This window comes from Trematomus bernacchii, unplaced genomic scaffold (genome assembly GCF_902827165.1).
Source record: "Trematomus bernacchii unplaced genomic scaffold, fTreBer1.1, whole genome shotgun sequence".
In the NCBI taxonomy this organism is placed as follows: Eukaryota; Metazoa; Chordata; class Actinopteri; order Perciformes; family Nototheniidae; genus Trematomus; species Trematomus bernacchii.
This window is the reverse complement of record NW_022987609.1, coordinates 1083582-1155670: the sequence shown is the minus strand read 5'-3', so window position 1 is coordinate 1155670 and position 72089 is coordinate 1083582. Positions and strand designations below refer to the sequence as shown.

Genomic DNA, 72089 nt, shown 5'->3' with positions numbered 1-72089 from the left:
ATAGCAAAACATAATGATATCAACACAACTACATGTTGCTAGTAAACTTCATTATGTTTAAAGCACTTTGTTTCTTTTCTGTTTCCAAGTAAACGTCCAATTAAAAGTATTTTTCTGTCCAATAATATAAGACTTAAAGGTCTGGTGCCTCTTGTTTTGAAATTACTCTTAATTCCTTTGTTCACTCTGGTGTAAAAAAGGTGTGAATGGTCCTTATTTCAGGAAACTCCACAGATTTGTAGCAATCAACGTCTGTTTATAGAGGTTATTACTGGCAGAGCTGCTCAAACATCTGATGAAGTGATATCACTGAGTCAGTATCTGTTTGGGCTAAAGACCGGGGGGTTGGAGTTGGAAACAAAATGAATTTACCAGACCTCTGTAGCCCTCTATTCATCTCTGCGTAAGGCTAGCAGCTCGACGCTACATTAGCTACTACTAGCATAAAATACCTTTAACTATGACTGAGCTGTCATTGTCGGTGTTGCATCATGGGTAATGTAGTCGCCATGTTTTAAAAGGGAAGACGAATGTGTGAAACTAAAACTACAATCCTTTGTTTGCTGCATTTATTTTGTATCCCTTGTGGATGTGGATCATGAGTAAAAAAAAAGTATAGGATTGGAACAAAGTAGTGTACCTTTTTTAAAGATAGAAACTACAAGTGGCCGGCAGTGGCTCAGTCAGTAGGGGCTTGGACTGTGAGCTGTAGGGTCGCCGGTTCAAGTCCCCGACCAGACCTAAATATGGAGTGTGGACTGCTACTTGGAGAGGTCCCAGTTCACCTCCTGGGCCCTACCGTGGTGCCCTTGAGCAAGGCACCGACCATTAAAGAGGGTTTCATCCCTCCCATTCTATTCTATACAATTCAGTGTAAATGTAGGGGGTCTAGAAAGGTTTGACAAAGCTTCCCAGCTACATCCTGCTCTGTGTGATGTGTGGACAGACGAAACACATCTAAGTAGGGACCATAAACTCTTTCTGCTGGGAGCAAACAGAAACCCAGTCATTTTTTGTCAGACTATAGCCAACAGAAACCCATTTTTCGTGAGGCTCTGGTACATGAGAGAGGCAGTGTGTGTGACAAGGGGGCTCTAAATGTTCTCTTAAGATAAACTGAGCTAAACACCCAGTGTCAACAGCAACAGGACAGCCATTGACTTCACTTTCTCAACAAGCCAGATGTATTGTTGGAGTCATTTCCCATTCTACATCGGCTACTGGGAAAAGACAGCTTTGTTGAAAACCACAACGCTATAAGACTGGTCTCAAGTTTATTTGATAATAATAAGTACATTCTTGATTGGCCAGCTCTAGCGTAGCGGCCGTTGGCTAGAAGCGGAGCATAATAAAAAGTCGTTTGCTGTCCCTACAGCCCAAGAAATAGCAATTATTTCTCACTTGTCGGTAAACAGAACTGCTTGCTTCAAACCACAGCATCTTAAAATATAAGCCAGGAGGCTAAACTTAATTGTTTAAAAGAAGTCCAATGATTGCAATCTACAACCACATGTTCATGCATTCACACGTAAAGTAACAGCTATAGAGCTGCTGGTCGCTTTTATTTAGACCTGCAAAGACTCTGTTTTTGGCCACTAGGGGGCAGCACAGCCAGGTTTGACCCCAACAACATATTATCATCTTCTAAAGTGTATATTGGGAAAATGTAAGCAGACAGTTAATGTAGTCTACAGACACAAAGCAACTTTAGTATCCACTTCGAATCTTTTTTCTGTCCACGTGGCAAATCGTATTCTCTCTCTTCTAGCTCTGTTTTGGTCCCCACCAATATCTGGTTCTTTATCTGCTAAATGCTCTGCTATTTTTAACCAGCTAAATGCCAACTTTGTCTGTCTGCATACAGTGGGTTAACTTTATTCGGGTGATTACCCGAATAAAGTTAATCACACAGCAATGAGAATAAAACAAAACAGTCAAATGACGGGAAGCAAAACCAAAACAATGACCTTAAAGATACAACATTTTGCTGTAGAGTTGAGGGACTTTTAGGAGCTGGGAGATCAATCTTAGTTGTTTTGTAACGAGTAACCTCTTTTAAATGGTGCATATTATTACATTGTGCATATATGATGATCTGATTCAGTTGATGATATTCAAATATTGAATTAAATCCATGTATAGTTCATAAGTAAGTAACAGAAGAGTCATAAAACAGTTGGGGAACTTTTTGTTTGGCAGATGAAACAATTCCTTTTTTTAAATGAAAGTGATTTGCCTATTAGACACTCACCACGTTATACACTGACTTGTTGAATTCTTCTGAAAGTTGGTAAAATAATGAAACTCACATCTGTGTTTTCCGAATGACACCCAAGGAGAAGCTGTGCAACATCTGCTTGCTAATTTATGTGTCAAGCACAAAACATCAGACATGACTGATCTCACTTTGACAAAACTTGGAAAATGATGCATCTCACCAGTACTTTCTGGCATTTAGAATTACACTGATTGGTCCGAGGGGAAATTACATTTCAAAATAAAGTGACACATTTGTTGCTGATTGGCCCAGATGGGGACATTTTGAGGACAACAATGATTACTATTACTTTGTCTTACCAAACTAAGTGTTCACGTGGTGGTTTTTATACGCACATTGCAGAATATGGAAGTTTTGACTCATTTTGATTCGTTGACATTCAGCTAGAAACATTCACTTTATAGCAAAGGGAGGTGTAACAATTATAAAAAACCCAAAAAGAGTCTGGAAAGAATTTGACTGTCAGCACTGTGCAAGGTCGCCCTTGCTGTAAACTAACAACCAGAATTGGATGGGATTGGATTTGGACCCCTCAGACACTGTCAGGAGAATTCAGGGTTTGTTGGCTCTGTAGCAGCCAGCAGTCAACAAGGGCACAAGAATGCTTTATTTTTGCCACTATAAATTTGTTGGCTAGCTGAAGATTTTTCCCTTTCCCCCTCTCTCTCTCTCTTTTGTCCACTTTTTCATAACAAGCATATACGGTTGTTCACACCTTCCTATTATTAGATCACTTCCTGGCTTGCAGCCGTGTCGGCCTTAGAGCCAGAAACACTTATTCCTTATATTGGGCTAGAATGTAATTACCGCTGCTGCTACCACATGAAAAACAATGACCTTGATTGATTGACAAGCATTTTCTCAATCTGCTGCTCTGTAGATAAACTGTAACAAATGTCACCAAACCTCATTTGGATCCTAACCCAAGCAAGACGCACCATATACACAGAAGCATTGACCATTAAAAAGGCCCTATTGTGCTTTTTATGGGGTTCTCCCATTCCTGTAGTGTGTTATATACAGTAGGTTTCTGTGCATGTAAATGGTCAGCAAAGTTTCTCTCCCACACACTCCCCCCCCCTACTTGAAACACCCCCTTTATTGCACTCCTTTGTAACATGGTGACATCACTAGGTAACACTCGCGCTTATATTGAAATGTGTGTGATGTGTTCTGTTCTTATGTTTGTTCGTTTCAGGACTCCACGTTGTCTGTGTTTAGTTTTTATGTTGACCTTACATTTTTGCCTCGTGGTTATTGTATTCATGTTTCTGTGGTCTTAATTTGAACTTTTGTTCTTTCTTGTGAAGCACTTTGTGAATTCTATTTCTGTGAAAGGTGCTATAATAAATAAACGTATTATTATTATTATTATTATTATTATTATTATTATTATTATTATTATTATTATTATTATTATTATTATTATTATTATTATTATATTGGCTAGCACTCCAACACATTGTACCTGATAGGCTAAGGGGAAGGACATCTTTAAGCGGTTGACCAATCACAACAGAGCCGGCCAGCTAACCAATCAGAGCAGACTGGGCTCTGGTTTCAGGGTGAAAAGAGGTGCTGCAGCACAGGCAGTATGAGAAAAATAAAGAGCTTTTTGAACATTAAATCATGGAGACATGTCCCAGTAGAGACACTACATACTGATATCAACTTGAAAATCAGTATAATATGTCCAATTTAAAAAGTAAACCGCTGATTCTGAACCAGGCCTAACGCACGACAGATCTGTATTATTTTAACAACTGAATGTTCTCATTTTCCCCTCCTCTATCAGTCAGCCTGAGTGGATGGTGGCCAGGAGGGGGATGGGTTGATGGATGGATGGTGGGACGGGGGGGGTGAGTACATAGCTCTCCACCTCTTGCCCTCCTCGCTGTCATCTGTTGCCCCACAGCAGGCCAGAGGTTGTTGGCGTTTTGCTCGCTTGTAATCCGTCTCACTGTCTGGCTGCCGGCTCTCGGGTCACCTGTCACTCAATTTGACATGAATCAGCATTGACGCCAGCAGATTTAAGCTATTTCTCTCACTCTGTAAACACAGCCTGAGTCTATGGCCTCTAGCGAGATAAAACCAAACAATAAAACACCCCTCACCACCCACCCAAAACTACTGAATGCTGGCTAATGACCCATACAAGCTTTAAGATAGTTAGACATGTTTAGTTTTTGTGATATAACTCCAATTAAAAGTAGAATGGTAATCAGGTTGAGTTCATTTGAGATGACATGATGTTACAACTCACTTTTCCAGCCCTGGATGAGGACAGGGTTTCAGACTGAGAGAACACAGGCAGTAAAAATCCCATCAGTCTGACTCATTTGAAATGTTTTGATGATATAAAGAAGATTTAACATGAGATCGATGTTCTATCAGAAAGTGAAATTCTTCTCCCTGAGTCCCTTTTTTGAAATATACACCTAATCGTCGAGATTCACTCAGTTCCCACCGAGTCTGAGACGTTGTAAAAAATGGTGGTAAGAATACACAGTGCCGCTATACCAGGGGATGCTGTCCTTTTAATCAAATTGTTTTATCTTTAAATAGTAATATTTTACTAAAAAAATATTTCTTAAGGATTTGAATTAATTAAAATTAGCTCCACCTCGATCAGCAACAAGAATAAATGGCTACATCTCTTTAACATTGTGTTAAAATGAACATGGGAGCCTGCCTGCAGGCGCCAGTCTCAGGACACCTCCACTCTCAAGACAGGAAGTGCACGCTAAGAATTACAAAATAAAATCGCCACTATCAGTACAGCGCCACTTTCCAAACAGGAAATGCACGCAAATACAAAATAAAATCGTACTGACACCATAGACTGTATATGACTGACACTTATACGTATATGTATGTATATATATATATATATAAATATATAAATAGGGACATCTTGTATTGTTTACTCTCAGTACAGCGCCACTTTCCGTACTGACACCATAGACTGTATATGACTGACACTTATACGTATATATATATATATACATATATATATATATATATATATATATATATATATATATATATAAATAGGGACACCTTGTATTGTTTACTCTCAGTACAGCGCCACTTTCCGAACAGGAAATGCACGCTAATACAAAATAAAATCGCACTGACACTTATTATATCTATATATTTATATATATATATATATATATATATTTATATATATAAATAACGACATCTTGTATTTTAGTTACACCCACTAGACAACAGTGGAGGGTTCGAGAAACAACCATGTTTGCCGGGTGCAACGCGGCGGAGATGGGGAGGTTCCAGACCGGAAACTCCACCCCGCTGCAGGAGCCGTAGTGGGACCCCTGAGTCAGACGGTGCGTCTTGGTCACGCCTCATATCGGCCGGCCCGGGAAGGAAGAGACACGCAGAGTGGGGGAAGTCCCCCACCCCAACGCAGCACACCCTCCCGGCCATCAGAGTCGAACCCGCAGTTCGGAGGAACCGACCTCCAGAGCACCGGCACTAGGCCGGGACGGTGGAGGCCCTCCGATGGTGGGTCGCGTTTGCCATTTGATCAGTGAGAGGAGATGAGAAAAATGCACCAGAAATTGTCAAAATCCGTTAATATGGATGAGTGGGGGGGGGAAACGGCTGGACACAGGCCGTGGGGGGACACCCGGGACCGGGCAGTGTCCCCGGTAGAAGGAACCGGGTGAAATAGCCAAAAAAAGAAAATAGGTACTCGTGAGGCGGACAGAGTCCCCTGTTAACTCCCGTTACATTCCTCCATGGTGTCATTTGAGCGAAAAATGGCTAATACCTCATTCACACCAACGCAACTCCGGTTCAAGCTCCGTGCTAGAGCTTTTCAGGTTCAGAACCGGTTCTTCGTTTTAGCTCCGGCTCTTTTCACACCGCCCAGAGTCCGACTGGTGCTGCGTCATTGCGTCATCGTTTGCGTCATGACGTAACCGTTTGCGTGCCTGCTTCATAAAGCCAAACCGTGCGGCGCGGAAACCCCTCACAGCTCACACCGACAACAACAACAATGGCCGATTGTGTTGAAGCGCTAATCGTTTTGGTTTTGCTCTCTCGAAACGAAATGGAAGACCAGTAGGTAGCTGGTCTCTTCAGTGGACCTCTGCTGCTTGTTAAGTTTCTCCATCGTTGTGGATAAAAACGCAGGCTTTTTGTTGTTGTTCAGGAGTTGATCCCGCCCCTGCCCCTGCCCCCGCCTCGACGTAAGCGTGACGTATGCGGTGCTTTTGCTCTAGCCGGACAATTTTTTGGTGCTTGAAATGAACCGGATTTCGGAGCTAAGAGGCTGCTCCGCTGCGGTGTGAACAGGAAAACCCGGTGCTTTTCAAGCTCCAGCTCCGAACCGGCCCTGAAACAGAATCGTCACTTCCTGTACTGAGGGTGGAGCCTGCACCGGAACTGTCCTGAGAGTGGAGGCCTGCAGGAAGACCCCTCTCAAAATTAAAGTAGATATACATTGTGTCACTTTATTTGAGTAATATTGATTAGAATTTGTAGTTGTTAAGCAGTATTTTTGCATTGCTTTTGTCTAATTACATTGTTGTAAAACTAAACCCATGAATTTCTGGTTAATTATAAACACATGGCAACATTACATTAAGTACATTATAAGTCTTTTCCACAAAAAAAGACTTGTTTTGAGAATATGCTCAATAGCAGGCATGTTGGAAATATGCCATCTCTTCAGCCTTCAGTGTAAACTAAAGCCACAAAGCCATAACAGTTTCTGAATATATATGAAGGCTACATCTCCAAGCATGACAGTAACGTCCAGAAAACAAAACACACCGGTCGGAGAAGATGTATGTCCTGAGCAGTGAGCATGCTGTAACATATGGAAACCATTCCAGGTGTCTCCGTTTCCGTGTTGAATATCCGAGACGCAAAATTGATCCAATGATGCAAATGTGAGCAACGGTGATAATATGAGCTGCGGAGACAGTTGTCACTGCGGTCAAGATTCAGACGTGGACATGTGCAGTCTTAAAAAGCCAGCCTGTGTGCAGACAGGGAAATCAATACAGCGTTTTGTTATCTATCTCTATCTTACAACTTAAAAGAGAAGGATTATATGTCATAGAGTGAGCCCAGGCAGACTCAGACGTAGATCAATCATTGTAGAGTAACAGGCCTCTTCCTGTGTAAATCATGTGTCACATGGGCGGCAAGTTCATTCTCCGGCCATGGAATACATTTAGGCCTTGGACATGGACCTCCATTTTTCACTTTTGATCGAGTGTTTCCCTGCAGTGCTGGACCTGTAAGGAGATTATTTTCTAACATGACGCCTTCATTGTTCGTTTTGTTATTCCCATCCATATCAGATCAAACAGGGGGGTAAAAAAGAAAGTGCTGAAACAAGTGATTGATACATTTTAATTACTCCACTTCTCTTAGGAGTGCAACTGTCAGGGCTGCTGAGGTTTTAATGTGACAAACGCTTGACAGTGAGACAAGAAAAGGCAAACGATACACCTGTGGCAAAGTTGTGAAGGTTCTGAGTTTCTCCCACCTGAGCAGTCAGTCCTGCACATGTCAGAGGCTTCGATGCAACCGCAGGATCTCCATCAACCTAAACAACCTCAAACGGAGGCGAGACAAAGAGCGATCCGGCTTCATCGTTTACGGGACCCTCATCCTTGTGGACGCTTCCAAACCATCTCTCATGTGGAACGTTATGCTGACCGTGCGAGGTGGATGAAGTGAAAAGTAGCCACAGGAAATATGAGCCGTCACGCGTCGCGATACATCCTTTCAGGCGGAGATAAAGGCCTCTGCAGAAGATGTGTTAAAGAAAAGATAAAGGAAATATTAAAATGTAATATGTTAGCAGTGATTGATTTTACATTAATGACCGCTATAAAGACATACAGAAATTGATCCCCAGCTTCAGCCTCACCTCTTGTGGTTGGCGAACCAAAGGCAATCTTGTGGTGTAGCTACTGAGGTGGGAGCTTTTATTCTACAGGTACTGTATATTCTCAGTTATGGGTACCAAGACAGGCCAGCAGGTAGTCACTCATTCAAGACATCTATATTACATCTGTGAGATGGGCTGTTCCAGAGACAATCATTCCTACGATTCACTTTCAGCACACAAGAATCATCTTATGTCATGAAAGTATGTGAGCGCTGAAATTGTCAGACAGCTCCCACTTCTGGCTTTCATCATCTCTTCCCGAAGCATTTCGATTTAATTTAAGTGTGCCGGGGAAGTGCTTTCATTTGGTTTTAATGAAGTTTTAAAAGTTGGCTGATCTGCTATGTAAGCCGCCGCCGCAGTCCAACTTTCACTTTACCTATCATCTGTTCTGCGTGTGATTGCCACAGAACACAACGTGATGACCTGTCAACCGTTACACCACCGTGTGGGGGATATTCCCGGGTTCACTCAGGAGTTAATCACTGCTGCAGAGAGATAAGTCTGTCCTGGTGATGGAGAGCCAAACCCATAGAGCTGCAAGTACCAACCTTATCTATCTATCTATCTATCTATCTATCTATCTATCTATCTATCTATCTATCTATCTATCTATCTATCTATCTATCTATCTATCTATCTATCTATCTATCTATCTATCTATCTATCTATCTATCTATCTATCTATCTATCTATTCTATCTATCTATCTATCTATCTATCTATCTATCCATCTATCTATCTATCTATCTATCTATCTATCTATCTATCTATCTATCTATCTATCTATCTATCTATCTATCTATCTATCTATCTATCAATACAAAAGCTCCACAATATACACGATATCCTGCTTAAGTTAATAAGCCAACTTTATCATTATGTTACCCTATTTTTGCTACATTTATCATCATATGGATGCATAAATATGTAGCTCTTACTTTAAAGTAATTACATTTGGGTTACAACGTCGATCTATCAAAGCTATAATCTGTATCTGATTACTTCTAATTTATGTCAGAAATTGTTAGAAAAAACATCTTGACTAGAGTTTGGCTGCTCGCAAATCAACAAAATACCATGATAATTTATCCAGAGACAAACAAATATGAGCACAGGATTGTGTGAAACAATATCTATCTAATATATCTACGGAGAAGATATTAAAACATACAGAATTGCAACTGTATCTAAAAATACATTGAAGTGGTATATGAATAAAAAAGGTACAAACTGTATCATTGTGCCTTTTCTAGAGATTGCAAACAAATTCCACCTCCATACATTACTATATTACATTTTGTTGTTTAAATAAATGCATTTTTGTACCAAACGAGGCTAGCTGTTTCCCAAGTCTTTATGCTAAGCTAAGCTATCAACTTTCTGAATTAGCACACATGGGTATAGAATTGATTTACTAAACAAAATAACCATTCCATAAACAGCTATTTACATTTATCTTGATTACAACATCTACAATTTTATTTTATCATAGCAATGTCTACCATAAATTGTCAGAGATCATCTAGAGTTTGGCTTCTCACAAATTAAGAAAAAAGCAATATAATTTATCCTGAGCTAAAATACTGTATTATGGCGCGTTTCCACTACAGTGCGCAGCCCGGTTTAAGAGGGCTGTGACGTCAGCGGCCCGTCTTTGGTTGCGTTTCCACTTGGCCTAGTACCGGCCGGCGGGTCCTAATTCACAGTTTTTCTGGCCTCATAAAATCGTGGGTCCAGGGCCAGAGACAACGAGGCTGAGTCGGGCTGAGTATGCTAAACTAGAGAGAGCGTCGCTGGCAAGGGGGCAACAACTACAACAAGATGGACATATTTGACCGTGATTAAATTGTAATACACGTTTCAAAATGATGCCGAAGTAACAACATACTGATACCGGTTAGTAAAAACCATGAATTAATGCTTTGACAAGTCTGCAGACAGACGGCAGGCGAAAAACCTTTTAAAATGCGTGTTTTCTAAATGGAGATTGGCTAAGCTAACGCAGTATATGCTCCGACCGTCCACACTCACAACAACGGCCTATACAGACATAAATAAAGCAGCGACTGTATTCGCCATGACACAGGCAGTCTGTGGTTTGTACTTGTTTAACTTTTGTCTAGTTTCTGAACATATATGAGGAGCTGTGAGCTCTGAGTGCTAACAGCTAACGGCTGTGTTGTTTTTCTGGGGTCCTCTGAAGATCACGTCACGGCTCCGCCTACACTGCGTTACTATAGATACTGCCCCAGTTCCTAAACTGTAATGGAAATGCGCCATAAAGTGAGCCAGTCCTAACGAGGCCCAGCCATACCGAGCGGGGCCGAGCGAGGCCGTGTAGTGGAAACGCGCCATTAGATGCGAGCTCTCAGTGTGGGAATCTGGCTCTTGAGGTCTTTCTGAAAGTGACCCAAGATTATGTGAAACAAAGACTCAGTAAATGCCGTCATCTACACAAAGACAATGAGATGTTACGTCCAATGTCATGGCATTATGTCGGAGAATTTAAACAAAGAATTGAACCATAGACAATATCTGCTTGGAAATGGAGAAGGGTCTTAGCTGCCACATCAAAAACGGAGAAAAAAGGCAAAGCATTTGAAAGCCTAAAGGCTTAAACTAATACAAAAAGTCTAATCAGACTAGCAATCCCTGATGTTAATGAAGGTGTCACACATTGCACAAAGAAAGTTGTGCCTGGCAATCTTCCATTTTTCGGCTGCCTACACCAGTGACATTTCATCTCACATTCAAAGAGCGCTGAGGCCCCTTAATGAAATGCATAATTAACATATTCTAATTGTGCTGAGCACAGTGATGGTTTTGACAGAGCTCACTTTCCATGTCTAATTCAATGCTAATTTAATCTGTTCTTTTCCCGCCGACATGACCTTTCTTGATTGAGTTTCACCGCAAAGAATTTTTTGATGGATTGATTTATCAACCTCTTGGAATGCAACAAAAGTGCCAGTTTTAGACAGACGAGAGGAGAAAATGACGAGAACGACGAGGACGACAAAATCAGGTGACTGTGGAGAAAAACAATTTGGTATTTTCAAATTAAATGAAAGCCAGGGCGAGCTGTATGGAATTATGCCTCATGATACATTGTGGTATTAAAACACTCCCGCACAAAAACATAGCATTTTTAATGGCATCATTCCTCAGTCACAAGCAGAACACCGCTTAATCCACTGGGCTGGCGTACCTTTAACATGAGGATTAGGAGGAATCCAAAGGCGTCTTGATGACAGAAAGAGCGAAAGATACCAGCACTATTCATGGGTCTTCTTAATCTGAGTATTTACCAAAGGTTGATGCTGAGTAGGCAGCTAAGAGTATCTCAGCCCACTCAACTGTTGAAATGTTGATTCTTTTATAATACATACAGTAAAGAGAGAATTATATTCAACAGAAGCAAAGAGCCTATAGGAGACTTTGTTTTAGCGTTGAGCTTTGGCCCACAAATTGTCGTAAAATGTGCTGTAAGTAACCATTTACTTTCTGAATACACAGTCCCTTTTAGATGTCAAATCATACATTTGCACAATTCAAAATGGAAATGACAGAAATTCGGCTCCAATGTGTGTTTCCGTGTCCCAGTGAGGAAAAGGTAGTGAAATTAGGGGAGAAAGCTCGGGATGAGGAGGAATGTGGAGCTGTCAGTCAGTCCGTCAGTGGGAAGGGGGATTATGCAGAGCTCAGAGCGGTAATTGAACACCGTCGGGCCCGCCCTCATTTACATCTCTCCCTTCTGCTGGCTTTGATTGGCAGCTGTACATGAAATGCCACATCAGTTGAAAGTATGTTGTGAGCTGGCACTAACAATCCCGTGGCTCCGGGGAGACCTGCCATATTGTAATTTGGTTATCAGGCATGAAGGAAATAATTCTAAGTGCCAGGAAATGTGAGGCAGAATAAATGCTTCATTGCTGCAAGTTGCCCAGGGTGACAGTTCTTATTTAATGTACAAGAGCGTCCCGGTGTAGATTTGGGAAGCAGAAAAAAAGAGAAAGGCTGATGGTGGAGAATGGGAGGATAAGTGAACGGAACAAAAACACAGATAATCAATAAAAAAAACATCATGATGGATAATTGTGGGGTTAGGTTTGAATGAAAAGATACAATAAATGCTAAATTAAATATATTCAGAAATCCTTTTATTTGTCCTATAACAGGAAAATGTAGTAGGTTCGACACGTGGAATACAGAGGTTAATAAAAACCAAATATTTACAAATCAGAATCAGAGAGCCTTTATTTGTCTGAAAGTTGGGAAATGTACAAATATGACGAGAAGACTTAAATATTAAATAAAGAAGCAAGCTAACATTATTAGAATTAGAACAAATAAGTACACTTTAGTAGACATAAAGAGTCATATTTAAATAAGTATGTAAGTCAACATATACGAGTATTGAAGGAGCCAGTCAAATTACAAAACTGCAAATAAATTGTGAAAAATAATGTGTAGATTGCACAAAAAGCGTATATTGTACAGAGTAAATAAATAAAATACAATAAATAAAATTAAAATAAGAAGTAACATTATAAAAATACATAAACACATGATGTAGGTGAGGTAGCAGCCAGTAATGATAATAAAATGCTGTATTGTACGTAAGCATTGGTATTGCGTCTAGTTGTTATGATGATAAGCAGTGATTATTGCTCACCAGTTTTGTTATGGTCTGTATAGGAGAGTTAATGCTCTGCCAGGGTGATTGTACAGTATTGTATAGAAAGGCAGACAAAAGGCGTAAACAGAGGAAGAAATGCGGATTTGAGCGTGCCGTTGCATCATTTGCTTGACATGTAGTGAAAATGTGTCCTGAACACAGCCACTTCCCTTAAGTGGCTCGGGCCTTATTTGTTTTGATGCACTGTTTTTGCATGGGGAGTCTTTTCTCTTGAGATGGAGCTGTCACATTGTAAAAAGAAGCCCCTGATGCTGGCAGCAGCCCCCGGGCAAAATGAAAACAAGTAAGTGGCATAGATAAATCATGCCAGCCAACGTCTTGTTGATGAATCAGATAAGACCAGAGCATCTCAGGAACACTGGGCTTAATGGAGGTCCCAGTGGCAGCTGTGGGTGGGTTTATAATGACTGCAGAGACCTCCTTTTGTTTACTCGCAATTATAACACAGATCCAGGGTTAGATAGATAGATAGATAGATAGATAGATGGATAGATAGATAGATAGGTAGGTAGATAGATAGATAGATAGATAGATGGATGGATGGGTAGGTAGGTAGGTAGGTAGGTAGGTAGGTAGGTAGGTAGGTAGGTAGGTAGGTAGGTAGGTAGGTAGGTAGGTAGGTATGTAGGTAGGTAGGTAGGTAGGTAAGTAGGTAGGTAGGTGGGTAGGTGGGTAGGTGGGTAGGTAGGTAGGTAGGTAGGTAGGTGGACGGACGGACGGACGGATGGACGGACGGACGGATTATACATTTAGTGAGGTTAATCTTTAAAAATGAAATCCGTTTTCCCCACATTTACTGGGCAGTTCAGGTTAAAGCTTGACAGCTATAACACACAGTTATTTTAAACCCCATGCAATACGTTGTTGTAACTAAAATGTACATGCTAGCTACCGGCTATATAACAATACATTTAGCAAAACAAGCAAATATAACGATAAGAAAGTTGGCTACAAGTGGATATTGTATTGATTGAAAACTCTAACAAATAAAATCTGTTGTCAGTCAAATGTTTATGTTTTACCAATACCTTCAGCATCATAATTATCCCATTATATTGAAATAAATGAAATATATGCCACATTTATTTTCCTCCGAAAAGCATTTTCTGTAAAAGCAACTCCATTTAAAGGAGACTGCATTGCATCTGGGCCATTCTCCTTTTGTATACACAATATTGTTCTATTTGTATGCCTTTATTACAGGCAGTAGAGATAAGGAGATGTTGTGGTTTATGGATGGTGTCTTAACCCCTAAGCTATGGGGGTGTTACAGATTTCTAAAGAAAAATGAAGTATGGCCCAATACAACCCTTACGTCTATTTACGTAGCTTTATATGATGATATATGATATCATGGTTTATTTTTTTATTGATAATTTTAGAGCAGGCAAACTGTAGAAACACACAAAAATCAGGCAGCCTGGATGATTATTTAACTATTTGTGACATATAACAGCTTTGTATTGCACCATATATATTGATGTTCTGACTTGATGTGGCAGCTAAGACCCTTCTCCATTTCCAAGCAGATATTGTCTATGGTTCAATTCTTTGTTTAAATTCTCCGACATAATGCCATGACATTGGACGTAACATCTCATTGTCTTTGTGTAGATGACGGCATCTTGGGTCACTTTCAGCAAGACCTCAAGAGACAGATTCCCAGACTGAGTCCACATATTTATTTTTATTTTATATACAAACATATGTATATTTTTAGGCTGGGGATCATTTATATTTATATTTAGTTAATTTGCGAGGAGTCAAACAAGATGGTTTTCTAACAATTTCTGACATAAATCGGGAGTAAACAGAAACAGATAATAGCTTTAGATAGATAGATGGATGGATGGATGGATGGATAGATGGATTATACATTTAGTGAGGTTAATCTTTAAAGATGAAATCCGTTTTCCCCACATTCGTTCAGGTTAAAGCTTGATAGATATAACACACAGCTATTTTAAACCCCATGCAATACGTTGTTGTAACTAAAATGTTGATGCTGGCTACCGGCAATATAACAATACATTTAGCAAAACAAGCAAATATAACGATAAGAAAGTGGATATTGTACTGATTGAAAATGTTTTAATAAAACCTTCAGAATCATCATTTCATATCATAGATAGATAGATAGATAGATAGATAGATAGATAGATAGATAGATAGATAGATAGATAATAGATAGATGTCCCCTTTCTATTTGTGGATACAGGGCTAATTATTCATAAACTAATAGGGTTAAGAGACAGTGGCCTCTGCCATCCTCCACCATGTGAACGGACTGACTGAGAGATGTGATGGCTGACATTCCCTGGCAGAGAGCGGATCATTTGTCCGCGGGAACAGGAGCAGCTCAGTTCCAAATGCCATGGTGTGGGGTGCCCAGACAATGGGCTCAATGCTGGGCTATTATCCCCTGTGTCAGCAGGGATTGGCCTCCCATTTGAAGAGGTCCACTCGTCTGCATCCATGCCACTTTGAGGAGCATCATTAGGTGGGCCTGTCAATTTCCAACCCGGTGTTATCTGGATGCTATAAATACTGTGCATCATTCCTCCCCACATGGCCTTCATGCCATCCATCCAGCCGCCTGCAGAGTGGACGGTCTGTGCCAAATGATCTCTGCTATGTGTTTTTAATCAGAATTGAAGAAATGGCCATTCAAAAAGCCTTGTCATGGCACACATATATTGTTTTTATGATGTGATAAATCCTTAGACATATTTATAGCTCTTTCTGACCCTCTTTTAATTGTAGATTTGAGAGTGGCAGGTGATAGGTATTGTAAAAGCAGATATACATCACTTTAAATAACCCTTCTGTTGATCATCTGTCAAAACCCCGATGGATTTCATGCAGGTAAATACTGCTGAATGTATAGTCAACTTCACGTCACACTGGATTTCTGCCGCACCTGATCAAACGGGCCTGAAAGGGGCAGAGACAGGCTCAGACCATCATTAGTCCATAGTGAGGTTGCAGACTACTAGCTTTCTCAGCTCATGGCCAAATTGGCTGGATGTCAGTCTGTCTGTGTCTTGTGAGGTGTTAAGAAGCCTAATGATGTCTGGGCCTAGGCTGCTCCATTGTTTGGATGTTGATCTTCCTCTGCAGGTGATGTAGGCGGCCCGATGTTACTGAACTATAATCCAACACAGTGTGATGAGACTTTTTTTAATTTTATTCATGTTATATGCACTGAAAAAACTGCAAAGTTGACTTTAATTCAATGTGTTATGTCAACAGATTCCACATAACTGTATCGGGTTACTTGAAAGCAATAATATTAAAGGTGGGGTAGGTAAGTTTGAGAAACCGGCTCGAGATACACTTTTTGTTATATTCCATGGAATGCTCTTAACATCCCGATAGCAATGAATATCTTAAGTGCTTTGACAAAAAATCCATAAAAAAATGTCATCTGTGGAAGCCGTGGTACTGTAAAAAGCATGACCAATCATCTGAGCCGGCCCGGCTAAAATAACTGGATGGCCTACCTGCCTGTCAGCCTTCCATCTGTGCACAAACTTATCTTGTGCCCTCATTGGTCATGTGCGCGTTCGTGTGTGTTGGAGGAGGGGCTCTGTAAGGAAGTGGCAGATTTTCTCCGGCTGTGTATTTTCAAATTCTAGCGATCTCGAGCTGGTTTCTCCAAAATTACCTACCCCACCTTTAAGTTAAACACAGTCTCACAAAAAAACGTATAATAGCTACGTTGGTCGACAGGGCAAAATGTAGTATATTCACAAATAACCAGAGGTGGGAGTAAGTCCTACATGTGCAAGTCATGAGCAAGTCTCAAGTCTTGACCTACAAGTATCAAGCAAGTCCCAAGTCACTGTGGTGAGAGTCAAGCAAGTCAAGTCAAGTCATTGCTCAGGTCAAGTCAAGTCAAGTCAAGTCATACGAAATTCTGATGAATAAGCCCAGTTTCCGCATTTAAATCAGTTAAAAGACAGTGGTTATGAAAATGGATTCAACCCACACTATGATCTTCATTACATACACAGTTAATCATTTGAAATCTAATTTAGACCCATGACAATTATATTAGATTCATATTAACCCTAGAACTGCAGACAATATAGCTAGGACTCAGTCAAAAAGTCTGTTCAAAAAGGCAGAATTCCAAGTAAGAAAATCATATATGGCATTTGCCATTACACATATTTAATTTAAACGTCTGTTAACACTAGAACCGCCAACAGCGTCAGCACCTACATAGATATCATTTTCAAATCATTGAATTTGTTCCTCTTCATAATTTCCTTATAAACTAAGTAGGACGATTTAAAACTCACTTAATTGGGTTAATTTAGAAATTGCTTCAGTTTATCATCATAACAGATCAAAAAGTTCAGATTCATTTTACAATAAATCAAGGAATGATGCACTTCTACAAACAAAAACAACATAATTAAAACATTTAAACAAACTACTAAAAGTAGATGAACTACATTATTCAACAGTTTACAGTAACTTCTGATAATAACACAGGGGAAATAAACGAGGCATCTCTTTTCCTCTCTCTCTCTCTCTCTCTCCTGACGGCCCGTCAGTATCAGGGTTAGTCAAAATTAATCCCTTGGAGGTTCCAGTGTTCATTTACCGTTTTGTCTTCTCTTTGCAATGCTTAATCGATTTGAAACCAAGTCTGACGTAGCTTAAACTTAACGTTAGCTTTCTAGCTAACACAACACATTCACGCACCTTTCTCTGTGGGTTTTTTTGTAGTGACGAATGAAGTTGGATGTTGTGGTGGTCCTGATCTTTATGCTGCAGACCCTGCATACCGCTGTTCTCTTCTTATTAGAGTCATCGACAACATAATCCTTGAATCCAAACTTTTGGAGTAACGCTAGCCGCTGCCATGTTAACTGACACTCCTGCCGTCTAGTGGGTTGCCAGGTTTGCGTGCATGGCGCTATAATGACCCAATCACGTTTTTCGAAAAAACTAAACGTAATATCTCACTACAAAAACAAACGCAAATATTTAATTTTAAACAGACAAGTCCTTTCAAGTCATCTGTCTCAAGCTTAAGTCAAGTCTCAAGTCATGAATACCAAGTCAAAGTCAAGTCAAGTCTTTTATCAATGTTAGTCAAGCAAGTCTCAAGTAAAAAAATATGCGACTCGAGTCTGACTCGAGTCAAGTCATGTGACTCGAGTCCCCACCTCTGCAAATAACCCTCTCAAGACGTGACATGGATACAATATTTTCAAAAAAAACATGGAGCTCAAATAATCTTCGTAATATCTATCATAGATCCTACACATCCACTGGACGTAGATTCTAAAAGTACAATATAAACTTCTCACTAGAAATGTAATCAAAAAGCATTATAATGGTCAAACTATCCTACAATTTAGGATTTTCCACAAAAAATAAATCGGGTGTCCGCCATGTTTTTTTTCTCACACTGGGAAAGTTTGCGATCACGTGACATGGACAATGGTCATTAGAAATGAATAGGACAAACATATTGTATCCATGTCACGTCTTGAGAGGGTTATTTGTAATATACGTTTTGCCCTGTGGACCAACGTAGCTATTTCACGTTTTTTTGTGAGACTGGGTTGGTTAAACCCTATGTTTTTTAAACTTAATATTATTGCGTTTAACTAACCTAATACAATTATGTGGAATCTGTTGACATTCCGTTTTTTCAGTATTTAGGGTAATGCTTCCCTATGAGTGTTTTAATGTTGTAATTTAGAGAACTTAAAGGGGACCTATCATGCAAAATGCACTTTTGTACGTCTTTTATACATGAATATGTGTCCCCGGTGTTCCAGGGAACTCACCAAGTGTCAGAAAACACAACCCTCTCTATTTTCCTCCATACCCAAATCTCTAAAAAAGGGGCTGCAACGGATCTGATAAAAACTGATCCAGATTTGAACACTGTCCTGACGTCGGGACAGTGGCGCTACGGCTATTGGGCCAACTCCACCAATCAGGAGGAGACAGCCACGGCCATTGCCGTTCGAAAGCGCTGGAGACGCTGTAGTACATATGCCAGGCCTGTAAGTGGTGCTGTTCTCACTGAATCAGCCCTTGCAAAAACAGAGCTAAAAAAGTGCAAATTGAGCGAAATGAGGCATGGCTAAAATGCATGATCTGTGGTATTTTGAAAAAAGAAAAGTATAAATATGCCTTATATAGGTATGGTCCTACACTATATTATTCAAATATAGCATGATAGGTCCACTTTAAGCCAAAACCAGGAACAGGAAGGTGAAATAGGATTTGAATTTGTAACGTTTTGTTTACTCAGATTTATATACGGTGCTGTTTTCTGACACATCTCTTACTCACGTTTTTTTTTTTTTTTTTTTTGGCTTGTCTTTAAACCCTCCCTTTGGCATTGCCAGACTAAGTTATGTGGATTGCCTGTGAAGATGTGATATCTTGGAAGCACTCAGACTGCCCCCAGAGAATTGGCCTGTAAACCATCATTAGCGAGCGGAGAGAAGTGTAAGTCTTTAAAATGTTAGATCCAGCTGACGTGCCATATAACCCCCTTTTATTCCCAGTGACAAACCAAACCATCTAAAATCATGTATAATTATGGCGAGGCAAATCCAATTTACCCCTTCTTTAAGTACGCTTCTCTAAATAAATGAAATTATACATTCAGAAACACAAAGCAGTATTTCACAAACTCTCAATGCAACTGTGTGCAAATAGCATTTTAAGTGATTACTTTGATTCTTAGATGTGATGGATTAAACTCAATAGAAGAGTATTGGGATTTGTCTTTCTGATCTTGTGGACTTTAAGAATAAATAAATAAAAGCCCTGACTTTTGATGCCGTCGTGCCAAGACAGAATTTCATATTTAGCTCTGACATCTTTGACAATTGGGGAGAGAGAGGCAACCTTCACAACTTTCAAACGCACATAAAAGTTAGATCAGTTGCATTTTTTAAAGGTGCGAAGGGAAGCCACCACACTCAGCCGAATCAACATTTCAAAGTCTTCATGGAGCCCTTGACTTTTGTGGCAGATCACAGGAGAGTGGATTGGCAAGACTCATTTACATCGTTCAGAAATCACTGGCTGGTCTAGCTTGAAAAGAAAAATACCCTTTACACGGCTTAAATATAACCTTTTGTCTCATACGCTGCAATAAAAATAGTGAGAACAGTCATAAATGAAGTGTTACATGCAAATTAAAAACAAGAATAGGACAGAAGGATGTCTAATTGTTGTTTCCATGTTGCTAGAATGTGTTATAATAAAAGAAATGTGGAGTGACTCCTTGTGCAAGCCAGATCCGTGGACCTGTCAGTTGATTAGTCCTCTTGATTACCATTTTATAAGAGGCCCCGCGCTCCATTATTTGCATTCCTATTTAGCCATGATTTTGCAGAGGGCACGCCGTGATTAAACTTGTCAAGAGGCTTGATTGACAGGGTCAAATCTTCACATTCCTTCCTGCTGGAATAAGAAAAAAGAGAAAGTAAAATAGACACTGGATGTGTCAGCTTCCCTTCCCTTTCCTTTTCCTCTCCCACCAAACTCCCCCCTCTCCTCCCCTCCTCCCCCCCCCCCCCCCCCCCCTTACAATCTCCATCAGGAATGTTTTAATTTTAGGGATGGATTCTGCCTGTCAAGCGGGGCTGGATGGCCCTGTAGTTCAGACGATGAGATGTGATGGGTGTAAAACAATAAAAAATGTAAAAAAGGACCAGGAGATGAGAGAGAACAAAGAGGAAAAGAGCTCACTTTATTGGACAGATTTAATTACACTGAATAGAGATTAAGGCAGGCAATCCACTGAGGTGTGAAATTAACCCTTGATTACTGATGAAGCTCCGAACAGAGGCTGAAAACAACAGTTCAAAAAAGATTGACCACTTGGAAGAGGTGGTAATTATTTCAGATATCACCTTTTTTTTCTTCCAATGTGGATAGGTAATGTTTGCATGCATAAATGAAGGGGGGTAGGTAACTACATTATTAACCAGGCTGAACAGGCGAACACAGAGAGGCTCGACGTGGTCTGAAATCCAGCAGCTTGCTTGCATCAGAGATTATAACCTTTCTGTTAAACCGGGCTCCTACCCTGCAGGGGATTTGTGGCCATGGAGGGAAAAGAAAAATACAATTAAAAATGCAGAAATTAGTTGATGCAATCTGCTCTCTGTAAATGGTGTTTTATACTCATGAAATACCACTGTGTGATTTAGAAGATGGCAGAAATTGGTGTAAATGTAGCAATAGCAGTTTATGTTTGCTTCTTAAATCTGAATCAGAATTCCTTTATTTGTCCCACAGAGGCGAAGTTTACATTGTAACAGCAAAAGTATAAATGGTGACAACAAATATATACAAATTGAAAGGCATGAACATATTTTCTTTAATGAAAATTATTAAAAGTACACATTTCAGGTAGATAAATAAGTAGCAGCAGCAATATTTATGACATAAATTAGGTGTAGGGTAGTACAATTATATATTGCACAGAGTTACTTACAGATACTTGTAATACATGGTCTAACTAAGAAGTAGCAGACAGTAGTAATAATAATAATCTGGTACATATTGCAAATAAAGTGTAATTGCACAACAACGGTGTCATAGTCTTTCTTTGAGTTTTTTTTACATTATTGCACATTGGTGTTATTTCCCAACTGTCTGTGTGTGTGTGTGTGTGTGTGTGTGTGTGTGTGTGTGTGTGTGTGTGTGTGTGTGTGTGTGTGTGTGTGTGTGTGTGTGTGTGTGTGTGTGTGTGTGTGTGTGTGTGTGTGTGTGTGTGTGTGTGTGTGTGTGTGTGTGTGTGTGTGTGTGTGTGTGTGTGTGTGTGTGCGTGCGTGCGTGCGTGCGTGCGTGCGTGCGTGCGTGCGTGCGTGCGTGCGTGCGTGCGTGCAGTCTGACTGCTGCAGGAAGGAAGGAAGGAAGGAAGGGTCACAAATGTTACAAAGTGCTACAAGTTCAAAAAGAACATGAAATTATATTACAAAATAAAATAAGAAAACATAGAGGCCATGTTTATAGCAGAGTGATATTATCTGTCTCCCTATCACCATGCATTATCATCCAGGGGGGAAATGGGACATCTTTCCGTTCAGACCTGATGTTCACAACTCGAAGACAAAATGCACTGCCCCGGCAAAGCTAGCTGTTCGTATAATTAGCAGTAATTAATGAACAGAAAGCCAAGACTCGTTTGTATTTTTAAATGATCTTAAATGATCCCATTAGCACTTGTCATAGTCCTGTACACTAAACAGCGTGAGTTCAATTAGATTTTTGTCATATTAAAGTGCTTTCCCGATGCCACATTTAAAGTCTTATCCAGTTGTGTTTTTTTTGCCCAAATTATCTGCAAGATGGCTTCGACAAATCTCTCCCGCACCATACGGTCTGAATACCCCGAAGTCACAAACACTCTGCTGTATTTCTGTCTTATGAAAAGTGTTTAGTGCTTTGTATTATATCGGGTATCTAGGCTAAACCACCACTGCCTACCTCTTATCCCTAACTGTGCGTGCATGACAGCGTGCATACAATAAAATATGTACCCTGTCTTGTACATTTCATTCTCCGGTGCTGAACGGACAAGGGAGGAGGACGGAGAGGAGAAATAAAGTGCCATAATGAATCTAAGGGGCATAATTCATTCTGATCAAACGCACTCAGGGATGAGTCATGCTCCGGTGAACCCTTCTGACCACTGATGGCTCTACAGCAGAGAAGAGGATGAGGCGGGATTGACGAGCGCACATAAATTCTAATTATTCCCAATGTATGCGATCCTGCAAATGGCCGTCCTCGCAGTGGTGGCCTAGCGATGGTTTTCTCTAACAATCCCAACCCCTCCCCTTCTCAAAATGTCCCCCCTTAGACTTTTTATGAAGAGCTCTGGCTGTAAACCTGGGACAGGAGCTATAGAGCAGAAGGAATGAAAGCAGCGGGTCGTGTAGTTCGTACAGAAGGGAGAAAAACACAGTGGTGCCGGGGAAAGAAAAAGTACGATGATCAATTAATCCAGGCAGTAATTGGATGAGTGTGTATGTAAAGCGGTAACGCTGTAATGAAAGTCATCCATTGTGCACAATCCCTCCCTGGCCGGTGAACCATCCCCCTCATCATCCTCTGAATCTCAGGTGCTTAGCCATGCAAATCTGTCTGACAGCCCAGTACATCTCTGTCTGCCTAATTGGACAGTATAGAGTTGTTTATGGGTATTGCAGACATTTAGGACTCAGTTGGGGGCTGCTCAAAAATCATTAGCGAACGGCCCCTGTTACTGGACTGTCAGCTTCACTTCACCGACGTCAAAGCACCGCCATAAAAAAATGTTTATCTCTGTCAACAACGGGGAAAGGCTCCTTTTAAATGGAACAGTATACTTGCTGAACATTCAAACATGTTATGAAATGAGAGTATGTGGATGCTAGCAGCTTGTAATAACAGTCCCACGGCTAGTTTTTGATGTGTAGGCAAGGTGTTTCTTATTAATTAGAAAAACAATCCGTCTGTAGAATTTGCAGTGGTGGATGTTTACTTAAATACCTCTAATGAAAGGTGTGAAAATATAATATGTGTGTCTTTTAATTGAGTTTTAGTCCCTCATACCCTCTATACTTTTGGAGGGAGGAAGATTTTAAGATGTTATAACCAATGTTTGTTATACATTATAGGAAGCAAGCATCTTTCAGCTTTTCCGGCCTACACTGTTACTGTTTCGATTTGCTTCCCAAAGGTCAGCTATTTCAGTGAAATGGCTCGAAGGGCCTCAGCATTGGCACAGTAAGAGACTAGATGGTTAATTAATTGGAGAATTTAGCTGCTAAACAGCCTGATATTTCCATAAGGAGATGGTAGAGACCAAAAAATAGCTAAAAGGAGCGTTTTAGTGGACAAACATCAGGCGGACAGAAAGGCAATTCCTAAAAAACGATGAAAGTTGCTTTGTGACGGCTGGACTCATAAATAAGCAACTGTTAGCTGACAAATTCTCCATTTGAACTTACAATATGATGCCAGTGTTGTGTTTGCAGTCCAAATGGGGCAACAAAATATAAAATGCTATTTAAAGAACCTTTTTCAACCTGTCTCCTTTTCTTCATCCACATGTAATATTCATAAACTAAATGGATTTGATTGTTGAAATCAAGAGACATTTAAAATACATAATTGGTTAACTCATTATCTGATCATTTGGAATCATTATTAGCTAAATGTGGGTACGCAAGCGTTTTCTGTGTTATTCTCTGGTTGACTTGTGAGAGCGACTATAACAATTGTTGTAAATTGGTTCAGCAAAGGGCGAGATACCCTGACTTATGTTCTGCAGTGTGAGTCAAACTTCAAAAACGCTGAATCAATTCTCATAATACAACGCAACTGCTTCTTTCATTAGTGTTTCTCTGCCTGTTAAATGCCCTCATCTTTCTTAATCCATTTACTGTCGTTTCTGTCAATTATTTAAGGTCTCAAACCTAAAATACCCTTATAGCATCATCAGGGTTGATTTCTCAGGCTCTGCAGTAATCTCCATGACGTGTAAACTGATCCTTTAATAACACTTTTCATAATCAGTAAGTAGATTAAGTCATTTATCATGTAAACATTTGCTGGTTCCAGATTCTAAATTGGGAATACTTTGGGCCTTTCTGAATGTTGTATGATTGGTAATAGAATATGTGACAAAACAAGCCATTTCAATATGTCACCCTGGGCTACTGCGGGTATTGATGGGTATAATAACTATTTAGTGACGTTTTATAGACAAAGAAATTAGTCAATTCAGTGGAAAAATAACCGACAGATTAAATAAATATAATAATCATTTGTTCCAGGCTTAATTGGTTCTATTTAAAATCGTACTTTATCAAAGAACAAAGGGAAGAAAAACATCCAAAATGGCTCTAAAAGAATTAAGTTAAATGTAGTAGTTTTGTCTTTTGTACTTGTATATATCTACTTGTATATTGTGACTTGTTATGTTTCTGTTTGTGTTACATGCCAAAGGACTATGGATGTAAATAATCATTTTTGCGAACTTGTAACGTTTTTGTACATCCTGTATTTCATCTGATGTTCATTAAGTTGCACTGTCCCTATCAAACAAGACCTTTTTGAACATGCATTTAAACATTTTACAATATGAACCTGAAAATGAGAACAATATGTCCTCTTAAACAAGTCTTAAAACATCCTCTGTTGTGTCCTCATGTCCTCTGTTCTTTACATTACATTATTGCATTTGATGTTAAGGTCAATCCAAAAGTCATGAAAGTAATCAGGTTTACTTACTTTTATGCTGTGATACATACACTAAGTATTGATACAAAATGTTTTAAAGATAACTAATAGAATATAATAGAATTGGGAGGGATGAAACCCCCTTTAATGGTCACACATGCAGAGCACACAGCACACACAGTGACATTTGTTCTCTGCTTTTAACCCATCCTAGTACCAGGAGTGTATACTAGGAGAAGTGGGCAGCTATTGTACAGCGTAATTGTAACGGATTACATTTTTAAAGTAACCCTCCAAACCCTGCAAATGAACAAATAAATACACATGTTAAATAAGTAAACATAACATTTTGAACATTCCACATCTGGTTTAGTGCACTAGACTGTTAAACACCTGCACTTTTGAAAGAACATCCATAACATTCATCTGTTTGCAACTCATATATATCAATATTCCAATTTCTGTATTTAGACTATTCTGCACTGTTTCTATTATATTCTATTTTATTGTATTTACTTGCACTAGTTTATCTGTTTTATTGTGTTGCACTGTTGGAGGAGCCTGTTACCTACACTGTAGCTAAGCACACATGACAATAAAAGCCTTGAAACCTTGAAACTAACATCTCCACCAATGCATTAGTTTTCACCAAAACCCCAAAAGTCACCCGTTCTCCGTCTCGCTGCCCTCTGAGCTCCCACCGGCTCCGAACACAGGCTGCAGGTCGGGCTTATGAATGTTCAAACTGAAGGCACTCTGATTTGCATGGCTGAACACGGCGAGGCAGGGGAACAGGTCAGAGGGAGTCCAGAGACACGAGCTTTTAGAGGGATGAGGCTGCGCCAGGCTGCATGGAGGTGATGTGCTCATTGCTCTGATGTGACCTCACACACAGCGGGAACAAAAGAGGAGCTGCAGGGCTGAGCTGAGATCAAACACCTCACAGAACGCCCGCTGTACAGTAACTGTAAACATTACAGAACACGCAGCACGACGACTAGGATTAATCATCAATGTTATTTATTAGCGTTCATTAACACAAAGCCATTTGAAAGACAAACCTCCAGCCGGCGGTAATGGCCGTGTCATCAAGCGGTCTTCCAGTTTTCCGCAGAGGGACTGTTTTATCATTGCACTTATCTCTGTCAGGATGCAAATGTAGTGCACGATTGATCGGAGTGACCACAGAAAAAGACTTTCCGCAATGGGCAAAAAACTGGTGACAAGACAAGGGTAAATTCAGAAGGTGGACTCTTTTTCCCCTCTCCTCCGTTTCTCTGGCTCTTTAAACCTCTCCATCTTTATAGCTGAGCCAATCAATGGCAAACCAGTGTCTATTGTCTGTTCTGTGCTCAGGCCACTGCCCTCCTCCAGCACCCCCATTACAGAAATGTTTCTTCCCATCAGTGCCTTTACTTATCACTTCCCGGGTGACATTGAACTTCCTATGCCCCGGCCGCCGAGACACATCTCTGAACTCACACAATTACTCTTCATCCCCACTAACAATTTAGTAATGAAGTATTGATTTCCAGATTCCTCTCTTATGGATGATATTAGATTTTGTTTGATAAACTGTGCCTGGGCCTCTAATCTGCACTGTCCCTTTTCCCACTGTCTGTAAAACAAAGTGCCACTGGAGAGATAATGACCAGGGAACATCGATGAACTCATTTCATCAATTTGTAACACTTGACAATGAAAAAGGGCAGGCATTTTTCAAGCAGCAATGTCAAAGTTTATTGCTCTGGGTACGGTCTTATTGGAAGCCAGACATCTTGAGCAGCGTTCAGCTTTAATTTATGGGCCCCAGTGTGCCAGTTACTTTTAAAGGAAATGTTTGGATACTGGGAGGATATTAGTGTTGCACCTGGGTTGTCTGATTTCCACAGCCACCGGGGATTCATGTGTCATGTTAGACAATATAAAAACAGCAGAGGAGAGGCTGAAACTCCAGCTATTTGCAATGCAGAGAAACTGCAGTTTAGGGCATAAATCATGCTGAGGTGTTACATGCATGTCACACATGCACTGATGTAGGAGCCACATAAATGCTCGAATACTAATGTGTTCTGGCTAAACTTTTCTACAGAGAGTCAAATGTATCATCACTGACAATAGGTACATGTTAGAATGTAATCTATATTCATTCGAGCTATGTTTTAGATGCATCTTGCCTCAAACAAAGGGATTGCAGACTCTGCATTTGTACATCTCTTTGTGTGTCTGTGGTCTTTGATAATTGGAAATAAATATGAACGATGGTCTTCATCATAAAGCAAGATTACAAGTTAAGCCAGGTTTACTTATTTAAGTGTAGGTTATAGTCTGTTGCTATAGAGTGGTGCAGTAATCTTAAAACCCAGAAAAAACGTAGCATGTTACCACTTCCGGTTCCATTGTCCCGAAGTCAATGGTCTTTTAAACGTGTTAGGTTACAAGCCTGAAATAAGGTCTGAAGTTAACACAAACATGTGAATAACCCAAGCTTCCATGTGTCATAAAAAAGGCAGATACAAATAAGTGACTACATGAACTACTTATCGTCATCACACCGACACAAGTCCGACTTTAGCTTAGTGACGCGCAGCCATGTGACCAGGATGTTGTTTGTTTAGCATAACTCCAGCTTTTATTTATCCTCAATTGATATCTTATGGTAATTGTACATTGTTTAGTGCTGATTATCAAATGTTAGCATGCTAACACGCAAAACTTAGACAATGAACATAGTAAAACATTAGACCTGCTAAACACCAGCCTGTTAGCGTTTTTATCATTAGCATGTTGCGACGCTAACAATAGCGTTTAGCTCAAAGCTTTGTCGTGCCTAGTGCAGCCTCAAATAGGTGCTACACGTGGACTCTAAATCTTGTTTAACCAGACTCAAATGAGTCTGATTTCATCAGTTCTGGGTTAGGGTTGGCTTTATGAAACAGATTTATCCTGGTTTGGTTTCATTCAAGACGGCTTTTCAGAATTAAAGTCTGAATAGTTTCAGTTTATTACATTTCCTCCAGTATATGCTAAGCTTAACCTTTGCAAAACTAAACAGTTATACATTGAGAAGCACCACCTGTGTTTGGGTGATGGGTGAGAACACTGCAGAAGCGTTGCCTCTAAATGAGTTTATCTTTCCAAATATCACAGAGACAACTTTACATGAATCATCCAACCATTTGTAGATTTTTAAACTTGTGTTTTAGCATTAAATGTATATATGTACTGCATCTCTGTTTGCTAAATAAACCCAGTGTTTTCTTTATGTGTGCTCCTGCACAAACAATTTATCTGGTGCAAAGTCAAATCATTTATTCCCCCTCATTCATCCAGATAGAATGAGAGACCAGAGGAACAACAGCCAATTTAGACTGAAAATCCCAGTTCAGCTCAGGGTAATCTGATTTCTCTGCTCCCCAGAAATCTACATGTATAGTGCTTATCAACTGGATTACTGGCAGGTAGGAAGAATAACCCAATTTGAGGTTACTTGTTTCTCTGTGTGTAGTATTCAGTGTCACATTGCATTAGAAGAGGAGGGCTATTGCTTTGTGCAATGGATGCGTTACTTCCTCGCTCCTCCCTGCACAGATCTGACTGCTCCTGCATTTGTATGTTGTTTTTTTGCATTAAACCACCACATAGAATAAATGTAAATGTACTGCAATCAGATAATGGCTTTAAGGTATGTATTTAAATAGAAAATACAGGTCACAGCATACCCACTTTTTATGCAAGGGACTATACATGCATCTCCATCCACCACTTTGTATGCACATTTTCAATTTGTGCATAACAAAACCCAGTGAAATGCAGAACATGTTAATAGAATCTCAAGCTGTTGCTAAAAAAGTTGAAAAAGGTGGAAACAGTGTACTGTTAAAGCAAAATGAGACAAAGCACAATGGAAAAGTATTTGTATTGTTTCACACAGTTCTTATTCCTCATATTTATACATAAAACAAATAGAAATGTTATATTTCCATTCAAGTGCACATTGTTGTCACATTTTTTTTTTTGATTATGTCATTGTGTTGCCGGTTTTTTCTGTGAAGGTAACATAGTCCTCCAGGTTGAGAAATTGCATAAAATCGCATAATAGTGGATGGGAAGAAGCATTCATTTCTGTTTTCTGTTTCTGTTTCTTTCATTCTTTTGTGTTCATCCTTCGTTCATCGTATTGTGTACATTGTTTAGGGCCAGTTAACAAATGTTAGCATGTTAACACTCAAAACTAAGACAGTATGTAGTATGTACATTGCATTGTAAATACTGCTATATTTTATTTTACTATCTTTTTTATAATTTTTTATGTTATTATAGTTTTCTTATAATAGTTCTCTATCTGTGTTTTTTTATTTTGTATTTACTTTTATGTATGCACCACGACACCAAGTCAAATACCTCGTACGTGTCAACCTACCTGGTAATAAACCTGTTTCTGATTCTGATTCTGACATGCTTGTGTGAGTCGGGATGCAATACAATGTGAGGACAACCGTTTTATATCAACTGTTCTTTTTTTGTACGTATTCCTTATTGTACATACTAACATACTTTATTTAGAAAAATGTGAATAATGTTGAACGCAGGTTTTAAAACCCTAACTCAGTGAAAATTCAATTATACTTTTGGGTGTAAACTTGACTTCTGTCTGTCTTCTTTCCAGGCACATGGTGAATGCTTTCATGTAGTGGTGACAGATCCTGCATGTGGTCCCACTCTGATCCCAGCATGAGCTACAGGAGGGCTGATCCCAGACCCCCCCAACCCCCCCCCCATCTGCAGATATTAAACAGGGTCTACTACGGGTTGTGGTAACGGATGGCCACCGTCCACGTACCCTCATCACCACAGAGGTCAATCTGCCTGGAACAAGAGCTGCTCTCCCTCCAAGGTGATTATTGATAAAGGATGACACGCCAATGTAGACACAGGAGAAATTATACTCCGGGGCCAATCACGTCTCCTCTCTTGTTTCTGGAGACGGAGACCTTGCCTAATGTATAAATACTGTGGTGGGACACTATTCCCATACCGACTGAGTGACTATAAAAGAAACGGAGTGGAAACCATCAGGGATGCAGGGAGCCATGTCAGTTTCCTTTAGACACAGTCCTCTTAATATCTTTTAAAGGAAACAATCATCTTTCCTGATGAACCAAAATGTCCTGTAGCAGCCAAGGTCAAGCTCACACAGACACACACAGACACACAACCACAGTAAATGCATCATGTGTTCAACTGTGCATTATGTACTCTCCCCCCCCCCCCCCCCCCCCCCCCCCCCCCCCCTCTGTCCACTGTGTTTCCATCTCAAGGTGCTGAAAGGCAGATGCTCCAAATGAGTTTCTCATAAAAGTGGTAGTTAAATATATCACATTAACATCTGAATGTAACCTCCAGGCAGATCTGTTTGTATCTGAAAACTAGACCGTTTGTATTCGTTACAACATGTTTAGACCAGAGGGTAAATTAACTTCGCCTCATTAGAACATAAAGACATGTGTAATTATGTATTTGTTATGTACTATAATGTAATTTACAAGGCAATAATAACTGGTTGATACTCAGTTTCTGAATGTTTGATTACAAAATATAAAGTTAAATAAATAATTTTAAGTCAATATATAGATGTTCTCAGTTTATTCATGTATGGAAAATATATATATGGTTGGCTTTAGCTACCTTTTCAGGGACATAAATAGTCAACACGTATGTTTACACATTAATAAACATGAATAAGTATTAATATACTGACATCATAATCCATAAACCTTTAAAAACTAAAGATCTCTCCCATTTATTAATTGTTTTGCTCCTATAGTAATGGATTGTTGTGCAATCATTTTTATAGACAATCTCATGGTTTTGAATGTCTTATAAAGCACATTATCGTTGGAAATAAATAAACTGTTTTCCATATTGCTGCAGAAAAGGGAGTAGATAATGTCCTCGGTGACATTGTACGTATTCTGCACCGTAGCTTGTTGATTAGAACTGTAAGAGGCGGAAACTCAGGAAAAACAGTTGCTTAGGAGGTGCCATGTCCCACCAATCACTCTCCCTTTCTAAAGGGGCTCCAATGGCACCTGAGGGGGAATCTCATGGCTGTCATCCCAGAAAGCCTGCCGCACTGATGCCTGCTTACCATCTGCTCCCCATATGAGCAAAAACAGCCAATTGTCTCAGTGAAGGCACCTCAATCACACTGTCATCCAACTAATATACTTTAACATGTTTTTCGGGTAGATTTGGACAACATCTTGGTAGAATCTGCAGCGCTTGAAGCCCCTATTTGGCTCGTGTAGATAAGAGTAAATGATCGTGTGTGTGTGTGTGTGTGTGTGTGTATGTGTGTGTGTGTGTTTGAAATGTATATCATAGCCCTGCCCTGTCTCAGCATGGACTTGGCATCTGACAGTGAAAAAAGCCGAACAGTGGGACCCTGTCAGTGTTACACTTCCTGTAAATAACCCCGCCATGCCTTTGGTTTTATCATTCCCTGCAAATGATTCCGGGGCCCCTCCAGAGTCGACAAGAAATAGCATTATTTTATGGCATGGAAAAAAGAGGAGATAAAAAGAAGAGCCAGGCAGAGAAAAAGGGAGATGGGGCTAAAAAAGGTCCTTCAGGGAACATGGTGTAAATGAAGTTCCAGGAATGACACAGGCGAGCAATGAGGCGTGGATGGAAAATATACGCTGCACATCATCGGATAGAGATGCCAGTGAAAATGGCTTCATTGAAGTGTCAGCCCTCATCCATCAATCAATCATCCGCAAGAAACAATAACGCTGCGGCGATGGGGCAGCTTTTATGGGGCTTACTCATGGGTATCGGAAACAGCACTTAAGTGTAGTTCTGACACTGGGAGAAAAACAGAGGTGAGGTGCTGCTCGGCTTATTCCACATGCAGGTAGAGCAGATAGGAGGGTGGGGAGGCGGGGGGGGGGGGGGGGGGGGGGGGTAAATATACAGTGCCCCCTCTGGCAGAAAAGCTCTGGACAGTTTTTATCTTCACAACAGCAGTGGATTTCAAGAGAACGAAAATATACTTTGGGTCTGTTTGAATTGCATACGTTTTATATTATACATATAGTGCGTCCCAGATGCTGAGTATGTGGATTTTGTGTTGGAGAGAAAAGGCCTGTTGTATAGCAACAGTCTCACGGCATTTCGTGTTATAGTCACGAAATTAATCTATTGATTCGTGTTCACCAACACGATTTTCGCATTTTTTTCGTGTCACACGATTTTAAAAGCAATGTAAATAATAACAAATTTGAAGGAAAAAGAGATAAAAAAAAAATACAGATTTCAGTATTCTGACACAGAACGATTTTAGAAGCAATGTATTTCTATTGGTAGTATGTTTCGTGCCTGCACCAAATAATGACACATTAGAAGGAAAAAAAGATGACAAAAAATACAGATGTCAGTATTCTGAGGCTCTGAGGCCCATTTATTTTCCTCGCGGACGGCAAAAAAAAGTCCGACATTATACAATTTAAAATAAAAGGGTTAGGTTAGGCTTAGGGTAAGATATTGAGTAAGAAAATGTTTTTATGAACCACACAGCTTCTCGTCTTCCAAGACCCGGCCGGACAAAAATACGTGGTGCAGGCACGAAACATACTACCAATAGAAATACATTGCTTTTAAAATCGTTCTGTGTGACACGAAAAAAATGCAATGTGTTGGTGAACACGAATAGATTAAATTAATTTCGTGACTATAACACGAAATGCCGTGAGACTGGGTTGTGTATAGCCTACTAAATTAGCAAGCATTGAGTATGAGATTTAAGTTTATTTTTAATTTGTTATGAAACATCATCAAACATTGAATTGAGTCGAAGAAATCATTTACATTTATGATGAGAAATGTTCATTTTATTGTGGCTCAATAGCCAAATTCATGGTTAAAAAGCATATTTCGTCATAAATGTAGTTGGCAGTAAGCAGTTATTACAGATTCAGTGTGTAACATGCAGTACATTAATATGTAGTATGTCAGTAGCCTATACATAATGTTAGTATGCGATTTTGTACAAAACAACAAGAGTCTATGTTAGCAGCTCTGGGAGGCTTTACTAATGCCTAGCCTTCGAGCTAAAGGCTAACATCAGCCAGATTGAGTGTGTAATATGCAACAAATTAATAAGCAGTATGTTAGTTTGTGTAATGCAAGTATGGGATTTCAAATACAAAAACAGGAATCTACAGCTATGCTAGCAGCTCCGTGAGGCTTTACTAAGGCCTAGCCATGCTATGAGCTAAACGCTAACATCAGCATGCTAACATGATCACAATGACAATGCTAACATGCTGATGATAAGGAAAGATGTATAGGCTACAATGTGCTTACCATCATATTTAAATGAGTTAGCATGCTAGCATTTGGTTATTAACATTTAAAACAAAGCACAGCTGAGACAGTCAGTAAGTTTGCGTTTTTTGGGCAAATTTGCACTTCCCAGTTGATAATTAAGGAGAGTTAAAATGATCGTTAGCTCATCCTGAAGCGACCATAAATGTGTGAGCCTAATGGCATGTCAATCTATCAGATAGTAGTTTAAACATTTTCTCTAAAACTAGAATATGTCTGCTGTTGGTGTACAGGAAATGTGGGAAATCGCAAAAGTCTGTAAGCTTCATCCTCTAGGGACCATGAATGTTTATCCAAAATGTTACGACACTCATCCATTTGTTGTTGAGATGTTTGTGTCTGGAGTAGTAGACAGGCATATCTTAAAAAAGATTTGTAGAATACAACAGTGGCCCGTATCTTGAACTAATCCAGTTTTTTTTGCATCTATTTAAATATTTAGCCTTTTACTTTCTCTTCAATTTATTGTCCCTTTTTTCAGAAACAGGCTGTTTAAGTAATTTAAGCTGCTTGCTATGACATCATATTATAAGCTTATATAATAACCAATCACTGTATTTACTCACAAATAACCTCAACTGCAAGTAGAGCAACACATTCTTCCAGGCTTCAATAAGCTCAGCCCTCACCCAACATAAAAATAAACAAAAACTGCTAAATGGTCCAACAGTCGCTTTTGGTGTATGTGAGCCCTTTGATTTCCCTAAACCAAGTCTCTTGATGGCTTCTCTGCAACATGAAACATGACACATCATCCATTATTCTGTACATGTGCCTTGCTATCTCAGCCCGCTCCATATGGCCCCTGTTGTCTCCAGACACCCAAATCCCTTTCCTCAGGCCAGGGGCTGTTTTTGTGGGAACCATTACATTTCTCCTCATCCTCAGAGGAATGGGGTGACGATGATGAGCAATCACAGCCAGAGCAGACTTTCTGCCTCAAATTCTGACAGGATATTCAACAATTGACCGTATCTGCTTTGTTGGCCCAATTGCTAATTCATGCAAGTTGACAATCTGGAGGCAACAATTATGAGTGATGAAAGCAGTGAAAATAAGAGGAGAGAGCACTTAAGGGGACGGAGAATAACACAAAGTTTACTTTTAAAAGGAGGGAGGGAGGTAGGAGATTTTATAGTCATACTACAGGAGGAGAAAAGGGGTGGAATTGCTTAACAAAGCCTCTTCTAAAACCAAACACACTGAACAGATGAATGGATGGCAATGCAAGCATAAAATGCCATTTGTGTATTGAGTTGAAATGGCTGCTGTTTGAATCCTTATCACACAAAACCTAATGTGACGAGAAAAAAACGTGATAAGGAGCTGTGTGAAGACCTCAGGTGTTTTATGCCAAAGCATTTTGAGAGAAAAAATCCCAAGAGAATTTGCATGAAACATGGGTATTTTCCATGTCCTTGTCCAGATGCATAATTGGCAATAAGACATGGTATTGGGGAATCAAAAATGAAGTGGGCAAATAAATAAACAAATCTAGTAAATGAATAAAATCTGTTGCTTGTAGAGGAAGAAGCTGAAAGATGCTAGGTTGTGTTTATCTATTCTTTCTGCATTACTATGTCAAATAATGATTTTTTTTGTGTACAAGCCCAACTGTGATGCAGCTTAATGAAAGAGAGGCCTGCAGTGCCATTCATCTGCAAGGTATAAAGAGGTAGGTAAAGGTCAGTCCATATTTCTGGCAGATATACACAAATCTTAATGTTTCTTGAAGCACCCAAATTACAGAGAAAAACCAAGAGAGCTAGAAGTAAACAGAGTGAAAATTCAAATTGTATCTTTGCCTATTAAAGGCACTTTTGACATGAGAGAGCTTGCAGCACTCTGGACACGGGGATGCAGAGTAACAGGATGCATGTCATAAGCTGTTGTCGACTCGCGTTCTCTGCCATGCCTCTGCACTAAGTTTGCCATATAGTGTGGGGGAATATGAGGGTGATGCTAAGTGAAATGCTCATTTTGCGTTTGTGATTACCAAGGCCCATGGGCGATATGCACTAATGTGAGCTAATGCAATAGATTACACAGTGCTGGCCCAGGGGAACAGACAGCAAACAGATGTGGTCTACTCAAAAAGGGAGGAGGGGTAAGAGAAAAAAAAAAATCAAAGTTTAAAGTGTTCAATGTGCTGAAGATTGTCCCTTGCAATTTGTTGTTTACAGAATGCACGTCGTGATAGGTCCTGTCAGGCGTCTCCGTGTGCAGATATGGGGAAAATCAACAATAGTGTGCTCGTGTCTTTTAAAGAAGACAGAAACTTCTCTCAGAAACATTTATTTTTCAAAGAGTAAAAGTGCACCGAATCACAAAGCACTGCACACCAGGTGTTGCCTTTGATAGCTGATTGGCAACACCTGTGTGACATCATCAATTAAGGTGTGGAGTGGCCACAGGCGCAGTAGGTATGTTCATTTAAAAGCAAAGAGAGCAGCATTTTGTTTGTCCCTTGTAGAAAAGTGTACTTTTGAGACAGACGTTTGTATTTTAAGGTGTTCTTAGTGTCAAGGTATAAACACTCCTTTATTTGGAATATAATTCTGTTATTATTTATTCTCACCTGGCCACGATAAACAGACTTGTAACTGACTGTACTACATGCTGCTCAAACCGAACATGCAAGGCTTTGAAATCTGACATGGCTCAAATCTAGACTTTGTAAATACTGCTCTCTAGTGGTCAGTCTGGATCATTGAAAGTAAAAGGAGTACACATCCTATATTCTGTCATAGTCACATCAGACAGCAGCCTACAAATTAAAGTTACATTGAAAGCATGTAAGGCCTCAAACTGCCGCTCCATCTGTACATTTTGCAAAGGGCTTTGCATGGGTGGAATATTGTTTTAAAATATATATTAGTACAGTCTCCATTCAAAATCATCCAAGGCACAATATGGGGATTTTAAAATGTATAGCCAAGTCAAATCAGTGCATTGTAGTTTTGCCCAAATCTGAGTGTGCTTTGATATTTTTTTTACTTGCCTAATATACATATTTGAGACCATTTACAACATACATTATAGTAGATTGCCTATCAATAAAATAACCAAGATGAACACACAGTTTTTCGCCTCACTTTATTATTGAAATGTGTCATACAAATCTCAAATAATATTTTCCTTTTTACATAAGTACACATGTAATGTGAATTCCAAACAAAACAAAAGAAATAACTTAACCCAAGCCTTTCAAAGTGGCAGAAATACTAAATAAGACTAAACGGCTCGTAAATGAGTTAACCTGAGACTTTATGTTCACAGTGTGTATTTAATCGAACCATTTATCAACCATCTGTATATTTCCTCCAAACTATAGTGATGCATCTACCACCTGATGACAATCCAGGAATGACTGCAACTTGAAACTAAATAACACTTTCATTGCCTGAATAGTGACAAAATGTAATGTCCAAAATAATACAGCATCGCCATTTGATAACAGAACTGGTGAGATTTGGTATATTTTGCAGCGTAAGGATTTGAGGCACCACTAAAGCAGATGAAAGCTGTTTTCAAAAAGGACAAATATTAACCAAACAATCGGTTCTGTGTTACAGTTAATGGTGCGCCAGAGGTGGACTTTTATTTTATGGTGCCTGACTAACACAGAGACGCCTGACAAAACACATGTAGTTATACAAGTCCGTCTAGTTATAATACAAATCAAAACACCCGTCTCTGGTCAATAACTAGGAGCAGAGGCTCAGCTGACATGATGGCTACAGCAGCTTTACAAAAATAACAGCGTGACAACATGAGGTAGACCACTCACACACACAGGACCTGGTACTGTGGCCTGTGTGTGAGCCATCAAGTTACTAAACAGAGAATCCCCACCCTTCAGTGCCTTGGAGAAGGGAAACACCACGATAGTGCTTCATTACTGCCTGTACATAAACAGTAAGTGAACAGAGCAGCAATTTTACACAAAATGTACATTACTTACTTTATATATTTTTATCTACTGAAAGCTTACAGATATATTTATGTCATCCCACAAAGTGTACTGTTATGTCATAGACACTTACAGATATCTGAACTTTAGTGTGGGTCAAATTTGGATTAAGCAACAGTTTTGAATAGAAACAAATATCACCGTGTACACCAGTTGATCTTCAAAGAGAGATGATCTGCACTTTTTATCCAAAAAGAAAATATACAGCCTCAGCCATGAAATATCAATGCATCAAATGTCCCTCTTCTGAAAAGAATATTAAGTTTGGAGAGCCTAATGAGCACAAACCATCTCTCTTAAATCCTAATTTGAACAAATTCTCCAAGAAATTATGGCTCAAATCTAATTATTTTCAATATTTTCAATGATGACTTTTATATCAGTACCAGGAAAACGATTCTGGTCAGGGTTCGCAAATCAGAAAAAAAGAAAGCTCTAGTTGTTTATTCTTCAAAAATATATGTCCACCTTTTTTCCTCTGTGCCACTTTAGGTGTTTTTGTCAGTGGTCCCGTAGCGCTGGTGAGGGAAAGGGCCAGAGGGCTCTCTCCTCTGGAGGCTGGGCATTGTGGGTAAGTGTTGGTACAGCACAGTTCTGCCGCCTGAGGAGGAATATGAAATGTTAACTCTACAAACCGCCAGGATATGCAGACATAAAAGTCATTTATTTTCTTGATCCAAGGTTTCAAGGCTTTTATTGTCATTCGTACAAAGCTAGTGTAGTTATGTCGATGGAAATCTTACACAATAAAACACAATAAAACAGATACAAATAAATATAGCAAACATAATACATGTCAACTTAATTTTCAATCTGTAAACAGGACTTTTTTTTATATACACTGCTACTTATTAATTTTTTTACCATGGTGTCTATTATTAGTTTTTTTCACTTATTGTGTTTTAATTAATAATAACTTGTGCCTACTTTTTTATATAATATGAAAGTGTTCTCTTTTGAATTAATCTATACTCTTGCTGTCGTAATACCGTATATTTCCCCGTTGCAGGACAATGAAAGACTTCTGAAACATACCTGCTCTGGGGTTGGCCAGTTGCCCGGGGTTTCCTGCGGTGCTGTGGTAGAGGGAGGCCAGCTCGTTGGGGGAGTAGGAGCGCAGGAGGTTCATCATGCCCCACTCAGCATCCAGACTCCCTCCTAGCGCTGCGGACGTCTTCAGAGAGCTCTCGGAGGCTGTGGATGGACCCGGCATTTGCGGCATGCTCTTCCTCCCCGAGATGAGCATCCTGTTCCCTATTGCTCCTCTGAAGCCCAGCATGTCTCCGGGGTCCACCTCCCTGCCTGTAGGGACCCCGCCGTATTTTAATCTCTTGCCCGAAGGTTCGCCAAAATCCATTCGAGGGAGGTTTCCGAACCGGCTGGAGAGGCAGAGCCGGGCAGCATCCGAGTGCCAGATGACTCCGCTCCTCGCCGGGTAACTCCTCTCCCCGATGCCCACCCTCTCCGGGGGGTCCGAGCGCTCCATGGTGAACTTGCTGCCTGCGTTTGGTTTCATCATGACCTCCGTGTACCTGGAATATTCCTGATGTGTGTCGATGCTGCGCTGGGTCTCCTGGACAGCCTCCTGTACGGGTGCACGGATAGCAGAGTGCTTTGGGGGTTCGGGAGGGGTCTTTTCTGGTGGTTTCGGAGGTTGAGGGGGAGGGGATTGGGTTCGACGAGGGTGGCGCCGGTCGATCATCGGAAGAGGGATGACGTCTTTCCCTTCGAGCGCAGGGGGGCAGCCTGTCAAACGTTTTACTTTCAAACAACCGTTCTTTTTCGCGCCGTCTGACTTGTCTTTATGAGTGAGCTTCTTGTGCATGATCAGAACCTCGGGGTACATGGTTTTATACGCACACAACGAGCAGGAGATTGTTATTGATGCATTTTTGGGGATGGAGAGAGACACTTTTAAGGACAGATTTAACGGGGCCTCGCAGTTTTCGTCTTTCATCTCCTCCATTTCCATCTTCAGGTTCACGGGTACGGGACACTTTATGAGCGCATTGTCCGTCGGGGAGTAAGCAGACTTAGCGGTCAACTTCTCATACTCAGCATTAACCTGGGCGAGGGGTTTGCTGATCTGGCTGTTTATGCTTTGAAATCTGTCCTCTGGCGTTCTGTTGGTGCACGGTCTGGCTCCGGGAACCCAGAGTTTGGATCTATTTGGTGCGGGACTTTCCTCATTTCCATGTTTTGTATCGTTAGGAGAGGGCGTGGGTTTGCTGGGGATGTCCACTAAGGGTTTGTCCTTGTGGCGGCGATCCAGGTGATACTTCAGTGAAGTCTTCTGGGCCGCAGCGTAATCGCAGTAAGCACACTTGAATGGTTTTTCACCTGAAACAAACAAAGATACAAACACCTAAGTACAGCATAGTTTAAAATACAAGCCACCTAATTTCAAAATCATGTAGGCAGTATGATTTTCATTATTGAATGATTGTTGAACATACCTGTGTGAGTCCTGAGATGAACCGTGAGGTAGTAGCTTGATCGGAAAGATTTGCCACAATAACTGCACGCTTTTGATCTGACTTTTGATCGCTCAAAACCATCCTCACCTTTGAAAATAGACACAAAAACATACATAGAGAGGAATAAGACAGTATAAAAGCCAAAAAGCAGGTGTTATAATCTCTCCCATCAGCAGAGGGAGCACTTGGTAAAGTTATTTGTATGAAAAACAACTCTTAAATCCCAATTAGGACAGTATGAGTGAATCATGAGAGTGTAATGTAATTTACCTGGACCCAGGTTTTCTGTCAACGCTGCTTCCTCAAATCCTTCCTCACAGCCTTCTTCTGCGTGATCAAATGAACCTACTCGCGACAACTTCCCTTCCAAAGAGGAAGTGGGACTGTCTCCGCCCACTCGCTCTCGCTTGTGGACCCGGGAGTGGAGAACTAGCTGGTGGTAGGTCCTGAAAGTCCTCTGACATTCCTCACAAGTGGTTGGCCTTTCTTTGTCTTTTTGCATCAGAGACCTCCGCTTCGGCGCTGGGTTTTCTGCTACAGTCTGAGGTCGGAGCTCCTTCCCAAGGCCTTCTTTGGTGGTTTTGTCTCCTTGTCCCTCTGACCAAATATTATTTAACTCCTCCTTATCTGAGCCGCATTCCTCATTGTCTGTGCTGGCTTCCTGGCCGATATCTTTAATATTATTAGGGCCAACTGCTATCTTGCCCTTTGTTGCGAGTTGCCAGGCCTGATATGTGTTGAATGGATCCAGCTGGGGAATCCATTTTGATGATCTCTCTGTTTTTCCTAAAGAGCGAGGCATGAGGTTTAGACTGTGAAGAAATGTTTCCTGTTTGGCAGTAGTGTCTTCCATTTCCTCGTTGTCTTTATCTTTGCCGGGCTCCACCTCTCGATTGTGTACCTTACTGTGCTCAGCCAAACTGTCATGGTCAGGGAAGAAAAAGCCGCACACCATGCACATTTTATAAACAGTGCTCACAGGTTCTGGAGGAGTGTCTTGGACGATACCATTGACCGTGGCGGGGGTCTCCAGATCTTGCTGGGACTTGCTCTTTGCTCCTGGTTTCACGTGCATCTTCATGTGGTTCTTCAGAAACCACGGCTCTCTAAACCTCCGTCCACAGAAGTTGCAGCAGTAAGTGAAGTAGTCCTTGTGCTTCCTCATGTGGGCCTCCAGCTCGTTGGCATCTTGCGACACCTGTCCGCACACGATGCAGCTGCGAACCTCCTCCTCCTCCACGGGGATGCTGCTGTGTTTGGACCAGGGTCTCTCTCCTGGGATCCTGAACTCTGCTTCCACTCTGAGCACAGCCGGCTCAGAGAAGGTGGAGGGGTGCTGTGTCAGAACGTGGGGTCCTAACTCGTCCTGGTGAGTAAACGTGTGATCACAGAACATACAAGATAGTGGCACACTTCCTCCTGATTGCAACACCGCCTTCTCTGAGTAGGTGGTGTGTGGTGTCATGCTGGAGCCGGGCCCTGGGGTGCACGCGTTACTATAAAGAATATCTTGGGCAAGTCCATCTGGGCTCTCCACAAACGGTGACAGAGAGTGAGTCGGCATTTTCCTCTGAAGGGGGGACGCTGTACACACTGTCCGAGTTATTAGGGACCTGAAACAAAAGGAAATGTATCTTTAGACTCTGCTGTATGTCAAAACAGAATCAGGTAGCTGCTACTGAATTGGAGATTGAATACATTTAAAAATGTACAGAGAGAACGGCCTACCCTTAGACTGAAACAGGAAACAAATCTCTTAAGCAATCAACTGCACAGACAACTTGTTTCCTCTCTGTACAGGCCATTGATAAAACATTCAGACATGGCTTTTGTATAGCTCACAAGTATTATTTTTTAACTTTCTTTGGTTTGGAAACTCAAAAGTGTTAACAATAATGTATGTTGAAAATATTAGAAAAAAGCAACACTATATCAAAAAAGTCATTTTGTAGAAAATATCAGAACTATCATACATTTACAAATGTATTTGCAAAAAACAAAGCTTTAAGCTACAATTGTTTTTCAAAATAATAGTAGATGATAGTGAACTAAAGTTGAGTTAAGCTATTCAAATATCACTTAATTAAAACAATATAGCATTTTTTACCCTTTCCTGGACAAAAACATACCTTTTACTAAATTTGACAACTATGTTTTTTTTTCTTCTTTTTAGTAAACCGAATAAAGTATTGGCACTCAACAACATTTAAAAAACAGTCAAACATCTAAGATACAAAACGTGTTGATGTTATACTGGCCAACAACGCCTGTTTGTCACATTCTCAATTATAAGGAAGCTCTAAGGAGTAAATAACCTTACATTTACCCTTTGTCTGACTATTGAATACTTCCTTGTTTTTTGTCAAAATAGCATAAACTGATGACACAGACAGTAAAAAGTTGAAGAAATCCACATCAACTTCTACGTTTGTTTGTCCCAAGGGTGGAGCGACTGGTAGAGCAAGTTCAAATAATACTAATGGAAGACTGCTACAAAAGCAAAACAGACAGCAGTCCACTTTACAGTCTCAATATCTATTAATCCACACTTTATTTTATTTAAATATACATTGAATAAGTATTAGAATTACACCTGGGGAAAGTAGTTGGTAATAAATTGCTTGTTGTTTTTCATTAAACCACTCGTATCTCCTCAATAAACTTCAGCATTGTGGCAGGTTGTGTAACTAAGTACATTTACTGAAGTACTCTACTTAAGTAAATAATGTAGGTACTTGAACTTTACATGAACATTTTCACATTATGGTACTTTGTACTTTTAATTCACTATATTTTGTTGGCCAATGTTGTACTTTTTACTCCCCTGCATTTATGTTACATATTTAGTTACTTTGCAGTGTTAGATTAATAATAAACTGACACATACATTATGATATATTAGTATAGGTTAGGCTTAACAGTAGTGAGAATTGAAGTGATAAACATTAATAATATTTTTTTTTAAAAGGCCTGCTGTTTTAATGTGCATAACAAGTACTTTTGGTATTTTTCTAATGCTTATACTTTTTGAGGAAATGAAACTTAAGTACAAATTTGAATGCATACTTTGCTTGTATTTTTACCCTCTAACATTGCTACTTTTACTTAAAAAATAATCCAAGTACTTCTTCCACCTTTGGTGCAAAATGTTACTATTTTTCAGAGGTGGGAAGTAACTATGTACATTTACTGAAGTACTGTACTTAAGTACAATGTTGAGGTATGTATTTCCATTGTATGCTACTATGCAACAATTCAGAGGTAAATCGTGTCCTTTTATTCCACTGCATTTATTTTGTACCTTTAGTTACTAAATAGGATTAATGATGTGAAATATAATCACCACTTAAATCAGACTTTAGTTCCACCTGGAGTCAATTCACAAGCTACCCTGCAGTATACAAAGTCATTAAAACTAGCTGCACCTTTACCAGCTTTGATAAACAGACACTAATTATAATCAAAACATATCATATATTATTCTGAAATGGACCAATCTGCATAATAAGTATTTTTACTTTTGGTACTTTAAGTATATTTGGATGCTTTCCTACTTTTACTTGAGTAACATTTTGAATACAGGACTTTTACTTGTAACATACTCCTGCACTCTTCTACTTTTACTGATGTACAAGATCCGAGTACTTCTCCCACCTCTGCTATTTTTTTTTACCATTATTACTTTGCCTTGTTGAACTTTTGACTTAACCCAGGTGGGACCATGCTACTGTCGATAATGACCCAGTGTGATTTTTTTTAAAGAGCACGCCTGCTTTGTGTGAGGCAGCGTTAGCCACCTTGTTATTTAAGTAAGCTCAGCCCTCGTTAACACCACTAGTTTGCTAGGGAGTGGGGGATGCTCAAAGTCACTTTAACATTACACCCTTTAAGTTTAATCAAATTAATCCAAAATCAAAGTATGTTAAGCGTTGTTGCTATAACATGTCTATGTGTGCATAATAACCAGAACACGAGGGTGACTTCTTTTAAACGATCAACTTAAATATATCAATAATGGCTGATTTCTTCAAAGAATACGCTTTACATTGAGTGGAAACACGTTCCTATAGCGAGGATTTCATGACAACAAATGAACGATACATTGTGTACTCACGATGTTGATTATTCATTTGTTTAACGCCATTTCTTAAACTAAAACCTCGGATAAAGTTAACGTAACCACGACAACGTTAACAAAAATAGACTCGAATTCTCCCTAAACGTTAGCACACTTTGTGTTGTCTTCGAGCAAACTGCAGAAAGTCACCAAACAATACCTTACCAAGTGAGAATTTCCGGATTAATAATGACACTTGATACTACGAGCGAGTCAATTCAGGAGTTCAGAGCGAAGTGTGTGACTTCTGGCTTCTTCTTCATTTCACATATACACGCCTTTTTGTTCTGGGGAAAAAGCAGCTCACCTATTGAATTGTTTGAATGTGAATCATATTTGTTCGAGTCCTGCTCCTCACTGTGTGCAGCTGTTGAACTCTGAGGCGCGCTCCCTCCTCTTCCAACGATTCTCACAAGGGGAAGATGGAAGCGCGTGCACGGCAACCCCAAAAAACCTATAGGGCAGTCACGTGGTCGACGAATAACATAAAAGGGATTTAGATAAGTGTAAAAACAGGCGAATTAAACCCTAAATGTTATGTATTTCACAATGAGTGTCTTTATTATAGTAATGCCATTACATTAATACAAAACAATTAAACTGTCAAGCACAACAAATACCATCTATGTAAAGAACCATAGCCCTTTGTTCTGTTTTTAACATTTTTTTTTTTACATTATTATATATTATCATTATTTTTGTTATGTTTATTCTTCTCTTCTGTATACACCTGTGCTTTTTTTTGTTAGCTTGTATTCGACACTGAAAGCCATGTTGTTTGTACATGACTTTTTCCAATAAAGATCTTAATAAAGAAAAAAACCCAATGCGAATGAGGTAGAAAAACATACATGCGGAGGACTGATGTAAGACTACGAGATCTTGCTACGTCACCAGATACAGGTATGGCTGTTTTGGACATGTATTAACTGTCATCTGTATTAAATCACCCATAATACACTTCCATTATACCAGACAGTCTAATGTGTTATGTCTAACTGTGTTTACTTCACTGACTTTGGCCTAGCTCGTATGATTACGCGTCTAAAAGCTACTTTAATGTATGTAAACAGTCACCGAATTGGTTTCTTTATGCAGATTATGGCCACAGGCTACACAACAACACTGTTTCTTATGTATTGCTGCAGTGAACCTACCTAAAGTGTAACCCTCCGTCCACGCTCTCACGTCATGCATCAGCCACCATGTGGAGATGGGGGAGGGGTGCCTCAAACTTTTCACAGTTACATGAGGGTTTTTTTCTTCTTTTTTTTTTGCAGAAGCAGGTTGGTTGAGTGAGTCATGATATAAGTCGGCTAGTTCCCATTTATAAAACATGCACAACGTACCTTAAAGTATGACGGTTTTATGTGTAATTTGATTTGTGGTGACCTAAAAAAATACCTTTTTATAAAGGCATATGCAAATGCATGTGTTTGATCATCAAGAGAGGGGGTGGCTCCCTACAGCCTAGATAGGGGCATGTCCAACCTTATATAAGCTATTCTAACAAGTCTAATCACAATACTAAATTATGACAGGGATAATGAAAAGTCCCTATAAGGACACAAAACACCCCATAAGATGAAAACACTGATTTGTATGAGATAAAGACAATCACACCCACTTGGTAATGTGAAGTTAAATAGAAAGCCCCTCCTCCACCCTAACAAACAGACACCAGGCATTGATGGCAGCCTAAAGCCATACATTGTATAATCAATGAGGATATTCAGTAGACTTCAGTGTACATTCATTATTGACACACACACACACACACACACACACACACACACACACACACACACACACACACACACACACACACACACACACACACACACACACACACACACACCCTCCACCCTCCACCCTAGTGGCAGTAATGTCTCAAAAAAAGAAATAACATTTTATCAGTAACCACTCCCAGTTAAGGAACAGTGAACAAAGACAATTTTTTTTGGCTAGATTGTTGTCTTATCCTCCCTCTCGTATAGGCTGTGATAGGGTTTTGACTTTAGGCCCATATAAAAAATGGTTTTGTAATACTTGCTGTTACAAAACAGGTCAGACCAATCTGCTGTTCCTAAAACACAATCTGCTGGTTTGACAAGCAAACGTATCCAAAGGCACCAATGAAGGCTATGCAAACGAATAGCCCTTGTCATGTATAAAACATATCTTATAGTAAAAACAATTGTATTGTTTGTTTCGTAACTTCAAGTATTGGGTTAAATAGGCCATGTTGGGGAACTACAGTTTTTATATCTCCATTATCATCAATATACTTACTATATATACTTTTTATTATATTTTCATAATGTCGTCTTATATGTTTTTGATTTATTTAGTTGCGTTTTTCTTTTGTTTTCTTTCCTTTTTGTCGCCATTATCGGTATTATTTACATATAATATTTATTATTTAAACCTATTTATTTTTCATTAATTTAGTGCAGTTTTCCTTTCTTTTTTCTCTTCCTTTCTTTCCGCTGCTTTTAATTGATATATTCATATCTTAAACTGCAATGTAACTTTTATTATCTTTGCTTTTTAATGCCATTTTCTTAATGTCTTTCATTTTTGTAAAGCACTTTGAATTGCCTTGTGTTGAAATGTGCTATGTAAATACACTTGCCTTGCCTTGCCTTCGTTATCAGTAATATTATACATAATATATATTAGATTACATTTCCACAATGTCCTTCTTTGTATTTTTCATTTATTTAGTTGCATTATTCTTACATTTTCTTTGATTTGTGTCTCCATTATCACAAATATTTTATATATAATACTTATTCTTTTAATCAAAATCTCCTCCTATGTATTTTTCATTCAGTCAGCTGCGTTTTTCTTACATATTCTCTCCCTCTTCCTGTAAATCAAATATTTATACTTTTTTCAATATGTATTTTCATTTGACTTTGGTGCGTTTTCTTCAGTTTGTCACTTTATTTCAATGGGCTGGGTTGGAGGATTTCGACCTGTTTTATAGCCATTTTAGTTAACATATTCACCATGGCATCAGTTGTACATATTGGACTGATGAATTACATTTAAGTGTCACATTTAAAAAGATACATTTAAATAAAGTGTCTTAAAAAATACCAAAAGATAGCCCACATGTTCTCCCAGTACAGTGTTGAATAAGTCATCCTGCATTCAGTTGCCTTTATTAGGACTCAATCACTTACATGTTCTTCCCTGACTTAAAACATTGTGTGCGATACTGATTCAGTACTTTGGCATTCTTTCCTCACCCCAAGATCCTGTTACACAAACAAGTCTAGTATGTTAATCAAAGGCACCACATGTGACACGTCGAGGCCTCCCGCTCATTTCCTATTGTTCTGCGGCCACAAAGGCTCTGTGAAAGGCTATCAATCTGCAGAAGCATGATGCCTCGGGATGATGAAAATGCCAGGAGATGTTATAGCCTATCATAAAAAAAGACATCTATGTGGGAGGTGGTGGTAGCTTTGTGTTTAACCAGATTTTCTTTCAATTATAATGCAGTTATTTACATAGCATTCATTTTCTGAAGTGGTATTGACAGCAACAAGTGGGCGAACATTGTTTACTGTTCACTGATTCAATTAACCGTGTCCTATTGTTTGACTTTATGCTAATGTCATTTCTCATCCACAATCCTGCAAACTCATTGTCTCAGATTGTTTAAAAAAAACAACATACATGTGTGTATTCAAACCAGAAGTGTGTACCTTTTAATTAAAGATAAGGTGGCAATCTTTGAAAGCTCGAATGAGTAATTATGTATTCAGGAGACAGACAGAGGAACCGGATCAGCGAATGGGGAAAGGCTGAGGTTGCTTCTTTTTGTCTTGACGTGTCAGGAGCAGCTGACTGCTTTGTTCTCCTCCAGATTCACCGCCCGGCTTCTTTCATAATCCTGAGAGACACTGATAATACATAATCTCCTTTCTCACCCCTAGCCGGCAATGTTAAGTCAATGCAACCAGCTGTTGTGTTGTGGATCATCAGTGTGACACATTTGATCAGGACCAAAAAGCATTCCTTTTTTCTGAGTAATGCAAATATTTGACATACTTTGCATATTTCCTGAGGAGGTATTGAGGATGTGCTCTTTGTTCTGCTGCTAGTGCGCTGCTGTCAGTTCAATCTTTACTGACTATTTCAATATCCCATATTGACCCATATAATCATAACAAATATATAAAAGAAATAAAGTCTATAATGTCGAGGACTTGGAAAATACACTATCATGAAGGTGAAAAGGTATATAGAAATAAACAAATATGCAGATAAGTATTGAATAGTTTCTTAGCCATTATTATTTAGATAATCATAGCGAGAGTTAAGCATCTGTTCAATACTGCTATTTGGAATATTAGGTTTTTCTAATCATCAAATCAAGGAGAAACTAACAAAATGCTGTTTACCTGTTCTTAATCTCAAATATAAAATACATCGCCTGGAAACATGTGAAAAAATCTTACATTTAAAATTGGCAGATTAGGACGCCACACCTCGGTTTAGACGCATTTGCTCTGTAGTCAATCATTCTGATCCGTCTGTGCTACACAGAAACCTCATCCTAATGATGCATATCCATGAGTCTGAGGTAAACCATATGTATTCTAGATGGATATCTTCATGGCTGATAATCTAAATGTAATAATCTACATTCATCAGGAATGTTTAAAAACCATTTGTCATGCATTTGCTGGAGCAGAAACATATAATACCTTGTTACGGGCCGCATTTGTTCAATGATGTTTTACTTTTAAACATAATTTATACATCAAAATGCAATTTACCATGTCTGTTTACAAAAAAGGAGTACAAAAAAGGAAATGAAAGCATTTAATCTGCAGATTGGCTCTAATAATCATCATTTATTACTGTTTTTTATTATTAGTTACTGTAAATTTGTATTTCCACAAATTCCACATGTGTATATTTTAATTTTTTTAATGCTATTTTATTTCTATTTCAGAAATATTTTGGATTGTGTGTTTCTTTTCATTTCTCTTATGTACATTGCCTTGTCTTTTTATACCGCTACAACGCAAACATTTCCTTAAGTACTTCTTAAAGTGGAGCTATCATGCTATATTTGAATAATATAGTGTAGGACCATACCTATATAAGGCATATTTATACTTTTTTTTTTCAAAATACCAAACAGATCATGCATTTTAGCCATGCCTCATTTCGCTCAATTTGAAAAATGTTAGCTCTGTTTTTGCAAGGGCTGATTCTGTGAGAACAGCACCACCTACAGGCCTGGCATATGTACTACAACGTCTCCAGCGCTTTCGAACGGCAATGCCGTCGCTGTCTCCTCCTGATTGGTGGAGTTGGCCCAATAGCCATAGTGCCACCGTCCTGACGTCAGGACAGTGTTCAAATCTGGATCAGTTTTTATCAGATCCGTTGCAGCCCCTTTTTTAGAGATTTGGGTATGGAGGAAAATAGAGAGGGTTGTGTTTTCTGACACTTGGTGAGTTCCCTGGAACACCGGGGACACATATTCATGTATAAAAGACGTACAAAAGTGCATTTTGCATGATAGGTCCCCTTTAACTTATCTTATTTAAAATGTTGTTTTAACTGAACATAGCCAACCCCATTTATCTGAGGACAAACAACATCAATTAACAGAAAACATGTATTTTATTTAGAGAGGCATTCAAATAGCTTCAGTTATTTATAGCATGTGTGGTATCAAACTACAGACGCCTTTTGTCCCTGCAGCAGGATGTCACATTCCCCTGAAAAGCCCCACAAAAACCAGCCCTAAAAGTCACTTGAAAGCATCTGCATGAGGAAGCCTCCCTAACACAAACACACATGTTGGGCCTGCAGGACCATCAGGACTGTCCTTTAAAGGGAAGATCACTGCGAATAATGTGAATCTGTTTGACCCTGGAATGATTTCCCCTAATGTTTCCTCACTCTACAGACCTGTTTGCAGCGAGCAGTGCCCTGATGCACATTGGGTCTGACAGCAGGCCTCCTGTCAAGCCTCCCTGCCCACTGTTCCCTTGTTCCTCCCCCTCTGAGCTCGCTGCATTCACACAGTCCCATGCATTGTCCTGGGATGAACTGCAGCAACATGGTGGTCAAGCGGATCTTATGCAGGGTGTACAATCTGTATGCATTGTAAAATCCATACCTATAACTCCACTCTGTTCATTTATGTCTGTGATTGTGCTCATGAAATAAGGATTGTGTAGAAAAGCCTTCCCTTGAAACACCCACAGTTCTGGCGGACTGCTTGTAGCGACATGCAGCTGTCATCTGCATTTTCTTTTGGCATAATAGGCCGAGTGAATTTCCTAATAACAGCATGAGAAAGAGAAGACATAAGGAAGTGCTGGCGTGGTGCTTTAAAGGATTTGAATTTAAGATCATGTAAATAATTAATGACTTTATGTTTACTAATGAGTTTTTTCGCACATAGCAATGAGACAAAAACGTTCATCTTAATTTAAATCAATCCTCAGAGAATGAACCACATGTTTCAGCAATACCTCACTTTTTCCTCCCTAAGTGCCATGGCAATTACTTTGATGCTCGATTTGAAATGATCACAACTATTATAGAGGGTAATGCAAGAAGAGTGTGTCTCATTGATAACAAAGGAGCAGCGTGAGTTATGCCTTCAGGGGCCGAGACTCATCCCTTCATGGTGGGTGAATGGTGGGTCTCAGACATTACCTTCTATAACACATCCTTCCAAAGACTGCGCCCTGTGCGATCCATCACAGAAATTACATCATAAATGGTAATGGAAGATTTAAGGGCTTCCTTTACCCGGAATATACAATTCCTCAGATCTTGTTTCATATCTTTTATCTCCAAGGTGTCTCATGGAGCTGTTGTATTTCTTGCGAGCATGTCTATCAGATACCTGTCACTTGTCTATTAGCCATACAGATAAACACATAGATGAGTAACATGGCTTACTGTATTTACTTTTACACCCAACATAGTCAGCTTTCACTCGTATGTCATGTGTTATTAGCTCACACGTTTAGACCTGTATCTTATCAAACATATGATGTAACATTATTTTAGTACAACTTGCTGAGCCACATATTTTTTGCAGTTGTCTCCAAATCCAGTTTTTCTTGTTCCTACAACTTGTACACACTGATAGACAACAAATAAACAGTGAACATATTTATTGTCTTTAAGATAGTTGAAGTTACACATACATACATATAGGTAAACGAAAGCTTTATATTAATTGCACATATGTCGAAAAACAAATAACTAACACCATAAGACGTCTTTTTAAATGACATGCTGTAATCAAATTAAAAAGCGAAGCGACTGTGATATATGACAGAGGCAAAGCGCACCACAAGGACACATTTGCACAACGACACCATTTTGTTTTTGTTTACAATAATTTTCGTGCAGATAAGTAAAGATTGTGATTTTTCCCATATGGCCCAATACATGACTGTTAGGATGTGTATGCATGTGCTTTAGTTTATATAAAGTTAAAATAATATGTAAGTGAAGTTTGTTATACAAATATGTTCTTATAATGTCATATAGATAAAAGTACTTTTTTTGCTATTCGTTCGATATTAACCTCTGCATTGCCGAGGTTTTTTCTGCCTTCTAAAAATTGAACCTGTTTTTCCTTTGACAAACCTATTGCTTAAAGCAAAGCCTGGTACTGTCTATTGCTCAAACCCCGTGAGTCACATTAAATGTCTGTAGAAAACGTTTCTCACTCACATTACTTTAAGTCAAGACATGTATATGACTAGAAAATATATATATATATATCTCAACAACCTCACCTTTGAGCATTTCAAATCACAACTTGTTCAACTTTGACTTTCTATCGACTTGCTTTTACCCTTTCAGTCACTTTTCTTTCCATATTTTAACTTCTGAACAGTAACAAAAAAACAAAAAATGTAGTTAAAGTAACTCAATAGGTTGAAAGTAAAATGAGACGGAGAAAGATATAAAGATTGAGTAAGAGCAACAAAGATAGAGGGGTTTTGTACAGGGAAACTTCACTGTTGGTTCTGGTTTCATTTGGCCTTCTCAGCTGCAGCTGCAGGGACTTGCTCCGTCTGGACCCCGGCTTCTGTCGAGCTACGTCTCTGACCCTGAAGTTGAAAGGGAAAACAATTGTAAATGTTTCTATCTACTGTACTAATCTTGTTTTTGAAGACCCATATTATGCATGCCATATCTGAACACAACCCATTAGATGAGTATTTGCATTTGACTTAAGTTTTCTAGAAGCCTTTTTTCAATTATATTGTGGGGAACAATTTCTAATTTGAGGTCTTTTTTTTACTTTTGAAAGCACTTCCCCCTTTTTTCAGTTGCATTGATTACTGTGAAAGGAATATGTGTCCACTTATTTAAGTCAAATATATATAAAAACAAACTCTACAAAAATAATTCACAATATGCAAATATGGCCCACACGTTTGGTTACTTTGTTAAGTTGTTGCTGCCATCTAGTGGAGATAAGCTGCAACTAATTGCAATATAAAGGTCCATTCAACGCGTCAGTAACTTCAGTGGAAAAGGGACACCATCCTTACCAGAGTTTTAAAGAACGAATGGATGGAGTTCCTCTTCTCCAGTTTCCTGGGAGCATGGGCTGCATCTTCTCCAGCTGGAGGGGCCACTGCAGCGGGTTTGTTTTCTACAACCGCCTCTGACTTGGCTGCTGCTTTGGGCTCCTCCTTGGCTTTCACTGTCTCTGCTGCTGCAGCGGGGGCAGGAGGCGCCTTCTTGGGGTCAGCGGCCTGAAAGTGAATGAAAAACGAATTATTGCAGCCTTTTGTTTAAGTACATAGGAATGTCTGATCTGCACCAATCATTACGCACAGTTGAACTCATATTCTGTTTCTATTATATTATATTTTATTTTATTTACTTGTACTATTTTATCTGTTTTATTGTGTTTCAGTGTTGGAGGAGCCTGTGACCTAAGATTTTCATTGTCATAACTACACAGTAGCTATGTACACATGACAATAAAAGCCTTGAAACTTGAACTTTGAGATTACATCCTATGTACCATTTGAAGTGACATTAAGATGTACCAGATGTTAGGATCCAGTGTGTCTTAGTAAATGCACTGATATGTGCTGTTATGATTCTCAAATATGGTTTTAATACCAGATGTTATACATTTTTGTATTCATCTGGTTAATATTGCGTCTATTTTCGAGAGGTCATGCTACTGTATTGACTACTCCAGTTGTTGTTGCCTGTGGTCATGTGGTTTAAGAATACCTTAAATTCACATTAACTTGTTACTTTCTGTAATAATTCCACCATATTTCTAAGATATTGTATATAGGTCCTTACTTTGGACTTGAACATGGAAAAGAAGGATGGCTTTGAGTCTGTTTTCTTTTCTTCCTGAACAGGCGGTGGAGGTTCGGGCTTCATGGCGGCCTCCAGGGTGCCAGCTTTTGAGGGATCCACCTTCTTTAATGGAAACAGCAGAGAAGACAATACATATCATGAGGTATTGATGATTTAAAGGCAAGGCAATGATTGAAGCGGATAGGGTGAGAACAGGAGCTGCCACCTGTGAAGTAAAAGAAAAGGTAAAAGGGTTGGAAACGATCCAAGCAGGATCAGAGCAGAAGAGGAGGAAGAAAAATGGGATAAAAACCAGTCCCTGTAAGAATGAAAATCCCAGAAAATCATGCACAAAAGATAGAATGTTATCGTCTGTAGGAACAACAACACAAGGACACCACCCAAGATTACTCCTTTAAAGAAGTAGTTTGACACATCACGAAAAGTATATTTCTTGCAAAGAAATGTGATGATTGATATAATTTTCATACCTAATTATATAGGATGCAGGAAACTGTTAGCTTAGCATAGCATAAATAATTTAAACAACTAGCCTGACTGTCCAAACGTTATGGAATCACACTGTTTTGTAATGTAGTGGTTTTATCAGAAATGTTAAATGGCTAAAGGCTGATTTATTTACTTTCCAACAGAGGCCGGTTAGCTGTTCACAGCCTATGCTAAGCTAAGCTAAGCTAAGCGGTTGCTAGCTTTTGCTTCATACTTTACGGACAGATATGAGAGTGATCTTCAAATCTCTGCAAGAAAGCAATTAAGAGTATTTCCCAAAATGTTGAACTCCTTTAATTTACCTCAGCTTCTACCACTGGCTGTGGTACCTCTTCCTCCATCTGCCGGGAATTATAACATTATTTGATAAAAATGCTTTAACAGATTCTTAACGTGAAAGAATAATGCCATATTTTTTAAATTAATGGTGAAAGATTATTTTTGGTTCAACATAATATTTGATAGCTGGTTCAATAACACGTCATTCGTGAGCACTTCCTGCTGATTTACCTGCTCTTCTACAACTGGCTCTGCAGCCTCCTCTGCTGTCTCAGTGGGTTCAACATTAATTTCACTCTGAGCAGATGCAAATGAATCACAACATATGAAAACAGAGAATAATCAGATCATCAGACGACTATTCCAATCCCCCCCAAAAAAAGACAAAACCCTGAGATTGATAACTCTCATACTTGTTTTACCTGGACTTCTACAACTGGCTCTGGTGTCTCCTCTGGTGTCTCCTGCAGAGCAAAACTACTTTTTTATTCTGAAGAGATGCAAATTAAGACGATTTGAACGTGCTTTCATTTATATGGTATGTCTGTTATGAGCACAGCTGTAAAAGACTGTTTAAAATAATACCCACTGTGCTAGAGAGGGGTTTGGTGAAATACTTGATATTCAAACTCACATTAAAATACACTATTCCCTGAATACTCCTGATGAGATTGAGCATGCACTCTGGTTTACCTGTACTTCTACTACTGGTTGTACCTCTACCTCTACTTCTGGCTCTGGTGGTTCATCATTGACTTTCTGCAGGACATTGGAGGAATTAATATTGTTAGTCAAAGCAACATGATAGACAGGAGATGTCCTTTAAACACAGAGGAAATGTTGTCATTATAAAAAAGTTAAAAGAATAGTTTGACATTTTTGATAACGTATGTGCTTTCTTGTTGAGAATTAGATGAGAAGATCAATACCGCTCTCATATCAATGAGCTAAGTATGTAGCTAGAAAGTGGTTAGCCTAGCATAGCATAAAGACTGGAGGCAGGAAGAATCGGCTAGCTCTTAAGTAAGCAAATAGCACTGTATGTTGCCTGTTTGATTTGTACATAAAGTGAGTACAAATGAGAAGTTGTTATTTAATAGGATTCATGTGCTGCAACTATTTATTGGGCTTTGTTTGAATTCACATGCTAATGTAGCCTACTAGTTATACTGACAACAAATTGAGTATGTATCGCAGTCTAATTGTGTAGGATTTTGCAACTATTACTTAGTATGCAGTGTGAATTTACTTGACAAAGTGCACTGTCTAAAGATTCATAGGTCATTTTAATATGTTTTATTCTTTTTCCAGGCGCCAAGCAAGCTGTTTCCCTTGTTTCCAGTTGTTGTGTTAAGCTAAGCTCCATGTTTTCTGACTGTAGCTTGATAGCTAGTGCAAAAACATGAGAGTAGTGTTGATCTCCTCATATCATTTTATGCAGGCGAAATACGTGTATTTTCTCAACATTTTGTGTGAATTAAATGAATCACTAATACAATTTAAATGGTGCAAATATCATGGAAAAGGGACTGTGGTACAAACAGTGCTGCTAACTTGACACTGTTTTCTCCTGAAATATTGATGTGATTATTGGACATGTATCTCCATGTCACATCCAAGTCACATCTTTGAAAGAGAACAACAACAATCTGATACCCTGGGTGAGGTTCAAGGCACAATAAATACTATCTTACACAATTGCTGTTTATTCCAATTTGAAAACAGCAATTTGTTCTGTTCTTGCCACCTCCAGACAGACCAGCTCTTGTTCAGTTAGTAACAGGAAGAGCCATGGTCAGTTAGAGAATATAATAATCTACTGTACCACTGCTGCAGTCTTGGCATTGGCTCCACTTGCTGAAGCACCCTTGCCCTTGGATGCCTTGAGACCTAGCAGTACCTCAAATTCACATTCACTCATTTTACTCATGCATCATTGCAATTCTACATGAATAAACACCCCTTTACGTAACTATCTTGTCTTACAATCTTTGATTTGCTGTTTATTTACCTTTGGACGGAAGAGATTGCTCAGATTGACTGATAATCCTTTTGAGGCCTTGGGTGACTTTCCAGCAGCTTTTGGTTCTTTGAGTGTGGGTTTGGCAGGTTTTGCAGCTGGTTCTGCCTTGATTTCCATTTTGGGTGGCTCTGGAGGAGGTGGTGGTGGGATAGACATCCCCCCTTTGGGTGCTGGGGGCGGCTCAGATACTTGTGCGACCTATTCAGAGAGTGAGTGTTCAAATAATTGCTAAAAAGAAAACACTCCACACTTACATACATGATAAAGTCGCAATTACAACTTAAGGTGAGATGATACATGCAAACCAGTTATCAGTATAGTTTAGCAAGTAAGTTTAGTCCAAAATAAACAATGAAAAAAATGTGTCTGTACAATGAAACACTAGCAATTAAAGTAGCATTTATGGAAGTTAACTGAACCCAACTAATGTCCAGTAAAGATATCCTTTTGAGGTAAATAAAAACTAATTATAACACTTCATGGGGAATGATCTCACAGTAGTGGTTGTCACTGGTGGGCACTCCGGGGACTATTTGCCAACAGAAAAAAGGAAACAGTTAGAGAAATAAAGTTAAGCTCAAGCAAACGAAGATGTGCAAATAAGCTTGAGTTCACTGATGCAACTAAACAAAAAAAAGCATGATATACATTGGATGTTGAGATGAAATAAAAACGAGAAAATGAAAACCTTTCTTTAACAACGGCCAGTTAATATTTAAACATGTCTTTTATGTGATTTAATGCTTCAAAAACATCTGTTCACCTGCTCTTTTGTGGCTTCAGGAGTAGCTGTTTCCTTGGTTACTTTGGGAGTCACCTGTGCAACAAGGGAAGAACACTTTTATTTTTTCTGTTCGTAATAGACAAACTAAAGGCCTAGCTTTCAAATGTTATATGTCTTTGCATTATGTTATTTCTTATAGCCTGCACTGAAGCTGTGTAGAACAAAGTCAGCTTTCTTTCGCCCGTGTTATAGAAACAGAAAAAATATTATTTAGATACAAGCCTTTCATGAATGCAGACACAGGCTTTTATGATGAGCTGACTGAGGCACTCTGAGGTCCCTGACAGAGCACATACAGTACGTGCGCTGTCATTGTGACAGCCATTGTGCTGCGGAGATGGCGTAGGCCTGCCCTCGCTCTCTCTTCACAAATCTCAACTTCCAACAGCACAGGCCCCCCTTGTGAGCTCACACTATGGCTCGAACAATAGGCCACCACATTCCCGCATGTTCAGAGACTTGATTAGCATGGGGCTAGAGCAATGGTAACTCTTTAAAATGACCCAAACACAGCACGTTCAAGAGGAAATACAATAGCTGCTTGTTGTAGGTTTTCCATCAGTGCTGTCATATTGTTATGGATATCTTTTATGTGCCAAAAAAGTCCCTTTTCACATACTTCAACATAAAACAAGAGAAATCACCAATAAAATGTCACGCAGCATCTGTTGAATTAATTAAGACTGCTTTACATTATCATTAAATTATTTGGTTTCAGTAAGGCTTTAAGAGAAATGTGAAAATGTTCATTTAAGTTTAAGCAGCTGTTTGACTTCAGTAATAATTACAGATAACAATGGTAGATCTGTTTCCTTCCTTTACACTACAGCAAATGTACTTTTTTCCCCAGAAGTCTATTTTTTCAAACAATTTGAAATATCAATTGCATATCCGCCCCTAATTTCTCAAATTGTGTCACTTACTATTTTTTTGAAGAAGTTCATAACTGGATTCTCTTCTGGTTTGCTTGCCTTTTGGGTTTCCACCGGTTGAATGTTTCCGTTGACAGTTTCAGGAGCTGTTTCTTCAACTGGACACAGGTCTAGAGTCACACTCTCCGGCTCCGGTAGTGATTCTGATTCTTGCTTTAAGTTAGCTGTCCCCTATACAGCATCACAAAGAATTAGCCTTTGAGAATTATGTTAGAGCCCCACAGCTGATAATGCAAGCAGTGAGTGTCTTAATCGCAGCATTGAGATGGGAGCACAATTCCAACCATGCCTCTGCCTACTCGAGGCATTGTCAACAATCAGCCTTTTATTAATGTGTGTGTCCCACCCCTCACTCATTGATATTCAACAATGCGTGAGAGTTATGCCCTGGAAAATGTGAGGAAACTCAAATACCTTGCTGTGACATGATGGTGGGTATATAATACATAGTTTAGCATACAATTTTCCTTCAGTGTGGACTGATTTAATTTGAATGTTTTGAAACCCTTCTCTTTCTCTTGTGAAAGTAGGTATTATTTGTCACTAAACACGAATGAAAAGGATAAAAAATGTTTGAATCATGACAAAAACAACTAAATTATGAATGAACAAGATGTTTACATTTTTCATTTTATTGGAAAACATTTCAAAACTTCACAATTTCATCTTGTGTTGATGATATGTAAATAACACTGCTTTTAATTATTATAAAACACAACATACCATTTACAATCAAATTGCAATTACTACTACATATCTTCAGTTGTGCAGCAAAGGGACTGCCAGGGAGGGCCAATCACAATCACACACAAGTTTCTCCTTCAAAATATTGGAGGTCTCTGTCCTGTGTTTTAAACTTGAGTAAACATGTTCATAGTAAAGTTTTTTTTCATTACAATTGGGGAAAAACTAAGTTAAAGGTTCTTTAAGTAAAGAGACATTACTTTGAATCAGAGCTTTCTATTTGTTTTGTTCAACTAAAAGGACAACTAGCCTCTTTGAAAAAAAATAAGCTGCCCAACATATTTATAAACAGATACAAACTCATGATAACTTTGATTAAATAGTAAAGTAGATAACTAGCCAAATCAACTGTTAAATAAGAAATCAAAGTATTTTAGTATGGCAACTTACTCTCAAATGTACGTAGTTTGCTACTAGCCGATACAACAACAGCTACCTCTATGTATAACTCCTGGTGCAAAACATTAAACACATGATTTCCTTAAGAGGTAGATCAATATTTTTTATTACAAAAGTTCAGACAATTCATTCAACATTTTACTGCTCTTCTTCCTTTGGAGCCACATTAATAGTAACAGTAATTTCGTATCCCACTAAAGATAGCGTGAAACGACCAAAAGCCTCTATGCTGATTCTTCAACAACTTCCACACAAGCTGACTGCAACCTGACAAATAACGCTTCCATGTCTGTGGTTGTGACACTTCAGTCCAGTGATGAATCTGTGGAGATCCCCCTTGATTCATCCTCAGCTGCAACGACACCATTTACGCTGATTTCTTCATGGTCAGATTCCACATTTACTAGAAGAACTGTCACAGGAGGGACAGAAAGTTCCAATACAGAAAGTACTTCTTGTTCACATATTTCTGGTACATCTTCAACTGCAGGAGCATCATCTGCGGTGACCTTTTCGTGGACAGGTTCCACGTTTTCACATCTTTCTGGTACATCCTCAGCATTCTCTTCAGAGTCCTCCTCTAGTCACAAGGTCACATTCAGCTTCATCATCGTCTTCTGCGAGGATTCCCTCTACAATGGACTCAAGAAAAGCATAGTTCTCCTCTTCAGCAGATAAACTAGGACCAGAATGATCTGTTTCTTGCAGGATCTCTTCTGTAACTTCATCTTTGATTGTCTCGAGTAAGACTACCAACACGTTGCCATTTCGTTGTTGCTCAGGAAGGCTTGCATTCTCCTCCAAAGACATCTCAGAAACAACATGAGTTGAATCTATTGGCATTTCGGCTAAGACGATGTTCTCCTCTACGAGTTCCTCTTGGTCTGAAACGCAAGGCTCAGACTCTTCTGTGGCATCCATTGGTGGCACGTCAGCAGGTTCCTCAACTATGTTTTCAGTAACTTCAAGCAGCCCCAAAATATCTTCAAAAACTGCTTCTAGTGTGTTCCTCAACAACTCTTGGGTTGCATCCTCTTCAAGTGGTCTTGGGGTTTCCTCTACCTGTTCTACTGGGGTTTGTTCGGGTGTTACAGCTTGAGCCAAAACATCATCACTTTGTTCCATAGTTTCCTCAGAACTGTCTTCCCCGATGACTTGGCCTCCTGTCGTATGTTCTTCAACACTTTCTGGCACTGCTTCCATTTCATTTGATAAAGCCTCTATTGCTTCTTCGTTTGTCATCTCAGTAACTGGCTCCCCTCGAATCACTAGGTCTGCTACTTGTTCTCCAGACAAATGCAAATAACTAGTTGCAGTGATCACCTCTTCTTCGACATGATCCGCAGAATCATCAAGAGATTCCTGAGAGGTGATGGAAAAACAGTCTAATTCTAGTGAAAGGGTTTCAATCGCTGCCGCCATTATCATCTCATCATCATCTTGGACATGACTTGGCTCTGTTTCTTCAACTTGCTCTGGTCCCAGATCAGTGCTCACATCTTCACCAACCTCTGCATTCATATCTGTAGCAATACCTTCAAGAATAGATCCAAGCATGTCTTCATCATCATGAGAGCATAACTTTACTTCAGGAAGTTCTTCAAAGGTGATACGCTCAATAGACGGAGCTTCTACAATGATAACTTCTTCCTCAGGACACCAATCCCACTCATCATCAAGTACTACTTGTCCACATATTACTTGTACATCCTTAACTGCAACAGCATATTCAGAGGGGACCTCTTCATGGGCAGATTCCACGGTTTCACATATTTCTTGTACATTCTGAACTGCAACAGCAATAACTTTTTGTTCACATATTTCTGGTACTACCTCAACTGTAACGACATCATCTGCAGTGACCTCTTCTTGGGCAGATTCCACATTTACTAACAGAACTGTCACAGGATGGACAGAAATGTCCTCTTCAGGTATGTCTTGGTTTGCAGCTGAATGATTTTGCTCCTCACAAACCACCTCCGGGATTGGTTCCATCACCGTAGTGGTTGGCTCTTCATCTGGGGAGGAGACACCATTTGGTTCCTGGGCCTCAGTAGTGACCGCATTAGATTCATTGAAGTTTATGATGTCGATAACTTCCATCCATTCTTCTCTGAACACTATGTTCACACACACAATGTTCTCCATGACAAGTTCTTCTTTAATGAATCCAGATTCCTGGTTGTCTGATGGCTCTACATTAAAAGTCTCTTCAACAACCTCCTCAGCAATGATTAATAAAGGCTCATTTGATGGATCTTCTTCAGTTGCTGCTGTCTCTATTATGACTATGTCCTCTAGTTGGCTATAAGTGTTGGTGGTTGTATCTTCTCTGCATACTATACTCTCACACACTATGTTCTCCTTGACAAGTTCTTCATTGATGATCCCAGCTGTCTGGTTGTCTAAGTGCTCCTCATTCAAAGTATCTTCAACAACCCCCGCAATGACAAATGCCGACTCATTTGGCAGATCTTCTTGCGATGCCTGCGTCTCCATTATGACTTCCACTGGACCATCAGTATAGGTGGTTGTATCAACATTATCCTCACCAGTTTGCGTTGAAATATGTGCTTCAATTTTTCTGTCCGCTTGTGTTGATATTTCAGCTTTCCAAAGTGGATATTCAAAGTCGTCTTGGTGCACATCGATGATCACGGTGATGGCTTCCTCTTCCCTTGTGTCCGACTCCTTTATCATGAAAATCAACATTGGTGTTTAGATAAAATAGAGCTTATTAATTGAGTCCGTGACACACAACCATGTGCTTGATCACATTTGATTGAGACTATTTATTTATTTGGTTGCAGAAATTCTTTCTACCTTTTGTATCAATTTGTTAGTGGATTGGTTTATATACCCCTTAAATTGGCTTACCTTACGAAGTGATATTAGTCAATTTGGCAGGCAGATTGTTTTGGGGATTAGAAAACATTAAAGGATAAGAAATGTTTCTTTATTTCCCTTATAGTCAACAAATATGACAAAAGACCAAACCAACAATGCATTAGTTCTTCTCTCAGGGCTCTCGGATTTCCCTCCCCCCTTTTCTTCTTTGGCCAAAAGACATACATCTTAAAAAATGGCACAACTAATTATTGTTTAAGGTAAAAAAATGTTGCCGTTACACCAGCAGCAGTCTGTTAGTAAAGAAATGACGTCCAGCTTTACTCTCCAACCTCCCAAGGCACAAAATAGACACAATAATGTTGTCCTAATTAAAAAAATACTTGTTTCTAGAAAAGGGTTAAGTAATTATTTTAAAAAAGCTGGCCAATGTAGTTCTTGAGTAAATGCTACTCAAACAGGTACTGGAATATTTTACGTTTTGGATTAGAAATACGATAAAGCAGGCCTTAGCGACGAGAGCAACACATGTTTGTTTAGGTCTTTGCATGGTATTTGTTGACGATAAAAAGAATACAATATTACATATGAAAACAAGCATGACATTTGCACTTACTGTCTGTGGATCGGGGGCAGGAAGACTTTCATCTGGTGGATTTTCATTTATTTCCTTGACTTCTTCCTTTTGGATGATGGTTTCCAGGAGTTCAGAAATAATCTGAGCTTCAGCAGATTTAGAGTCGGTTTCGACTATCAGGTATTCCGGCTCAGTTGTTTCTGTGGCAAGGTTAAAAAAAGGGGTTGGGAATTAAAGATTGGAACCTGAAATTACCTAACTTTCTGACAAATATTTTACATGTTGCTAGTTGATTATTTTATTTTGTTCTCTTGTCTGTAATGTGAAGTCTGTGTTACAATAATGCATCTTATCTAATAATTATTCGTGTGTTTGAATATGCTTTACCAAATATTTTTGCAGCTGTCATTTATATTACACATCAGTGTTTATTTTATGTTAACTTCTTTGAATGCAATATTAAACTTATGCACGATATCTACTTTGCTCCATGTCTCCATGAAGTAAACATGGACTATGTGTGAGAAAGGGAAATTGTCTCCGTCGCCAACATTAGCTCTTAGACAAACTCAGGTGACAGTGGGAATCCTGCAGCACTATTGTCTCTGCACTGACACAAACCACACCATGACAGGATAAACAGTTGCTCCCTGTCACTGTATGAGACTACGCCTAAGGTTTACTTTGGAAGTCCCAAGACACAGTCCAGCTGGGAGTCACTGTGTTTACAGAGTGTTATAAAGTCCAAAGGACTAATCCAACATAGATCAGCTGATTTTATGTCAGAGATTAGTGTACAATATTTTCCCAAGAAGCAATATACAGCTTAATAGTATTAAGAACAGTAAAATATGACTGTCATCCTCAGATTCTCAACATTTTAATTGACACACTGTGTCCAAATGTGTATATATATGACATATTTCTACCATGCTTTTTTAAAGTTAAAACATGATTAGGTATTCTAATAAAAACAGATTTCACTCACCAACAGTCGCCACTCCATTAGATTTGATGCTTGAAGAGATGCCATTCATTGATCCATTGTTATGCTTCCTAGAAATGCTCCCATTCTATAAAAAGTAATAAAGACATACTGTATAGATTGGTCCACAGTTAACAAGACATTATCTACAGTGGGTTATTTGAACAAAACACTGCTAACAATCAAACATTTTGCAAAATATGGTATAACATATTTGGTCCAAACAGCCATTAACATCTGCTTTTCCATGAGAAAATTAAAATGTATTATAAGTTATAGATACTTCAGTTATAGGGTTAACATCACAGTTTTGTGTTACTTTTAATAAAATGCTACCTTGGTAAGCTCTTGGTTCTTGGATGTTTCGTTCCCCATGTTTTCCAAGAATCAGGCTTTGAAACTCCGATTCTGAAAAAAAAGAAATATCATTTAGTTATATTGCATGAACAAGAAACTATACACTGCAAAAGTGCAATATATATCGAAATTGGTATGTCTCTTCATTCAGTAATATAGCATTGTGTTAACTCAAATATCTTACCTTGTTACACCTCTGCAAGACAAACAAGTGATATCCGTCTTAAGATAAAATATGGAGGGAGTCTGTCACTCTGCTGCTCCTAACTAACTGTGCATGCCTGTTGTTTACAGCCTATATACATAGTTGGTGTGCTTTAAGAAATGGGTGTGACAGTTTTTAAGTAATCAATCGGACTTCCTACTATTCACTGACTACAGTGTTGGTGCTCTTTTATTAAAAGCTCATGATTAGCTCATGGTAATCTCTCTGTGAACACTCTGAAAACCCCCCGACATGATCATAATGTGCTGATAATCTTATCAGTCACAAGGAAATAAGGCGATGCAGTGCACTCTTGTTGACAAATTACATGTGAACTAACAGGATGTAGGTTAAGGACATTAGTTGTAACACTTCCTAATTGCCAACAAAGAACATGCATAAACGTCGTATTCTATAAACCCGGTTTTTTTTATTTTAAAGAAGAACTTTAATCATGTTATCATTTAGGTTATGATCTTTTTTTTACAGGGTCTGTTAATAATAGGACAATTTGGAAGAAATAATCCAAGTGCCACATGCCATGAAATATCTACTGTATTTCTTTGATATGATTTTATTTAAAAAAAAAAATAAGCTTTTATTTAATTTGACAAGAGGAACTATCTGTTTTAGTGTCACAGGTTATCATGACAAACAAAGAGCTCTGTAATTAAATCATCTGTCTTAAAAGACTTCCACATGGTCATATTTAAATGTCTTTGAGTGCCTGTCAATGCATAAATACAGACAGCACTGCCTGAGTGGCGCTCGGTGATCAAAGACAAACTGACTTGAGTTCACTCTGAGGTGTTTCTTCTTTTATTATTCCCATCTGTTTGTTTGTTTCCCGCTTTGTACATCATGTGCTGTGATCATGCTGCTGACAAAAGCCTTTTCATGCAAATCAGCCAAACTTAAAAGAATTTGAATAATGTTTTACAACAAATAACTGCAAAAAACAATTGTTAGGAAACTTCAAATGTGCAGTGTTTCTTGAATTTATTATGACAGGGCTTGGAATCCATGCACACAATGTCTCAATTGTAGCCTATAGGCTGCACATTGAGGTGGGAGTTGGATTCCCCTGATTGGATTGTGCACTTTTGACTTCATGCAAGGCCAACAGCTGAGAGACCTCAGGCAAACTCTTCATGATTTTCCCGACGCATGGCAGCTTTCTAGTTTTATCAGGGGCACGACCCTTACAAAAAGCCCTTGATTTTAGAAATAATAAGGACATTTGCCTATTAAGATTTAGTCAAAATATCTTTGAAGTGGTGCACTTAATCCATTTTCTGCAGCCAGCCTGAATTGGATTAATAGTGCTCTAGCTCTCCAGATGTATTCAGTAAATATTTGAGCTAGGGTGCAGTACTGTTTGCTGTGGAAATATTTACAGAGAAGTAGTTCCGGTTGATAAAATAACATGTTTGACATATTGTTAGCTCATTTATTTTAGGTAATTAATTATATATTTAAACTAAACCTACATTCTCACTCATGATGTAACAAGTAATTGGTCTTAGTTAAGAGAGTTATTTGCCATACTTTTTATTTAATTTAATTTATTTAGTTTCACTTATTTTGAACATGTGAAAAAAGTAAATAGACAAAATAACAAATGATATAATTAATAGTTAACATTTAACACACTCTTAATACAAAAACTATCACAAGCAGCATTAATAAACAACATAAATAATGATAACTTGTCAGAAAGTACTCAATGCCTTCCCCACATCTCAAACAATTAACTTATAATTACAATAAATAATACATACAACTCTTAAAAATGTATTTGTGCTTGACTTGAGTTCTACCTGAAAAAAAATTATTGGTGCATTAATTTGTTCATCACTTCAGTGTTGAAGTTAGTAAAGGTGGGGGGTTTATTTGAAGTACTTTATACACTACTGGGTAGCCTATAATAATGTATGTGTCGATTTATATCCTCCAGAGACCCACCCATTCATTTTTTGTCCTCTGTGGAGCACATTGGGTTTTGGTCCATTACTTTGAGGTTATACATGCCACAGTATTATAAGTCCAATTGTACTCCACAGAGGACATCCTGGGCTTTTCAAACATTACATATGTGGGGGTGTGGCTTTGAAAAAGATAATTTCATTGTATTTCAAAATGGCGTCCATCAACACAAGCACTATTTGTAGAAAGAGAAATGGTAAGTTTGTAATTTTGTAATTACCAGTGTTGTGAGTTCAATATTTTAATTAATTATAGTAAGGGAACATCTTAGGAGTTAGTGTAGTGAGTTTTCAGAGCAGTGTAATACTTATGTGACCTAAAACTAAATGTTTTTATGAATGTCCTCTGAGGAGCACATGGGGATTTGCTAACTTTTTATTTCCCCCATTTTACACAACACAAATGGAGTCCACTATGGGCCAAAACTAACCCTTAGGTTTCTGTAGGGTTCATGGCAGACCGATGCAGTGGGAAAACATACATCAAGTGCCTCAAGTGTCAGATGTATCTCTGCATTTCAAAAAAGGATGGAGTACTACAAATGAGGGCTCAATATTTGTTGCATTGAGTTGTTGTGCTCTAATGTTGTCTAAATGTACTTGTATGTTAATGTTGTTTGTATACTATGCTTCGCATAACTAACACCCGATATCCTCTACAAAAAACACACAATAAAACAAAAATAAAAATATATATTTTTTGTTTTTGTTAGTCATTATGTTTATACCACCCTAAAGACTTGTGTGATAAAAAAAAAAAAAAGGAAATTTTAAACCTTTTTCTTTCTGGGTCTCAGGAGGATATTTTGTATTTAACTAAATCTGAAAGTAACTAAATCTCTAAAAAAATAATGTAATGGTGTAAAAAGTGTAAAGTAGTGAACAAAATAAAACATTTATGTTCATGTACCCCAACTTTTTACTTAAGTAGAGCAGGGCTGCCAACACTCACGCATTGAGCGTGAGAGTCACGCAATTAACACATATCTCACGCACTCACGCCACACATGCCTTTCCTCACGCTAAGTTTTCGTTCACAACAAATGTATATAAATATAAAAATAAAGTGAAGGAACAGCAAACCGAGCGGTCTACGAAATGAGACGGTCAGGCTTACGGAGGACTTCCTGTTTGCGTCACCTGACACCCGCGGTCCGTAGCACTGCCGCCTAGCAACCTGGACAGCGTCACGCATTGTGATTGACTGTACGGTATTTGCACACTGATTGGATGTAACGAGGGTATACCGGGGGGTCTGAGCAAAGACGAAGGAGAAGGAGGATGAGAAGAATAAGAGAAGGTAAGGAGAATATATTATAAGATATTTTCGCGCCACAGGTAAAGTAAAAATATTTTCTTTTGTTCTTTTTTAATTAATTAAAGTTAATGCTAACAAGTGCCAGTATAGCCCTAATAATTACTACTACTTATTTCGTTTTGATTGTTATATTTGATAATATATTATCCAAAAATCATATATTAATGATATACATATAATATATATTATATATTATCAAAAAGATAATTTTTCCATCTTGAAATAACATAATATAATATATTATCAAACATTTATATATGTATATAATATAAGATATGCACAATGCAACAAGATATGCAGCAAGCAACTTGGATATTGACATTGAAAATGTTGTGCTTATTAAGCACAACATTTTCAAACGGTTTGGTCACCATTTATGAGAATAAATGAAAAACAGTTATGAAATACTATATGACAGTAAAACAAGAATACAGTTTAAAAGGTGAGTGATTTGTAAAATATCCATAAAGAAAAAGAAAATCTGTTTAAAGTTGTGTTTCATATGGGTGTTGAGAGATGTATCCTTAAATTCATTTTGCTCTCAAAGTGCACCAGATTGATGCATTTAACTTCAATATTTAAAAAAAAAATCTTCCCGGGGAGCATGCCCCCGGACCCCCCTAGAGGAGGTGAGGACCACCCCCACTTATAAAATAGCACTTTACCCCTGCTTACACCTATATGCCATTTTATATGCTGTGAGCTGATTATCGAGCCTTCATTGGGTCGCGGGTACACTGTGTATGTGCGTACTCCACTGTAGCGCCCGGTACATTAATGGGAAACCCTAGTTTGTACTTGTTCAATACATTTGTAACACTGTACATGGACGTTTCTTTTTTCGGTTCACCAAAAAAAAAAAATCTCACTCCAAGCTGAACTCAAATGTTGGCAGCCCTGAGTAGAGTACTTCAGTAAATGTACATTATGATTAAATGGACTACTAAACCGAAGAAAAAGTGTTGTTTTCTATCATTTCTACTGCTAAAATGTGGAGGTACTTCCTGTCCCGCTTGGTGGCGGTACAGATTTATTTTTCTGGTGATCTGCGCGTCTTCTCTGTGCAATCGAGGAAGCCAAGATGGCAGCCATCATGAAGGGAACTGTAGTGAGTATTACAATAAAAATAACTTGCTTTTCAAGACACTCTGCTGCAGTCTTAGATAAAGCAGTAGAGGTTTGTGTGGTGAAAAAGACACAACCGTTGATACCACGGATAATTAAATATCATGGTCACGCCCTCGTGCAGCTCATGTCAACGGTTGTAGCTACCGTTAGCTAGCTAGCTAATACACTAGCTATATTTATCCCGTTTTTTATTCAACTGAGAGTCTTAAGAATTAGCCAGCTTAATGGTGATGATAATAATAACTACAGAAACCATGGATGTGATAGTTGGCAGAACAGACGGGACACACTGTAAAGTTTCCTCTTTAGCTTGCTAGATAACAGTAGCTACGTTGACCATTCATATGTATGCTAGTGGCCCAACAGGGTTTGGCATGTTAGCTTTAACAGAGGTGGGATAATTAGTCAGTTAGTTTAGTTAGTAATTTAATTTAAACCTTTTTTTTGCTTTATGGCATTGACTAACCACACATCTAACAATAAAAAACAAACGGCTTGGCTGAAAAGTGTGTTTTTTCATCATACTATGTTTGGCCTATGGGACTACTAATGTTTATATTTCATTATGATATAGGGAAGTCCCCAAGTGCCAAATGACTAAATATAGCATGATAAGAAATCTACTATATGTTAAACATATCCATAGTAATCATAGCAAGTTGAATATGAAAGATATGCTGGTACTTTTAAACTCATCTGGATAAATAATATGGCAATTTTCCTTAATTTACCTAATATAGTCTTTGGGCACATTATCACTGCGTAAAAATACTCTGGTAAAAGTCATGTAATTAAATAAGTATTGGCATCAAAATATACTTAAAGCCCCCGGACTAAAAGCACTATAACGTATATTCAATGGATTATAATACATGTTTATTATGTGTTCATCACTTATAGGTTGGAGCTGTTAAAAGTGAGACTAATTTTAGCTTTTGAATTTGAAAAGCATCATTATTTATTTGCTGAATTATATTTTTGGTTATATAGTAACTACCTATAGTAACTAGTAACTAAACCAGTCAATAGAATATAGTGATGTAAACGATATGTTTCCCCTTTGTTTTGTATTGGAATAGACATTTCAAATAGCACAAAATGAAAATTCTCAAGTGCAGTATAATTAGTAAAGAAATGTACCTGCAATAAGCAAGTACATGTACTGAGTTATTTGCCACAGCTGGCTTTAACCACATTTTTCCTCATGTCTGCAGGCGGTAGAAGATGTGAACGTCACTTTTGAAGACCAGCAGAGGATCAATAAATTCGCCAGGAACACAAGTCGGATGAACGAGCTGAAAAATGAAATAGAGGCGACGAAAGTAAGCACCATGTGATGTGGATTTTACCCTTTCGGGGTCCATTGTGTGATCATTTGAGTTTGTAATAAAAAATAATATTTTGGACGAACATGGAAAATGGGCAATTGTGTGTAGATACTTTGTCTAGACAGGTACCGATACACTGTCTGTTGCAATTTTATTAAAATGACTGTAGTCTTTTGCAACAGCCCTGTTTTCATAAGGATAAAAAAAAGTATATTATATATTCTAAGGAGCTGTTGAAATGTTCATTTTGAAGGCTGTAGTTTGTGGTCCTGTTATTTCTAATTAGCTATACTGCAAAGGAGTTTCTAATAATTGATCAACTTTCAGACCCTTATCATCTTCACTTCTTAACATAGTACGAGTCATCAGAGCCACACACTACAGCCTGTGAAATTACCATAAAGTTGATCATGACAGATTCCGGTGAAATGTAATTTGTTCATATGGGTTACGGTTAAGTACGGTCTAAAGGGAAGTGCAGCTGCTGAATTACTGACAGTAATTTGTTAACAGCCCTAATTGAGACTGTAATGTTCTGCTAATGTCACCCTGCAGAAATCGCTGCAGAACCTTCAGGATGCCAGCGACGACCTAATGATGTTAGACGACGACTCTCTTTTGATCCCGTACCAAATTGGCGACGTCTTTGTCAGTCACACCCAGGAAGAGACTCAAGAAATGCTGGAGGCTGCCAAGGTAGGTTTCTTTAGACACCATTATACCTTTTTGAAATGGTAATTATCAGTAAAAGACTCTTATTAAGATGAGTCATAAAGTCAAGGGACTGAAAGCACTAAACTCTGTTCACCTATTTTTTTCCCCCTCCTAATAAAGAAATTAATTTGCACTAATTCTTGCCTCTAAGAAAAATTCATCTAAAATCTCATTTCCAGTGAAAGCTATGTCTGACTCTCCCCTTAGCTTCCTCATTTAAAAAATGGAGATCTAATCTACAAGTCTGAATGTTCCCTTTTTAAACTGACATGAACAGAAAATGTTTTGCACCCACAGTGTATTTCATATTGATGCGTTTAATTACACATTTCTATATTACTATGCGTCATACAAAAGTCAATGAATAACCTTGTACATCACAATAAAAACTATTTCAGAGTGTTTTTAGCATGCTTTCAGTCACTGTGACGATAACCAGATTGCAGTCATGAGAAGTGTATTGATCTTCACATATGACTGTTGGCAAGAAAACCAATAACATAGTCCAAAAAAATGTAAAACTATTCCTTTATTTGCACTGATAGTTGTTTCAGAGCTTTGGAACAGTGAGAAGCAGTTCAAGTTTGGGGCACATTAATCATCCGTGGTGCACCTTGTGGAGATAAACTAGGCTGTATCACTTCTAGCTGCTGAAATGTAGAGAGGGCAAATATTGATCCTCAGATGAGACCTTGTCCTTCCTTCTGTCACTTCAAGTTCCTGTTTGCCCTTTTTAATCTGCTGATGCTTTTTTAGCCAAACAACAAAGCACACAGCGCAGGCAACTACAATTTATGTAGAGCCGTTTGCTACGAACAGCTGAGAAAAGCTCACGTTTAAACTCAAATATCTTCTGACTATAAATGAGTGCACACTTATTTCAAGTTTCAAGGCTTTTATTGTCATGTGTGCATAGCTACAGTGTAGTTATGCACACATGACAATCTTAGGTCACAGGCTCCTCCAACAGTGCAACACAATAAAACAGATAAAATAGTGCAAGTAAATAAAATAGAATATAATAGAAACTGTGCAGAATAGTCTATATACAGTAATTGGAATATTGATATATATGAGTTTAGGCTACATTTACATTCTTTCATCACAATACATTTTTCCTTCATAATATGTTGTTCTCCGTCGTATGGGAAATTGTAGTAGATGTGGTTTAATTGGGATTTATGTTCTGTAATCAGGAAACACTGGAGCAGGAGGTCAAAGGCCTCGATGCCCGAGTGTCCGCGATACTGCAGGTTTTGGGGGATCTGAAGATCCAGCTCTATGCCAAGTTTGGTACCAACATTAACCTGGAGGCTGATGAAAGCTAAGCTGGGAATTGGACATTGAAAGCTGCCCCAACTCGGACTTTTTCATGCAGCTCCTGTATCACATCCACCGAGCCAAACAAAACATCCCCTAGGACTCCGCATGAATGGCTTATACGTGTAGCGTCTGGCTTTTGTTTACACAGATGTTGTTTGATTCTTTAGTTTGCAATCAAAATCACAAGGACACCAACAGTTAAGGTA

At 38.9% G+C, this 72089-nt stretch overlaps 3 protein-coding genes across 6 annotated transcripts in view; 1 reads left to right on the top strand and 2 right to left on the bottom strand.

Moving 5' to 3' along the window:
* Nucleotides 1-36613: 36613 nt before the first annotated feature.
* znf217 (zinc finger protein 217) lies at nt 36614-45377 on the bottom strand. 2 transcript variants are annotated; one of them, XM_034131763.1, is made up of 6 exons: nt 45261-45377; nt 44411-44557; nt 40257-41599; nt 39966-40073; nt 38545-39849; nt 36614-38110 (listed from the first exon to the last, which is right to left on the bottom strand). In XM_034131763.1, exons 3-6 carry the CDS (start codon nt 41548-41550, stop codon nt 37998-38000), a joined length of 2820 nt encoding a protein of 939 aa, XP_033987654.1. In that variant the 5' UTR covers nt 41551-41599; nt 44411-44557; nt 45261-45377; the 3' UTR covers nt 36614-37997. The 2 variants fall into 2 exon arrangements, with proteins under 2 accessions (XP_033987654.1, XP_033987653.1); XM_034131762.1 differs by lacking the exon at nt 45261-45377 and having other exon boundaries at nt 44269-44523.
* A 5878-nt stretch (nt 45378-51255) lies between these two features.
* bcas1 (brain enriched myelin associated protein 1) lies at nt 51256-64177 on the bottom strand. 3 transcript variants are annotated; one of them, XM_034131759.1, is made up of 15 exons: nt 64067-64177; nt 63862-63933; nt 63529-63613; nt 62580-62740; nt 57965-58144; nt 57021-57074; nt 56754-56786; nt 56246-56455; nt 54928-54993; nt 54648-54698; nt 54466-54531; nt 54258-54296; nt 53446-53568; nt 52671-52877; nt 51256-52223 (listed from the first exon to the last, which is right to left on the bottom strand). In XM_034131759.1, the coding sequence occupies exons 2-15, from the start codon at nt 63898-63900 to the stop codon at nt 52146-52148; spliced, it is 1392 nt and encodes a 463-aa protein (XP_033987650.1). In that variant the 5' UTR covers nt 63901-63933; nt 64067-64177; the 3' UTR covers nt 51256-52145. The 3 variants fall into 3 exon arrangements, with proteins under 3 accessions (XP_033987650.1, XP_033987651.1, XP_033987652.1); XM_034131760.1 differs by having other exon boundaries at nt 54657-54698; XM_034131761.1 differs by lacking the exon at nt 54466-54531 and having other exon boundaries at nt 54657-54698.
* Nucleotides 64178-68396: 4219 nt separating this feature from the next.
* The window catches only part of pfdn4 (prefoldin subunit 4), a 3807-nt gene continuing 114 nt past the window's right edge, over nt 68397-72089 (top strand). The window contains exons 1-4 of the mRNA XM_034131945.1: nt 68397-68498; nt 69733-69840; nt 70402-70542; nt 71757-72089. The exon at nt 71757-72089 is cut by the window's right edge and continues 114 nt beyond it. Coding sequence (XP_033987836.1) covers nt 68472-68498; nt 69733-69840; nt 70402-70542; nt 71757-71888 — 408 coding nt within the window. The 5' untranslated portion in view covers nt 68397-68471 and the 3' untranslated portion in view covers nt 71889-72089. The remainder of the gene's footprint in view (nt 68499-69732; nt 69841-70401; nt 70543-71756) is intronic.

Bases quoted from the DNA above. Each gene is read 5' to 3' on its own strand.
- bcas1 (XM_034131759.1), bottom strand. From the start codon at position 63,900: ATGGGGAACGAAACATCCAAGAACCAAGAGCTTACCAAG. The intron at 57,075-57,964 runs GTAAGTGACACA...CTTGTTGCACAG, and splicing joins TGAACTTCTTCAAAAAAATA to GTGACTCCCAAAGTAACCAA. The intron at 54,297-54,465 runs GTAAATCAGCAG...AATTCCCGGCAG, and splicing joins AGCCAGTTGTAGAAGAGCAG to ATGGAGGAAGAGGTACCACA.
- znf217 (XM_034131763.1), bottom strand. From the start codon at position 41,550: ATGCCGACTCACTCTCTGTCACCGTTTGTGGAGAGCCCAGATGGACTT. The intron at 40,074-40,256 runs GTAAATTACATT...CTATTTTCAAAG, and splicing joins GACAGAAAACCTGGGTCCAG to GTGAGGATGGTTTTGAGCGA. The intron at 38,111-38,544 runs GTATGTTTCAGA...ATTCCTCCTCAG, and splicing joins ACTGGCCAACCCCAGAGCAG to GCGGCAGAACTGTGCTGTAC.